General features: G+C 40.7%; 1 long non-coding RNA gene across 1 annotated transcript; it reads left to right on the top strand.

Moving 5' to 3' along the window:
- The first annotated feature begins 28,410 nt into the window (after positions 1-28,410).
- On the top strand, positions 28,411-57,735 carry LOC124621989. Its single transcript, XR_006980591.1, has 3 exons — positions 28,411-28,511; positions 36,170-36,201; positions 54,751-57,735. It is a non-coding gene; the product is annotated as an uncharacterized LOC124621989 (long non-coding RNA).
- Positions 57,736-72,089: the final 14,354 nt, after the last annotated feature.

The following is a 72,089-nucleotide window of genomic DNA, read 5'->3' as shown; positions in this document are numbered from 1 at the left end:
TTTTACCCTTTTGGAAGAGTTCTCAAGTATTTTGGATGCCTGTCCAATTTTTGGTGCTTCAGAGGTATATTGTTTGTGCTTGGGCGCTCTTGGAGTTCATTGCTGAACTGTAGCAGGTTGTTTTTAAGGTGTATTTTGTCTACATTTTGCCACCCCGGAATTAAAATACCTTAAGCTGCGTCTATACCACAGTGTGTATTGTAATTTGGTAAGCTGTAATCATTTCGTATGTAAGGAACTGCCGACACAAAATATCAGTGTCAAAAAAAGTGCCATTGTCCACCAAAGTACATCTGTTATGTTAACGCTTAATTCTGGCATTTTTATGTTGTGCTGAATAGAATGGTATTAGATCCAATGCATGCACCCAAGATATTTTGTAGAAACTATTATTATTTTATGGGTTGTTTGTTACTTTGACGAAAGCTTTGCATTCAGGTATCATGAAAGTTAAATATAGTTCTTAGTTTAAAATTGAATGTAAAAGTTTGTTCAGTTAATATTATTTATCCACAGTGATTTTGAGATACAGGACTTATTAGGTTCAATACACTGATGATGAGTCAAAACATTAAGACCACTGCCCTCCACAAGATTGAATGCTGCCTGGTGATGTTGCAGGCACATGACACGATAAGTAAAGTTTACAATCAGAGCATAGACAAGTGGGCAATCATTCTAGTGATGATATGGATCAAAATGCTGATATCCACTGACATAAGGGGCTTCAACAGAAGGCAGATTATTACATAAGACTCAGTGGCTGAGAGAGCACCTTGGAAACAGTTGAGCTTAGTGGGCTGTTTGCATGTTGATGTTGTGATTATAAATAGAAAATGATTGATGGACAATGAAACCACAACCAAGCAGCTAGGTTTTGGATGTCCACACCACTTCACAGACCATGGAGGTTGAAGGCGTATGTACTCTGTCAAGTAAGACAGGCAGTGATGTGTGGTATGTTAAACAACAGAGCACAATGCTGCTTTAGGCATTGGTGTCTTTAGAACACACTTTTTGGTGTACATTGACGAACATGGGTATTTGCAACAGTTGACCTTACCATGTTCCTATCTTGACCCAAAAATGTCAATTATGATTGCAGGTGGTATGGGATCATAGAGACTGGACTGTGGATAAGTGGAAATGAGTTGCCTGGTTGGATAAATCATAATTCTTGTTACACAATGGCAATCATTGTGTCCACAAACACCATCATCTGGACAAACAGCCACTCGAAACTTGGCCCCCCGCTACAGATATGTCAGTGGGACAGCCTTCAGCTATGGGGACTTACACGTGGACTTCCATGCTAACTGTGGAAGTAAATGAAGATACCTGCATCCCTTCACACGTGTTGTCTTCCCAAATGGCATTGTCCAGCAGGATAACTGATAGTTTCACAAGGCCAGCATTGTGCTACAGTGGTTTTGAGGAGCATGATAGTGAATACATGTTGTCTCAGTCACGGAATTTGCACGATCGGAACAAACTACAGCACTATCGCTCCTCTGCTTCGCTCCCACAAGTCACCAGCCAGTAATTTATGGGAATTGCATGAAGTGCATAGATATTTGGTGCCACATGCCTCCAGAAACCTATGAAGGATTTGTGCATGGCATGGATTTGCAGTTTCTACTACACTGCATTCCAAAGGTGGACCAACATGTGGACAAAATGTTTTGGCTCATCAACTTCATTATTTTTCTATTTGGTGTGAAAAATATGCACATGCGTGATGTTTTTGTTGATTACTTCGTGTTATCCTAAGTGAGAAATATTTTGTGAGAACCATTTTTATTTCTACCACACTGTTACTCCAGCCAGGAGTAGATAAGTTGTATGTCATTTCTGTGTACTCACTTCTGGATAATCTCACACAGGAATGATTGTTTGTATTATTCACTAAAAATTACGGTCTTGTGTTAATTTTGACAACATATGCTTATAGTATTGAGAAAATGTTTGTCTTATTACTTGCACCTGAGATAATTCACATATTTTCTACTTAGTGACAACAGCACGGGTTTTAAAATTTCTTAAATAATGATTAAGTAAAAACATGTGTATCAGGGAACGAAGTAGATCAGTGCTTGGCCTCTTCATACTCTGCTGATATGTTTTAGGTTTTATGCATCTCGTTATTTCTTGTTCATGCATTGTAGAATATACCAAATTGTTGTTTAAGGAAAAATGCTGCTTATCAATATTGACTGAAAGACACAGCACACAAATAAATGTTGTATAATAACTATAAAAAAATTAGTGTTTGGGAAGCAAGGAAAGAGTGTAAAGAGCAATAGTGGACACATACTCAGAAATAACTTAGTTCATAATTTCAACAACAAAAACACTAGAGATGTGAGAAAATGGAAAGTAAAGAGCAAAATTTTTGCCTTTTACTTTCTGCCCACACCAGTGTTTTATGTGTGTGGCTAGACCATTACTATTGAAATATTTTGTCTGAAAGAAAACAACTGGAGAATTGTGTGCCTATACCAGAAAAGCTAATTTATTGTCTGACAGTCTGTGGATACTTAACACATTAAAATATATACTGCTTTTGTTTACTGGTAACAGTGTTAGATAATACTTAGTAGCTGTTACACATACTTCATCTGTTAGACTTCGTGGATTCCACATATTTGTTTGCAAACGGTTTAAGGTTATGCAATAATAATGCCCAGCCTTATCTTGAGAAGCTTAGTTAAATGCAGTTATAAGTAAACATTGTATTCTAATGGCACTTAACAGTGAGTATTATTTTCTAAATTACTTCTAATGCAAGATAAGGGAAACGGATACAACAAAATTTCAGCAAGCAGCAGAAAATATTTTTTTGTATTAAAAATGAAACTGTTGTGTTTAGATTTCTGGAATACAGAAGATATTTGATTATTGATTGAAAAATCTGACAGTTACACTTTTGGTGTGGCATAGTTGCAGATTTAGGAATAATTTTCATATTTTTATAAAGAAAACTATTCTTGTCTTGGAGCTGCTAGTTTTTCCATGTTGCTGAAAGTAACATTTATTGATTGTAGAGAAAGACATATACTTGGATTTGATATACTTGCTATTGGTTTCATTTGTAAACGAGCGTCGATAAATGTCCTGCATCATATATATTGTTACTAGATATACAAAATGGCAGTTTTTCTTGGAGCACTTCATCATTTTAGTTGCCAATGCTTCAGCTTTACAATTTGATCAGATTTAAACGAAACAAAAAAATAATATTTGGGTCACTTTCGAAACATACCAGTGCTTCAACCCTCAAACTCCTTTTAAACCTGTGTTTTGAGTACAGCAAAAGAAACGAGACAATAGGTATAAAAGTATTTCATACTTTCTTCTGGATTGGCTCTACCACTTTGAATCATCCACCACATCATCACAGCACTTATTATTTTAATCTTCTACACTTGCACCTCTATGGTGAAAGGTTTATTGACTCTGTTTTTATGTGATTTGCTGCAGGTATCAAGTCAGTAGATAATGACATCGACTGTTGTTTGATTTTTAATCACCCATAAGCAAAGTGATACAACTGACAATGACTTGCTTTGAGATAAACAACTTTGTTTGAAGGGACATATGGAAATATTTATCTCAAAATTGTGACCAGGGGTTGAATAGGGTAAACAAGTTGAAATGAAATGGATGTAGGTTGTAGTAGCTATGCAGGAGATGAGGCCTGCATAGAAAAGACTGGTGTGAAAAACTGCATCAAACCAATTTTCAGGCTGAAGACTGTAACTAAAAGCAAATCATTTCTAAGCCAGTGACATTAAAACTTTGTGATATTTTATCATGACACCTTTACATTTTGCTCACAGAAGAAAATTATAACTATATTTCTTTCAAACTATAAAAGGGCGTGTTAAGCTAGTTGTTAAGACAGAATGGGTTAATGATCAAATCAGAAAGTCTACTTTATTGTCATGTCAGAGTTCCAGGCCATCACATTTCGTAGATCGTTTATTAAGAAGACGTTTTAGTTTGGAAAGTATTGTATAAAGCACAGTTCAGTCTTGAACATTGTCCATATATCAGTAACCTACCATGAAGATACCTTAAAGCCTTCAACTGCTACTTTATCATTCCCTTCAATAGGCCATTGTGCGCATTTTTTGCAAACTCTACCTATCCTAAGTACTCCCAGGAATCTTGATCCCTTTTTTCTGGTTCATCTTTGTTCTTCAAATTCGCCAGGTGTGAACAATGTATGGGTGATATAAATCATTTCAAATCTTGTAAGTTCTTCCATTTAGCATATGTAGTCAGTATTGGATATTTGTTACAATTGATTCAACTGAAGGGGAGGAAGACAGAGGTAGTTAACGCAAGTTGAAGATGAGTTAAAGCCATAACACTTCCTTGCATAAAATAACATTATTTAAGTATGTGGTTGCTGCAATTTTTTTTTTATTTTTTTTTTTATTTTTAGTCCACTATATGGAGTGCTTCCACTGCCATTAGGAATAAACTGAACTTATGAGATATGGTGAATTGAATCAGTGGTGTTTCTTATATCGAATGCTTGACACTCAAGTTCTGGCTAAAACAAGACAGTATGAGTAATGATTTCATGTACTTGGCATGCTCGCATTCCTCAGTTATATATTGACCTTCCTGTACTTCAAATTATGGATACCACAGTAGTAGGTCTATCATTACTGACAAAGATAACAAAATTTGCTTGTGGAAAGCTAAAACTCATGCAGAGTCTCTTGTAGGTCGAAATGCACTGTCACATTACTTTGATTTGATGGCCACACACTGTCTGCCCTTTTGTTTTGTTTTGTCTTGTGAACTCTGCTCTTTAATGGTAAAGCAATGTTCCTATTTAGTTTCATCAGAGCTATGCAACAGATTGTTGTATTTGTGACACGTGTCACAACTGTGGTGATGAAAACTCTGATTGTGGTATGTCAAGTCCTGCCTACAGGCCCATCCCTTCATAAGAAACTAATTTTTTCATCACAGAGTTGTGAGAAGTTGGTACTAATGAGTGTTCAGGCTGCCGAGCAGGTCCTTCTTGAAACTTCCTGGCAGATTAAAACTGTGTGCCGGACCGAGACTCGAACTCACGCCCCGTCCTCACAGCTTCACTTCCGCCAGTACCTTGTCTCCTACCTTCCAAACTTTACAGAAGCTCTCCTGCGAACCTTGCAGGACTAGCACTCCTGAAAGAAAGGATATTGCGGAGACATGGCTTAGCCACAGCCTGGGCGATGTTTCCAGAATGAGATTTTCACTCTGCAGTGTAGTGTGTGCTGATATGAAACTTCCTGGCAGATTAAAACTGTGTGAGGTCCGGGCGTGAGTCGTGCTTGGGTAGCTCAGATGGTAAGAGCACTTACCTGTGAAAGGCAAAGGTCCCGAGTTCGAGTCTCGGTCCGGCACACAGTATTAATCTGCCAGGAAGTTTCGTATCAGTATACACACCGCTGCAGAGTGAAAATCTCATACAGGTACTTCTTATCTGAATTTTGAAGTTTGCTGTAATTTGAGGTATACATGGGAACTTCTTCCAAAAGTTCATTCATGTTCAGGGTTTTGTTATATTATTTTTGTATCTTAAACTAGTCTATAGGTGATGCTCCACTGCGAAGAGAAATTGCTTATTACCCTAGTGAAAAGGAATTTATAGACATCTTATAGTTTCAGCATGAAAATCTTTGCGGATTCTAATGCTGTTTAGTTTTATTATCTTGTTGTGTTTTCTTGGTGTTGTAATTCCTTTTCTACATCACAAGTTGCCAGAGAACTGTCTACTGCCATTGTGCTTCAGAAACATTTGTCATTACACTTATATCTAGAGCTGTGAATGAGTCTTAAAACAGCTAGAGGGCTTTCCTTTCACTTTTGACTTTTCATGAAAAACTGAAACATCATTAGTTGACTTATCGCTACACTTACATGAGGAAGATTTTGCCAGTGCAGAGTAAACATCAAAAACTGGAGAGCCAGTGTTCAGGTAATTATTTACCATCATTCTAGCCAGTGTCAATCTGAAATGAAGTCAAGGAAACAGTAACTAATGCTTTTCTGCTACCCTGTCCTTTTATTAGATTTTTTCTTTCCCTATCCAAAGTTCCCTGGAGGTAACTATGTACATAAGTGTGAAATTAGAGTTTGCATTCTGATGTAAGTTCATATATATGCTGTTCGCTAGCTTGTAGCCACAGCCTGATAAAATAAAAGCTGCGGTCCTGAATAGTGACAATCACAACCTTGATTTAGTGAAGGACCATTTAATAACTTCAAATACACCACTCTGTCGCTTTATAACTGTATATCCATCTGGAATCTAACTATTATTTACTGTTTTTATGCATATCCAGCTGCTTAGCTTTATCAGCCTTGACAACAAAATTAACAATCCTCAGGAAGAGGTTTACACATCATCAACAATTAACTTCTGTTAGTTTAGATCTCTGCACAAACTACAGATATCAAGTAGAGCAAGAGTTCAGTCAGCAGAAAGCAGTATCAGCAGGCAGAGCTGCATCTGTATTACTTTTTTGTGTGCAGAGTTGAAATGGACAGCATATTTGTGTATTTATCTCAATTTTTTCAAAAAGTCATTCGTATCTCTTTCTTTTCAGCCTCTCATGTGTCCACTATTGGTTTCTCACTTGATTTTATACAAGGAAACAGAAATTAACAGACTGTCTGTTTAATTTAAGGTGAAGTTGTCTTCTGATAACTATAAATCCCATTTAAAATATCACAGATCTTTTGTTGAACTTTAACATCACAAGTTACTCATCAAATTTCATCCACTAGGATTGTTTTTCATAACTTTGTGGTTGATTATTGTGTTCATTTATTTAAGCTTCTCCCTTGTGATATGTTGCCACAGTTTCACTCAAAAGTTGTATATCAGTAGAATTATGAGTGTCTACAGTGTGATGGATAATTGGATTGTAGTTGAAAAGTTCTGATTTATGGTTCCTGTCAAGTGTGATTGGAAGTTCAGGGTAATGAAATGATTTTTTACTCTTCTATATTTCATTTATAGGTATTATTGTGTTATGTTCCTGAATTTTTTGTTTATATATTATGTAACAGCCACAATGTAATATAACTTAAAGAAGGTGTGAAGTAAAATGGTAAATGTTGTTCTGACTGCTTGGCCATCAAAGCAGGTGATAAAGTAAACCAGTTGTTTTGATGTTTTAGGTGGTAGGGTAGTCTAGCCGTATGAATGGGAGGATTCAAGTTTGTCATTGCTGTGATACATATTTCTGATTAATATCAATTAATGTGTTTCAATATTTGAATGAATCATTGTATAAGCATTTAATTTAGATCATCACTTTCATTCCTATAACCTCGTCTGTAAATTTTCAAGTGAAATAATTATTTTGTGCTGGTGGGTGAAACAACTCATTCAGATAATGAACGCATTTTGGTCAGCATTTGTACAGAATTCTTTCCCTACTTGCAATAGAGCATAGGTCTTGTTATTACACTCTATTCGCACACAGCTATTTGTGATATCATTACCTTTAGTATGGTGACAGGATTTTTATGTAAGACATGGGCAAAGAAAAACAAAGTTTTTAGGTTGTAATATATGAAATACGATGGTTTCTTATTTATATTCCTTGACTAGAGAAGAATGTTATGGTTGAACTGAAATTGTTTAGTATGTTAAGAAATTTATGGGTTGTCTAGACATTAGAAATGGTATTTAAGAAATGCTGTTTAGAAGTATTGCGGAGATGAGAACTATTTTTGATTCATAAATTATTAAATGTGCTAAATGTGTCATTTCAGCATAATACTCATTTATTTGAAAAATCTTCAGAACAAATTGCATCCCAATTAGGTTGTGACATACTTGGGTGAAGTGACTGGTATAGCATAGATAAAAGGCAACAGCAAGGAATTTTGATAACAATTTGTAATTCGTAACTGCTATTTGTATTTACATGTGTGTAATATATATGTGGGTACTGTATTTGTTAAGGCAGGATGATCATTTCTAAATGGCACATTGTGACAACAATGCTTTCATTAATCTGTTTTTGTTTAAAGGAATTTTTTTTCGCTTAGCACATTTTGGTTGCCAAGTGTTCAGTTTAGACACATTACTGAATTTGTGGAATGAAAGAGTAAAAATTAATGTAACATCTGTAGACTGAGAAATATGCCAGAAATGTAATATGTTGAACAAATTGTTCATCTATTACAAAGTGAAAAGTTGTGTATTTGGTTTATCATTATCAAAGGAAGGTAGGTCAGTATCAGAATAGTTCTTATCATAACAATGAATAATTGCACAACAATACAGCATGGTTCCCAAGAATATTTCAGTTATGTATTTTCACAATTATTTGATTAGAAGGTATAAACAAATATGCAAGCGCACAAATGTATGTTAGCTTACTGAACATTTTCAGATATTTTTTTTATAAATACAAACACCTTTTTTCCTGCTGCAGTATAATATTTAATTATAAGGCATGTTTTGCCTTCTATTTCAAAGACTACTCTAGTAGATTATTTTCTGTACTAATACAGTTTTGTTTCTACAAACATTGGCCTGTGATGGTGACTTTTTATATTAAATATTATATTGCATAAAGAAAAATGGTTTTAGTGTTTGTAAAACAAATACTGACTTAGTTAGGCACCCCAGCAAACTTGAACAATTTTCATACGTGTAGCCTCATTAAGTGGTTCAAACTGCCTGCACTTTTGGTAGACACATTGTAAAATGGTAACTACAGATTACCATATAGTTGACAGCACTATTGATTTTGATGTCACTGGTGCCTAGTCCACTGTCAGGTGTGATACTCTTTCTACTTTGTCATCTGTGCTAATCAAGTTGAGTTGGTCATATGTGACATGCACTGGAAACAGTATCACTTTTCTCTGTTGTGAGTAATTTCGTTGTGCTGCAATGATCTGTTATGTGCCATAAGCATATTTAAGCGATAGTAATGCTGCATTCTAAGGCGTCAGCGTTGAGCATTTGTCCGGATTGAACGTTGCTAAAAAGACATTGGCCTAAGGCCTTTCATAAGTTGCAAAAAGCTTTCAACCACACCTGCATGTATGGATTTAACTCATTTTCTTTACAATTGATTAAGTGGGTAGGACATTTGTGTTGTTTTTGGGAATGAATTTGGCATACTAATTAACTTTGCCCAGGAACTACTGTACCTCTTTGAGGTTCTTAGGAGCTAGTAAGATACTGACTACATCTACATCGTCCTCTGTGGACAGGAGTCTTTACTTATGTTCTGTGAGTACAGTTGGCACAAAAACATTGTATTGCGTCAACTATGCATACCATAAGCTTGAATCCACTAAAACATCATCTTTAGCTTTTTGCAATTACTGCTCACTTGAGCAAGTCGTCTGAATAATTAACTCGTTCAGGGATACTGTGGTCGAGTCAGTTATAAAGATATGAGCTGAATGGTGTGTTGATCACTAAAAACTGTTTTGTGTAGTGATCTACAGATAAATGAAATTGGTGTCAGTGATACCTATATTGCAAAAATCATGGTCCCAGCTAATTTTACCAGCAGTTTCTCAGGCCTATGAATTGTATACAGATCCACATTAGCTGAAGTGCTGATTGTAGACTTTAACTGCTGCAAGTTCTTGGCTTCTTTGCTATTGTGAGAATATTATGAAAATGATAGATTGCTATTCATTATATAGAAAATAGATTGAGGCACAGACAAGCAAAACGAAAAGATTGCTATACATTAAGCTTTCAGCCAAAAGTCATTCTTCTGAAGCAGAAAACACATTCACACAAGCCCAACTCTCATACATGCATGACTTTGTCTCTGGCCACTAAGACCAGTGTTTCCTACCCCAGCACTCAAAAAACTGGAAAGCTTAATGTATAGCAGTCTTTCTGTTGTGCTTGTCTGCAACTCAGTGCCTCCACTTTGTGAGAAGTAGGAGTCTAGTATCATTTTCATAATACTGTCGTTATTCCACCATGGATTACCTATAGTTCACTCGTACCGTGGGTGTTCCCCACTGGTTAAATAATACTGGTGATATTTCTCCTGTACTACGTAATATATCTAGTTCCACTTTAAATTGATGACACATAATGAAAGGCACTGGATATACTCTACAAAACTTAAGCACTGATGATTGCTTTAAGGATATGTGGGCTTGAAACCTTGTTGCACAACATAATGTAGGTGAAACAGTTGTTCGTATTGTGGACGCAATGTATCAAGTTCTTTGAATGGTATCCTGTGGGGATCCAATGTGCTGGTATATGTTGACATTAATCAGAGACATGGCTGTGCCAGTGCCAAACCGTAATTGTGCCATTACTCCATTAATTTTCAGCTGTAGCACGTGCTCTTGCGTCCCATCCGCTGGTGCTGTTGGCACCACAGGATACTGAGCAGCACACTGGCAGCTGTTTTTGTCACTTCCTGTCTAAGGCAGACACTTGTGAGATGCCCTGGTTTGCACCATACAAAACAGGTGACTTCACGGAATGGCCAGTGATGCCATTTGAGGACGATATGGAGGAAACTTTTTTATCAGCTTCCACTTGCTTTGGGATGCTAGAAGCATTATGAAACATAGCATGCATCAATGCTGTTACTTTGTGAGCTTTGGAAATGTTTTGCTTCTTGCTCAGAATGGGATCAAATGATTATAAAGCCTTCACGCTAACTTCTCTGTCAGGAGACAGACATACAGTAGCATCACAGTTTAATGATTCAACATATGATGTTCCACAGTGTTTATGGGGAAAATCACACTGACATGCAAAGCCTAAAAAGTCATCAGCCCATGGTGTGTGGCTTTGATGACTGCAGTATTCATCAAACCACAAATCTCAGAAAAGCTCAAACTTTGAGAGTCCAAAAGTAGGTTGCTTTTGCTTTGCTTCATACAGTTTATTACTAAAAGACAGGAGGAGTGCACTCTGACATTCAAGGTCAGTTATTTGACTTGCCTTGCAGTGAATAACAAACTGACTTAAATCGACCTCCCACTCTCATCTGTGTCATTGCAGCAAGTGAATGATTGAGGCAGAGGCATGATGTTGCTGACTGTTGTTGGTTTTGAAATAATTGTTACAGCAATTCCTGTTCTTGCTGTTGCAGCTATCAAAACTTCATAAACAGAAGATCAGTGCTTCGCATCACTGTGATGCATAGTAAGAAAGTCTTCATTGCCGCTTTTCTGTACTGTTCAGTGTAGTCCGCATCTCGTGGTCGTGCGGTAGCGTTCTCACTTCCCACGCCCGGGTTCGATTCCCGGCGGGGTCAGGGATTTTCTCTGCCTCGTGATGACTGGGTGTTGTGTGATGTCCTTAGGTTAGTTAGGTTTAAGTAGTTCTAAGTTCTAGGGGACTGATGACCATAGATGTTAAGTCCCATAGTGCTCAGAGCCATTTGTTCAGTGTAGGTAGAACACAATGTATGATAACTTACGAGGGTGAGTCAAATGAAAACCTTAAATATTTTTTAAATATTATTTATTGTGCAGAAGTGGTACAAAGCTGTATCAATGCAAGTCCTCCAGCACTTAACAAAGTGCACAAATTCCTTTAAGAAAAAATTCTTATGGTAATCTGAGCAACCACTCATGTGCCGCGTGGTGTACCTCTTCATCAGAATTTCCTCCCATTGCGTCTTTGAGTGGTCCAAACAACCGGAAATCACTTAGGGTAAGGTCTGGTGAGTATGGTGGATGAGGAAGACACTCAAACTGCAGGTCTGTGATTGTTGCAGCTGTTGTACAGGCAGTGTGGGGCCTTGCATTCTCATGTTGCATAAGGACACCTGCTGACAGCAATCCACGTCGCTTTGATTTGATTGCAGGCCGCAGATGATTTTTTAGGAGTTCTGTGTATGATCCACTGGTGACAGTGGTCCCTCTAGGCATGTAATGCTCCAAAATGATGCCTTTTTCATCCCAAAAGAGAGTCAGCATAACCTTCCCTGCTGATGGTTCTGTTCGAAACTTCTTTGGTTTTGGTGATGAGGAATGGCGTCATTCCTTGCTCGCTCTCTTCGTTTCCGGTTGGTGGAAGTGAACCTAGGTTTCGCTCCCAGTAACTATTCTTGCAAGGAAGCCATCACCTTCTCGTTCAAATTGCCGATGAAGTTCTTCACAAGCATCAACACGTCGTTCTCTCATTTCAGGAGTCAGCTGCCGTGGCACCCATCTTGCAGACACTTTGTGAAACTGGAGCGCATCATGCACAATGTGATGTGCTGACCCATGACTAATCTGTAAACATGCTACAATGTCATTCAGTGCCACTGTGCGGTTTCCCTTCACTATGGCTTCAACTGCTGCAATGTTCTGTGAAGTCACAACTCATTGTGCCTGACCCGGACGTGGAGCATCTTCCACTGAAGTCACACCATTTGCGAACTTCCTACTCCATTCGTAGACTTGCTGCTGTGACAAATATGCATCACCGTACTTAATCTTCATTCGTCGATGAATTTCAATAGGTTTCTCACCTTCACTATGCAAAAACCGAATAACAGAACACTGTTCTTCCCTGGTGCAAGTCGCCAATGGGGCAGCCAACTTTATACTGATACTGCGACAGTGTGTGTGCACCTGCACTATGCTGCCACCTACATGCCATTCTGCACGCTGTTTGTAGCACGCTTATGAACTTACGGGAAAAAGGTGCTAAATTACGATTTGTTATTACAAATTTAAGATTTTCATTTGACTCGCCCTTGTACAATTGCAGAAACCAAATGAACAAGTGTGTTTCCTGTGGCTGATGACAGTGGAGTTCATGAAGTGAATGGCTAGCCAGAAGCAACGTCCAGTGTGTAGCAAAAGCTGTAATAAACAGTCACATATATTTAGAGTGATCCAAAATGAAAAATCTACTTATGCGAGGTCAGTCACTTTACTATCAATTGCACATGTCGAAGTGTTCAGAGAATGCCTAGAACTACTCGATAAGTTTGTGGCCACAGTATTTAATGGCACTCATGTCGGTAGACAGTCTGCGGCGGCACCCTCTGCAGAAGCAGCATGTACAGTATGTAGTATGAAGCCCGGGTAGCTCTCGACTTTTCTTCAGTATCAATACTTGGGATGAGCAGGGAATCTGAATTGCTGTCAAATACTAAACTTGTAACAAAGGACTATGCACAAGTGACCCCATGACCAGTAGCATCACTGTAGCAGCTCAGTGGTATCTACCTGTGACAAGTACTAAAGGGCGTTGAACAACTTAAAGCGGCTGGAAGCCATAGAAATTTGTAGCAAGTGTGTTAGTGCTATTATCGATAAGTATAAAAACAGAGCAAAAACTATATGTTACATGTTATACCATTGTTAGTAATTAAAATTTGTACGTATAGTGCTCAAAATATCACTTTCCTATTTAGTGAAAACACAGTCATAGAATGGCGAGGCTTTGCCATGGCCAGCGGTGTGGTCCTATAGTAGTCAGATTAAAGCTGCTGCTTCTTCTTCTTCTCTCCCTCCCTCCCCCTCTACCTTCCTCTCTCTCTCTCTCTCTCTCTCTCTCTCTCTCTCTCTCTCTCTCTCCCGTCCCTTCTCACCCCCTTTCCTCTCCCCTCTCGCCCCCACCCTCCCTTGTAAACAATAGGTTAGATGGATAGAAAATGCGACCTTAAAGGAAACAAAGGTTTGTGTGAGGGTTGTAATGCCTGATATTGTGATGATGTGTTCATGTCAGCAAATGAAATGCAGTCAGTAGTGTGCAGGTAGTATATCGTCATCCACGCCCCCCCCCCCCCTTTTTTTATGTAACTTCTCGAGTGTTAGAAGAATCTGCAGAATGTTTGTATTGGTTGTCATTTTAGGTTATTGTGGAGCAGAACAATATGGCAATCACCACCACATTCAGTAGCAATTTACACGAGTCCCCAGCTGCCTGCAGATAACTTTTAATAGCTAGTCTTGTGAATTCAAGAAGTTACTAAATGGATAAGTGAAAGCCCCCTTTTTTCATTTATTGTACCCAAGGGAGAAGTAGTTACAGCCAAAAATTAAATAGTTTGCTAGTTGTCTGCATTTGCATTAATTTCATATGTTTTCTTTCTTAAGTGTTTGGGATATTTTTGGATTTTTGACTGATGTATGCTATAGCAAAACTTGGGAATATGGGCCATAGTGCTAGTTTCTTGTTTTTTTCTGAATTTTAAAAGGATTTTGTGTGATGTTTTTCCTAGTTTCTCTTAAAAGAATTCATAATGTCCAGTGGAATAGTGTTTGTTTTAATAATTTGTGTGTGTTCGGGAGGGGTGTTTATATTCAAAATAGGCACCTGTTGTAGAGGGGGAATATTTGTTCATTATGAAGTTTTCGTATTCTCAAAATTATATTACAGTTACCGTTTAATGTTGGACATAGTTTCTTCATATCCTTTGTAAATGTATGTAAAAATATTGTAGTGCAAGCCTTGGGCAAAAGAGTATACATTAAGTAAAAAAAGACCTTTTTTTTTCCTTTGACACTGCAGGCAAAGTGGGAAATTCACAAAGTAGACAAGCTGCAGCTAGGGACAGCAGAGGATATGGCTAGAAATGTGATAACAAGGGTGGCTCTCAGAAGGGTCAGGAAGGGAGTAGCGCACACTCACACAGCAAAACAGGAGGAGTAGGGTGTCGGGTAAGAATGCTAGTATATAGTAATAATGCTGATCTATTGTGAAAGGATGACAGTAATCCTGGAAAGGAAGAGAACCAAGAGAAATTGTTCAAAAAGAGAAAACCACAAGGCAAGGAGAAGTATAAAATTTGAAGTAGAATGCAAATAGAGATAGGAATGTAAGGATGGCAAGGAACTAAGGGCAGATAAGTGGGCAACAGGAACTAGCAGAGATTGCAACTGAAAGAGTTTAACCTCCACTTTGTGTGTGTTTTCCACTGCAATATCATATCTCTGTACAGTTAGTGGATAGACCTTCCACAAACCATGTTGTTATTGTTGCGATCTTCAATTCAAAGATTACATTGACTATTCCTTGATGCCTCAGGATGTGACCTATCAACCAATCCCTTCTTTTGGTCAAATTGGGCTATAAATTTCTTTCCTCCCCAATTCAGTTCAGTGCCACTTCATTAGTTATTCACTCTTATTTTCAGCATTCTTCTGTAGCACCACGTCCCAAAGTTTCTGTTATCATATTGTCTGAACTGGTTATCATCCATGTTTTGCTTCTGTACAAGGCTACATTCCAGACAAATACCTTCAGAAAAGACTACTTAATATTTGAATTTATGTTGACAATTTATCTGGTAATAAATATGCAGCCAGTCACAACTGGTCGCATATTAATTACCAGATAAATCGACAGTTTAAATAACAGTCACAGTTCGTCATCCGTAATGGATATGCTGAAATTTGAATTTATTTTCAGTGTTAACAAGTTACTCTTTTCCAGTAACGCAGTCAGCAGTTATTTTGCTGCCTAAATAGCAAAACTCATCTTTCAATATGTCAGTTCCTAATCTAATGCTCTCAGCATCACCTGATGTGACAACATTCCATTATCCTTGTTTTGCCTTTGTTAACGTTCATCTTATATTCTTTCAAGACACTGTCCATTGCATTTAATTGCACTTCCAAGTCTTTTGCTGTCTGTGACAATTGCAATGTCACCAGCTAAGTACACCTTTATTTCTTCTCCCTGAACTTTAATTTCCTTTTCAAATTTCTTCTTGATTTCATTCGCAGGTTGTTCATTGCAGAGATTGATCATTGGGGATAAGCAATAATGCTGTTTCCTTTCTCAGCTTCTGCTTCTCTTTTATGCCCTTCTACTCTTACAGCTGCAGTCAGTTTTCTGTACAAGTTGTAAATAACATTTTGCTCCCCGAAGTACACACATTCACATAACGCAATCACAAAGACACCCAAATGCTCACATCCATGGTGAGACTGATGATGGATTATCATTTATTGAGAATAGTTGACTGGGCTGATAGAGGTGGGAAGGGGTTAGGGAAGGATCCATGTGGCAAGGAAAGGGTAGTGGAGTAATGCAAGGCAGGTCTTTTGACAGATTACTTAGCAGTTGCACAGTGAGAAGTTGGCTGTTGGGAGAAAGGAGATACTGTACCCTCTGAATTCATTTTGTCTTTGGCACAGCCATTCAGTCATTTGCTGTAAGACCTGCCTCTCACTAACTTGCTATCCCCTTCTTGTATATCTTCCATCCCCACCAGATAACTGCTCCCAATAATCCATTCCATCACAGCTGTGGGAGTGTGCATTTGAATGTCTATATGTGTGAATGTGTGCACTTTGCTAGAAAAAGGGCAAGAGTTCAAAAGGTAGTAAAAAAACTGTTTTTTGTTAAGTGTATTTATGCACCACACATCAGTCTACCATAGGAGAGTGGTTGCTATTCCGTTATGTTACATATTGTTCCTTCCTAGAATTTCAAATACTGTTATTATGTGCTTCTACAGCAAGTGTCCCACAATTTAGCTTACCTGAGCCACATTGGAAGAAGATATTATATTTGGGGAAAAACATGCCGGACCAATGAGATACTAACAACATGTGGCGGGAGTTTCATATTAAAAATATTCTCTCTCTCTCTCTCTCTCTCTCTCTCTCTCTCTCACACACACACACACACACACACACACACACACTTGCTCTGGGCGCCACTGTTGACAGCCTTGCATTTGTCATCAAGCTACTCCTGCTTGACCATTTTACTTTTCCTGTTAAATTCGTTTTTTAGACATCTGTATTCCCTTTCTTCCACGTGGTTAATTTGTTGCATTTTTAATTATATTTCCTCCTTTCGTCAAATTCGGTGTGTTCTATGTTATCCAAGGATTTCTACCGTGTGTTCTATGTTATCCAAGGATTTCTACCGTGTGTTCTATGTTATCCAAGGAATTCTACCGTGTGTTCTATGTTATCCAAGGATTTCTACCGTGTGTTCTATGTTATCCAAGGATTTCTACCGTGTGTTCTATGTTATCCAAGGAATTCTACCGTGTGTTCTATGTTATCCAAGGAATTCTACCGTGTGTTCTATGTTATCCAAGGATTTCTACCGTGTGTTCTCTCTTTGTCTATTTGATTCTCTGTTGCCTCCACTATTTCATTTTTCAAGGCTATCCATTCATCTTCTGTTGTTTTCCTTACCCTTGTTTCAGTCAATCATTGCCTAATGCCACCTTTAAAACTCTAAACAACCCCTAGGTCCTTCGGTGCATCAAAAAGCCATCTCCTTGAGCTCTGACTTCTTTGCAATTTCTTCAGTTTCAATCCACAGTTCACCATCAATAAATCGCAGCCGAAGTCTCATATGTCCCTGGAAATGTCTTACAGTTCAAAATTTGATTTTGAAATCTCTGTCTTAACCATTATGTAATCAATCTGTTACCTTCCAGTGTTCCTAGATTTCTTTCATGTATAGAACCTTCTTTCTGTGCAAAATTCTACTTGGCAGCTCCATCCTTTTTCCTTCTTCCCAGGCCATGTTCTTTTCTATTTTTCGGTCTTCACCATTCCAGTCACCCATCACAATAAAATCTTTGCCTTGCTTGACTGTCTGAATGATTTCCTTTATTTCATCATACACTCTTTCAGTCTCTTCATCTGCAAATAGTTGTTGTATAAACTTGTACTACTGTGGTGGGTGTTAGCTTAATGTCTGTTCATAGTAGCATGTGCACACTCCTATTTTCGTATATGTTATTAGGCCTAATTCTGCATTACTCCTACTTGGTTTTGTGTTGATAATCCTGTATTTAAATGACCAAAAGTCCTGTTCCTCTTCCCAGGCCATGTTCTTTTCTATTTTTCCTTCTTCACCATTCCAGTCACCCATCACAATAAAATCTTTGCCTTGCTTGACTGTCTGAATGATTTCCTTTATTTCATCATACACTCTTTCAGTCTTATATATATATATATAGACACACACACACACACACACACACACACACACACACACACACACACACACACTCCTGGAAATTGAAATAAGAACACCGTGAATTCATTGTCCCAGGAAGGGGAAACTTTATTGACACATTCCTGGGGTCTGATACATCACATGATCACACTGACAGAACCACAGGCACATAGACACAGGCAACAGAGCATGCACAATGTCGGCACTAGTACAGTGTATATCCACCTTTCGCAGCAATGCAGGCTGCTATTCTCCCATGGAGACGATCGTAGAGATGCTGGATGTAGTCCTGTGGAACGGCTTGCCATGCCATTTCCACCTGGCACCTCAGTTGGACCAGCGTTCGTGCTGGACGTGCAGACCGCGTGAGACGACGCTTCATCCAGTCCCAAACATGCTCAATGGGGGACAGATCCGGAGATCTTGCTGGCCAGGGTAGTTGACTTACACCTTCTAGAGCACGTTGGGTGGCACAGGATATATGCGGACGTGCATTGTCATGTTGGAACAGCAAGTTCCCTTGCCGGTCTAGGAATGGTAGAACGATGGGTTCAATGACGGTTTGGATGTACCGTGCACTATTCAGTGTCCCCTTGACGATCACCAGTGGTGTACGGCCAGTCTAGGAGATCGCTCCCCACACCATGATGCCGGGTGTTGGCCCTGTGTGCCTCGGTCGTATGCAGTCCTGATTGTGGCGCTCACCTGCACGGCGCCAAACACACATACGACCATCATTGGCACCAAGGCAGAAGCGACTCTCATCGCTGAAGATGACACGTCTCCATTCGTCCCTCCATTCACGCCTGTCGCGACACCACTGGAGGCGGGCTGCACGATGTTGGGGCGTGAGCGGAAGACGGCCTAACGGTGTGCGGGCCCGTAGCCCAGCTTCATGGAGACGGTTGCGAATGGTCCTCGCCGATACCCCAGGAGCAACAGTGTCCCTAATTTGCTGGGAAGTGGCGGTGCGGTCCCCTACGGCACTGCGTAGGATCCTACGGTCTTGGCGTGCATCCGTGCGTCGCTGCGGTCCGGTCCCAGGTCGACGGGCACGTGCACCTTCCGCCAACCACTGGCGACAACATCGATGTACTGTGGAGACCTCACGCCCCACGTGTTGAGCAATTCGGCGGTACGTCCACCCGGTCTCCCGCATGCCCACTATACGCCCTCGCTCAAAGTCTGTCAACTGCACATACGGTTCACGTCCACGCTGTCGCGGCATGCTACCAGTGTTAAAGACTGCGATGGAGCTCCGTATGCCACGGCAAACTGGCTGACACTGACGGCGGCGGTGCACAAATGCTGCGCAGCTAGCGCCATTCGACGGCCAACACCGCGGTTCCTGGTGTGTCCGCTGTGCCGTGCGTGTGATCATTGCTTGTACAGCCCTCTCGCAGTGTCCGGAGCAAGTATGGTGGGTCTGACACACCGGTGTCAATGTGTTCTTTTTTCCATTTCCAGGAGTGTATATATAAAATCATCCTCCTGAATGACAGAAAACGGAGTGGGGGGAATAGTTTTTACTTGCTTTCAGCCATCAGCTTGTACCATATTTGTTCTAAATTTTGGTTTTCCATAGTTGCCACTTCATTAGAGGACCAGTGTACAATTCAGTCATTGGCAGCAAGGAGTAGTTTATCCCCTTTCTGCTGCTCTGGCATTAGATATACCCTGTGCTGTACTCACAGTTCATTCAAAATTATTGCAAGAGGCATTTTTGAGTGACTGGTACTGTAGTGTTTGAATACAGTTGTGTACTCACTTTATAGCAAACACCACACTAAGTCTGACATTATTAACAGCAGCTTAAAAAGCAAACTATCAGTGTCACTTTCAATAGTAAAATAAAAAAAAAATTGTAACGACAGTATTTTCCTGTATTTTCTAAACTTTGTTAAATATGACAAATATAAGAAATCAAATGAATCTAATAAATTCAATTATTAATACTCACATTGGCGTGTGCACAAATACTAGTATGGGAATTAATTACTTCCAGTTACAAGTATGAAATTCAGTGTTAACACTTTATGCATGATTTCTCTTTGATACTTACTGTTACTCTTGTAAATTACATTTCAGGCTTGCCAGAAAGCCTTGGGGAATCTAGAAAAAGATTCTGGATGCACTATTGGAGTTGTCTAAAACTTGTGCTTTACTTGACTACTTTGGTGTGCTAATTGTAACAACTTGGTTCAGAAATTGTGTGTGTGATAATAGGGACCTGTTGAAGCCATTAGTGGGTTGGAAGGATGTGATGCATTATGAAAAGAGAAGCAAATAAGCTTTGTTTCTTTCACATTATGCAGCTCCACAGCACCACTCAAGCATTATTCACGTATATGCATTAGGAACAACCGGAGAGACAAAGCATGGGACTGAGGTCTCAAATGTTCCTGCAGGTCTCTTGTAATATCGTTCTGGGATGTAAATGCTTTAATAGCAGAATAGATTTTTGGTGTACTATGAGTGTGGAAGTTATTTATGGCATCATCGAACCTGTGCACCTGGTTATATTTCTCTCAGTACAACACATCAGATATTGTTATCTTGTTGTGAGCTCATACTGAACTTTTTTGTAGTAACTGTTGAATTAGAAAAGTAATACTTTTTATGTAGGAAAGAACAAGCTGTACATGTATTCATTGTTAAACTGCTGAGAATAGAGAAGAATCAGTACAAGCATCTTCACAAGTAATGACAGCATAGGAGAGTTACTTCCTGCTCTTTGGATGTGGTGGTGCAGACCTTTCATCTCACTAGTATCTTAGACTGTTCCATTTATTTCTTTTGCAACCCATGTGGATGTCTACAGCTGTGCAAGATACAAAAGATCATCAGCTGGTACCACGATATCATTGTTAATATATACATTTTTTATGTGTTAGTTGTAAATTGTTTTAGTTTTATTCTAATTGATTTTCAGGACTACTTTCCAACTTGCTGTATTAAGTTCTTCCATTAGCTGTTGCTGAAGGGATCACCTGCCGTAGATGGAAACTGTGTATCATCAGCAAGACGCAAGTGATTAAGGTATGTCCCATTGATGCATATTCGTTCTTCATTTGCTCACTTTATGGATTTGAAAAAATTGTCTGGGACCGTCTCTCTCCTCCTTCAATTCCCAATTTCCCATTATTCTGATGAATGGAAACTGCAGCATTGATATGTGCTTTTTAATTTACTGACATAGGTTAAATCAACACCTTTTTTCTCAAGGGCTGGGTGTTAATATTTTACTGAAACAGTCAACATATTTCTCAAAATCAGCAATCTCCAGAGACAGTGTCAGTTATACTTGCTACTGTGTCCTGTACTGTCATTCATAACATTCAAATGATCCATTTTGCTATGTTACTGTACTCATTTGATGCAGCCCGCCATTATCCTGTGCAGGCCTCGTCTCCTCTGTGTAACTATAACAACTTATATCCATTTGAATCTGCTCCTTTTATTTTTATCCTACGCACCTCCAGTCCCACATTGATAATTCTGTCATGTCCCAGGATGCATCATTTAACCATACCTTTATTTAGTCAGTTGGTGCATTAAATTTATTTTTTCCCCAGTTTGCTTCAGTATCTCCTCATTAGTTAAACAATCCACCCCTGTAATCTTCTGTTCCCTTGTCTGTTATGTTTATCATTCACGTTTCGTTTCTGTACAAGGCTGCCCAATAGCAAAACTCATCTACCCTCTCGTAATCAAATTCCTTTTGGATAGCATGATTTATTTCATCTTCATTCCTTTACATTGTTTTACTTTTGTTGATGTTCATCTTATAACCTCTTTTCAAGAGACTATCCATTCTGTTCAACTGCTTTTCCCAGTTCTTTGTTGTATCTGACTCTATCAGTGTCATCTGCAGACCTCAAAGTTTTTATTCCTTCTCCAAAAACTTCGATTCCTTTTCCAGATTTTTCCTTGGTTGCCTTTACTGCCTGCTCAGTGTACAGATTGAGAATACCACTAAGGATAGGTTACATCTGTATCTCTCTGTTTTTTCAGCTGCTGTTTTCCTGCGGTCTGGTTTCTATAGGTTTCAAATAACCTTTAATTCCCTATGTTGTATTCCTGCTACCTTCAGAATTTCAAGGACTGTTATTCCAGTGAACACCGTAAAAACCTTCTGTAGATGAGTAAATGTTATAAAAGTGGGTTTCCCTTTCTTTTACCTATCTTCTAATGTTAAGTTGTATGGACTGTATTGCTTCTCATGTTTCTACACATCTCTAGAACAAAATCCGGCTTTCCCAGAGCTTGACTTCTACCAGTTTTTCAATTCTTCTGTTGCATTCTTCTTGAACTCTGAGAGTATTTTACATGTCTCATACACCTTGCACACCATGTCGAATAGTTTTTGTCATGGCTGAATCAAGAATATTAATAAGTCTGAAGGAATGGCTTCTATTCCAGATGCCTTGTTTTGGTTTTCGGTGTTTCAGTGCTCCATCAAATTATTCTTTTAGTATCATAGAATCCTTCTCATCTTCATGTACTTCCTCTTCCATGACTGTAATACAGTCATAAAGTTCATTTCACATGTGTAACTTGTATATAACGGGTGGCTATAATGAAACTGATGGTGCTCAGAGTGCTGCAGTGTGGGCTCTATACATCACTGGACACTGAAACAATGTAGATATGTTCATTAATTGGTGGTGCATTCAGGGAGTATGCTGGAAAAAAAAGAAATAAGAAATGTTCTATGTTCTGCCACCTGGTAAACAGCCGAAATGTTGTGTGGCTGCAAGAAAAGGGGTGGAATGATCAAACACATGATAACAGTAGTTCTGGCACGTTTATTAGAACAGGGGTAAAAGTTACACCATGTCTCTGTGCGAGGATCAGAGGAACATAACTCCATTTTAGCTACTTTACCAGAGAGATGAAGAAGAGTATTTTAAGCCCTAAATTTCATGTTTCAGTGGTGTAATAGAAACTTCATTGAACATTTTCTACACTAAAGAATACACTTAAAAAGCTGTCTGATGGTAATATAGCCCTACTGGTTTGCCATTATTAATTGTTTAATATAGCGCTAAGGAGATACGTAATTATGATTCTAAGTGAATCAGTCTACATAGATGATTTATGTATTGGAGACACGCACTTACTTTGCCAAATGTAATATAAAAAGTTAGTTTACTCATTAAAAAGGGATCAGTTACAGCTTAAATAAAAGCATATTAGTGAATTTTTGTACCAACATCACTAATGAATGTTCACAACCTAGCTAACTTCATCACAGCCATTCCCACCACAGTCTGAAGCTCCAGCTTTCTCTTCTTGAAGACTCTTGTGAAAAGTGTGTTATTGTTCCTTGATAACACTGATGAGGCACAGATCCAGGAGATCTTTTACCTCCTCTTCCCAAAGTTTTAGTGTTCCATGGTATTTCCATCCCAACTGGAAGACTAGCGGAATTACGGGATTTTCCGGAAACTGGCAAACTTTTGAATTGTTGATGAGTGAAATGTTCGAAAAAGATGCGATTTTGAAGTGACATCACTTTAAGCCATTGTACTTAATTTACTTTGCTGTCAGTTTTAGTATTTTTCGACTTTTCCTTCTGCATTGCCCCAGAATCCAGGAAGTCCTTCTGGTTCATTTCAACAGCTTCATACAGTCTTTGTTTTTTAACAGTCTGAACAACATTATACAACCATAAATGATCACAGATATTAACAGTTTTTGCCGCCTTTTCTATACGGGCATGGGATGATTCACACTGCATGAAAGACTAGCCAGGCTCAAAGACGCATTGCTATATTCTTTTGTATGTTTTGTACAAATGTTTCTGATACATTAAAAGAGCTAAGGAAAAACCATAGACACATTTGAACTTCATAACCATCTTTCAGTGGAAAGTACTTCTTTGTCACATTTCTTTGAGACTGCATACCTGCAGAATATGACCTTTCTTTAGATACCTCCATAATAAGTGAAGCTAAATACTCTACTGCTTCTCTGTATCTTTCATCATCCAGAATCCTTGGAACATCCCTCTTACTTCAGTCTCACTGATGTTCTCGCTACACTTTCTCGGGCATTTGAAACAATGCTAGTACTTCAATGTTCTGGCTGGCACTTCTTTATTAGCAGTTGATGTGTATGCCTTTCCTGACTGCCTATTCATTTTTCTCATGTTCCTTCTCCATGTAGGTTGCCCAGGTCTTTTATCATTAGACTCAACAGTCACTGGATTTACCTCCCCCTGTCACATGTTCATTAACAGCACAAAACCTTTGTGCAGACAAACTGAAGAATCAGGGATGAATAGCTGATTTGTCGTTGAATGGGGATTTACATAATTTATCCCATTTGTGACATTGCCTGGAAAGGAGAAAATTATATTATTGACATTGTCTTATGTTGTATATTACATTAATCATGTATGAATCGTATACAGTCGCATTGTATTACGAAACTTGTAGTGTGTGGTAATTATGACAGTATCTACCAGTTCACTCAAAGACAAAAAGTGTGGCCTTGGATGTACTGAAATGCACTCGTGTAATTATTTTAGTAACATCTCAGTTAGGAGAAGAAATAAATCAGAATCTAATCCAGAGCCAGTAAGGAAAGGTGTATACACAACCATATTAAAGTGGTAGTCTCAGTATATGTGTTTCGTTTGTTTTTCTTACATTCCTGCAACTACACATTCAAATATTTCATGACTGAGAAAATAGTATTTGAAATATTAAACAAGACCTACAGTGGAAACGGATTATCATTTTACTTACTTAGATTTTATAACATGGTTTCATTGACAGTTGAACTGCACCTCTCCTTTTCTTTGGCCTCAGAGATGGTGATGTTGATGATGAAGAATCTGTGTTGCTATTGGGAATGTAATTATGTGATGAACCGTAATCAAGCACTTTGAATTCATTACAATCTTCTTCACTTAACTCTGGCAGCCGTTCCCATAATGAAACTGTTTTGTATTACAGATGAGGTTTCACCATTCTTTTTTTCTGCTTCTGTAATTTTGAAATATGTAAACAATGACAAGGAAGCAAGCCTGTCAAGCTAATGAACTGTATCTCCACAGATGAATTATCTTGTAGGTAAAATCAGTAGTAATTCATGTTACCTTCATCAGGTGTTTAATTCCTTCCATTGCAGTAATTTTGCATCATTAGCTTAACTATTCTCCTTCCTTGTGAAGTCATTTTTATCTAACAAAGAGCACACACCAATACTAACCCCTTCACAGTGAATAGTTCACAAAGCTAAAGTGTGATGTGGCAATAAAAGCAATGTGACTGCATTGACAGTGCTTACAAAGGGCACTCATAGTTTATCTAGTGTTTCTCTACTTACTGATTCTTGCTGTTTGAAATGTCATACATAAAGTGTTTCAAGAATTCATGGAAAGATGAATGATTCAGCAATGAGATGTGATGCAATGTTTCCTCTTGGCACTGTAAGCTTTGTTATTAGCTGGTAGACAACATATACTTCTTGTTCAGCACATAGGAAAATAGTGCACAAATGCAGCAAAATTAGATTATGCAAAACAATCAGATAATGGTTTCTGCTGAGTTAAAACATATTTCCAATTTTACTTCATGAAGTAAGCAGTCAGAAGAGCAAAATGCCCATACATTTTGCTGATCCGAAAGTTGATATGCACTTACTTGAGACAGAAGAACATAATTGCCAATATGTCTGTTTTAAAATAAGTTAGTTACTTGGAGGTATGCACCACCTTATTCTCGCAGGAGGAAGGAATAGAGATATGCTGTTTTGACACAACAGGGAGCTGATTACCATGAGCACGCACATTAAAAAAACCAAAATCACATTTTAGGAGATTCGTTCCTCTGACTCCCACATGACAGTGTGTGTAATAGTCTCTGGGCTCTGCAACATGCTGCTGTCAAAAAAAGGTGTGGTCAACTGTTGCTTGCAGCATATCCGGTGTAATCAGAGTGACAGGTCAGCTTATGCTATTCTTCTGATCAGGAAGAGTACGGATAGATCTCTGATAGACACCATCTGTCAGATATATTCACAGCCAGTCACATGGATTTAGGTCAAGGGATCTGGAATGACACACATCTTGAAATTTCCTAGAGATGATGCGGTCATTACTGAAGGTTTCTCGAAGCAAATCTTTCACCTGGCAAGTGACGTATCGCTCCATCTTCCATGAAAATAGTGTTATGGACACAGTTGCATTCTTGAAAAGCTGGAATCACGTGTTGCACAAGGAGGTCCTTATAGTGTGTAGGCGTCACAGTACACTTAAACAGGCCAGCGTGGCGTCGTCATCTCACAGGAAAAGGGTCTGAGAATGAAGAGCCTTCTGGAACCACATCACAGAATCTCATAAGCTTAGTGCAATGGATGTCCCAGCACAACATGTGTGCAGTAGAACACCATATTTGACAGTTTCATGCATTCATTGCACCGTGCAGAGTGAAATGTGCCTCATTCATCCAAAGAATATTCCCTAGCCACATGTCGTCCATTTCCATGCACGCCAAAATACTAAACGTGAAGCACAGTGTTGTAACCTGTCTTGGGGATTCATTTTTTTCGCATTCTGAATCTTGTAGGAGCCAGAGTGTAAAAAGCGCTGTAAAATCTTTTGAATAGTTGACCAGGGGAGAGCGGCTCAAGCACTGGCTGGAGAATCAATATAGCTATAGCAGCTTCGTCCTCGACTAACGAGGGAATGGACCACCTCCCCTATCTGCTGCACCACCTATTCCACTTGTGTCATCAAATTTCTTGATCATATTCTTTAGCAGATTTATTAATATGAGGCCTGTTCTCAGCTGTTTCTGTTGGCAATATTCTTGCATTGCACCCCTGTTATTGGTGCCATTCTGATCAATCAACTTTACCAACATTGTATGGTTTTTCTTCTCAATAGCAATTGCGTTTCATATGGAAAACGTCAACCTTCTTAACCACAAAATAAATCAACATGCTTCCCCAAGCAAGAAGCAGCATCATCATGTCAAAACAGGAAACATTTTTCATTTGACTGCTTACAGTGCCATATTTTCACCTGGTGACAGAAAGTAGAACTATTTTTTTCCTGTATACTCCATGAGTGCATCAGTTAACAAACATACTTAAAATGTTTCAGTTTCCTGCATTCAGAACATCATCAGTTAATTATAACCACACAGTATGTATTCATTCGACCTTTCAATTGTCCCTCCTTTGGTTGTTACTGGCTTGTCCCTATTTTCTTTTTCTGAAAGTTATCTTTAATTTTCAAATATGCTTATCTATCTTTCCCCTAATCTTGCACATTTCTACAGCCTTGTGTTTGTCCTCTTGCCATTCCTGCTTTGCCATTGTGTGCTTTCTGTCAGTCTCATTTTTTAGATGCCTGCATTTCCTTTCATTTGCTACGTTTGTATATTTTCTTATTTTGTCATTTATATTCAATATCTCCTGTGTTATCCAGGGCTTTCAAATAGAGCTTGACTTTTATGTATGTGATCCTCTGCTCTGCCTTCCTCGTATCATCTATCACAACTACCAGCTTGTCATCTCTTGTATTCCTTTCACCCGTTTCAGTCAGTTGTTGCCTAATGATCCCTTCGAGACTCTCAACAACCTGTGGTTCTTTCAACATACCTAGGTCCCATCTCCTTAAATTTCTTACTCTCTGCAATTTCTTCATAATTTGTGAGTCACCAACAACAGATTAAAATTGGCCAAAGTCCACATCTGCTTCTGAAAGTATCGTGCAGTTTAAATTCTGATTTTGAAATCTATCTCTTACAAATGTATAATTTGTCTGAAACTGTCTGAAAAGATCTTCCAAGTATATAGCCTACTTACATGATTGTTAAAACAAGTATTTGGAATGCAAATTATACCAGATCACTATCCATTTCATTACTTTTCTCCAGTCCGCATTGTCCTACTAATTTTCTTTCTCTTTATTTGCCTACTACCACTTCCAGTCTGACCTTACTATTTGAGTAATTCCTTTTTGTTAGAGATAGTTGGCATATAAAGTTCTACTATGGTGAGTGTTGACTTTGTGTCTTACCTCAGCTATAATAAAGTGTTCGGTATACTGTTCATTGTGTGTCACCTGCATTCCCATATTCTTTTTATGCTTGCTTTCTATTTGATTTTGTGTTGATAACACTTTATTCACCTGACCAGATGCACTAATCTTCCTGCCAACAGTCTCCACCGATTCCCAGTATATGTAACTTCAACATGTCTATTTCCCTTTGTAAGTTCTCTGACCTATAGTACCTATCTGATTAAAGGATGTTAACATTCCACACTCAGCCCTGTGGAAGAACTGTTTTGTTCTTTTTAGTGTCGTCCTCCTGAACAGTCCCCACCTGGATAGCCAAATGGATGACTTATTCTACCTCCAGAATATCTTACCAAAGAGGATGCCATTGTCATTAAGCCGTACAGTAGAGCTACATGCCCTCAGGAAGAATAATGGCTGTAGTTTCCTCTTTCTTGCAGGTTTTTGCAGAACCAGCATAGGAAGTCCATGTTGGCTATTATTGCAAGGCTTGATTAATCAGACATCCAGATCCTTGCCACTGCAACTACTGAATAGGCTGGTGATCCTATTCTGGAGCCACAGGTTAGTTTGATCTCTCCTCACACACCCCTTCATTGTGGTTGCACCTAGGGTACTATTATTTGTATTGTTGAGGCAAGCAAGCCATTACATGTCAGCAAGGTCATGGGGGCCGGTTTACTACATCCAGTTATAAAGCCAGCTTGATTCTTCACATAGTAAAAATATAATTTTTTCCCCTCTACGGTTTTAGATAATGTTTGTGGAAATCTTGTACTACATTAACGAGACAAAAGTGATCTGCAGGGTATTGATATTATTATTATTATTATTATTATTATTGCTTGTTATAAGGTAGAATAATTTTAACTTTGTTTTGGTATTAGGGAAATCTATTCTTCTGCAGACGTTCCATAAGTAATTTTCTGTTTGACTTTGTATTGCTTGTTATCCAACATTAACCAATTCTGTTGAACATCTTCTCCAGTTGCCTTTTCTTTTCTTACACATTACCTTAATTACTTCCAGTATTAACTATTGATGTTTCTGATTCATACAAACGTTTAAATGGCTTGTAATATTTCTACAGTTTTTTTGTACTGGGCGAGGTGGCACAGTGGTTAGCACACTGGACTCGCATTCGGGAGGACGACAGTTCAATCCCGTCTCCAGCCATCCTGATTTAGGTTTTCCGTGATTTCCCTAAATCGTTGCAGGCAAATGCCGGGATGGTTCCTCTGAAAGGGCACGGCCGATTTCCTTCCCCATCTTTCCCTAACCCGAGCTTGTGCTCCATCTCTAATGACCTCGTTGTCGACGGGACATTAAAAAAAAACACACCAAACAAAAAAACACTACAGTTTTTTGTCTGTTGCTAATTACTTGTCATCTGCTTATTAACTAATCAGATGAGGCATCTACCCAAGGTAATTTTTTGTTTTGTTTTCTTCGTATTCTTATTGCTTTCAATTCCTTTTGAAGACTTATCTTAAGAACAACTTCTTTTCTATTTTACACTGATAAGTACAATTTTACTTTTAGTTCCATTTGAATCTTAACAAATATACACACATCAAAAAAAGTTTTGCATCACCCCAGTTCTTAGAACTCCTGAAGACAGATGTTGACTGTGGATATTGTATCACAGACACAGTCTCTTTGACTGTTCAGAGATGTCACTAAACCCACACAAAGATGTAAACAACCCTGCATGAGCAGCGCCTCTTAGAGAGAGGGGTTCCGACAGCCGATCAGTCCCAGTCATTCCACCAGGAAGGAGGTATACAACTCGTGTTGTCTGTAGTTAAAGCATACCTAGATGGTTAATGCTGCAGTTCGATCACTTCTGCATTGTTACTTTGTGCCAGGAAGGGCTCTCAACAAGGGAAGTGTCCGGGTGTCTCGGAGTGAACCAAAGCGATATTGTTCGGACATGGAGGTAAAGAGAGACACGAACTGTCGATGACATGCCTCACTCAGGCTGCCCAAGGGCTACTGCTGCAGTGGATGACCTCTACAGGACATCATGTTACAACTCAAACTGTGCGCAACAGGCTGCATGATGCTCAACTTCACTCCCAGTGTCCACGGCGAGGTCCAGCTTTGCAACCACGAGACGATTCAGCACGGTACAGATGGGCCCAACAACAAGCCGAGTGGACTGCTCAGGATTGGCATCACATTCTTTTCACCAATTAGTGTCGCATATACCTTCAACCAGAAAGAGATATATTTGGAGCAACCCGGTCAGGCTGAACGCCTTAGACACACAGTCCAGCAAGTGCAGCAAGGTGGAGGTTCCCTGTTGTTTTGGGGTGGCATTATGTGGGGCCAACATATGCTGCTGGCGGGCATGGAAGGCACCGTAATGGCTGTACGATGTGTGAATGCCATCCTCCAACCAATAGTGCAACCATATCGGCAGCATATTGGTGAGGCATTCGTCTTCATGGACAACAATTTGCGTGTCCATCATGCACGTCTTGTGAATGACTCCCTTCAGGATAACGACATCGCTCGACTAAAGTGGCCAGCATGTTCTCCAGACATGAACCCTATCGAACATGCCTGGGATAGAATGAAAAGGGCTGTTTATGGACAATGTGACCCACCAACCACTCTGAGGGATCTACGCCAAATTGCCGTTGAGGAGTGGGACAATCTAGACCAACAGTGCCTTGATGAACTTGTTAATAGTATGCCACGACAAATATGGGCATGCATCAATGCAAGAGGTTGTGCTACCAGTGTGTACAGCAGTCTAGACTACCACCTCTGAAGATCTCGCTACATGGTGGTACAACATGCAATGTGTGGTTTTCATGAGTAGTAAAAAGGGCAGAAACAATGTTTATGTTGATCTCTGTTCCAATTTTCTGTACAGGTTCTGAAACTCTCGGAACCGAGGTGATGCAAAACTTTTTTTATGTGTGTATTTTCTATATTTACTTTTATAAAAGATTTTGGCAGATAAATATGTTATTCATCTTGCTAAATTCTGCTGTTGTATGAAATCTTTCGGTGCCATAGCAGTAGGTCACACAGAGAAATTAGTGTTTACTTTTGGTCTTGTTTTTGCATTAAAATCTCTGTTTATCATTTTTGTAGAGGCATTTGCTGTAATTTGTCACTTTATCTAACTGTTTTTAGCTGTCTCCTGAGTCTTCACGAGAATATGTGTGTGTGTGTGTGTGTGTGTGTGTGTGTGTGTGTGTGTGTGTGTACCGCAATGAAATATCATTATGAAATGAGTTTTGCTATTCCTATCTGTCCTCACAGCCTTACTTCAGCCAGTAACTCTTCTCCTAACCCCCAAACTTTCACAGAATATAGGAGACTAGATGCTGGCAGAAGTAAACCTGTAAGGATGGGTTGTGAGTTGTGCTTGGATAGCTGAGTTTATGTAGCACATTCCCGTGAAAGGCGATGATTCCTGATTTCCTGCAGTCTGGCAGGCGTTTAAATCTGCCACGAAATTTCAAGTCAGTGGACGTACAACTGCAGAGTGAAAATTCATTTTGTAGTTTTGATATTATCTGAGATTATTCTGTATCTGTTACATTGTTATTAATTTTCTTACTTCCAATAATGTGTACATCTGGATTCCCTCCCTGCTCTGTTCCTTTGTAATATAACACTTGTCCTGGTTTTTTTTTTATTTGAGCTTTTTTTGTCAGATTCCGATACTTTTTCTAATATAACTCTTCTTCTATCTCTGTTAGCCTACTGTTAGATCCTTAAGTTCTATACTTTATTATTTCTAAATTAAAAGTGGTATAGCAGTGGCAGCATTTGTACAGTCTATTTGATTGTTAGTACAGCCAAATTTTATATTGGAAAGCGTAGGTGCAGAAGTTCGTGGGTTACCACATGGCCTAAATCCACAATCCATATTCCCTCAATCCACTGCTCCTTTTCTGTGATAAAATAGTGTGCTAGGACCCAAAGCATTTGGGAGATACACCTGAACAGTGCTAAACCTTCCAATGACATGATAACAGCAGTTGCAGCCCATGCCCGAGTGATTGAGTATCTCTCTCCCTCTCTAAGTACACTCTTTATATACATAGTTTTGTGTTTCTTATTGAGCATATACTCTTATTGCTTGCTCCAAGGAGGAGTCTGAGGTAATATCTACAATGAAACAGGAACTGTGTCATCACTCATATTAATATGTGACATTCTTTTATTGTACGGATTGATAATGCACAAACACAAAAGGCTACCAGTCTTGAGTCTTCAGATTTATCCAGGAGTAACGAACCGAGGTGTCAAGATGAACTTTGCCAATTGTACTGAAGCAGATGCATTTAGCTACAAAATAGCAGGTCAGCAACTGGAAGCAGTTAATTCCACAAATTATCTGGGAGTATGCATTAGGAGTGATTTAAAATGGAATGATCATATAAAGTTGATCGTCGGTAAAGCAGATGCCAGACTGATATTCATTGGAAGAATCCTAAGGAAATGCAATCCAAAAACAAAGGAAGTAAATTACTGTACGCTTGTACGCCCACTGCTTGAATACTGCTCAGCAGTGTGGGATCCGTACCAGAGAGGGTTGATAGAAGAGATAGAGAAGATCCAACGGAGAGCAGCGCGCTTCGTTACAGGATCATTTAGTAATCACGAAAGCGTTACGGAGATGATAGATAAACTCCAGTGGAAGACTCTGCAGGAGAGACACTCAGTAGCTCGGTACGGGCATTTGTTAAAGTTTCGAGAACATACCTTCACCGAAGAGTCAAGCAGTATATTGCTCCCTCCTACATATATCTCACGAAGAGACGATGAGGATAAAATCAGAGAGATTAGAGCCCACACAGAAGCATACCGACAATCCTTCTTTCCACGAACAATACGAGACTGGAATAGAAGGAAGAACCGATAGAGGTACTCAGGGTACCCTCCGCCACACACCATCAGGTGGCTTGCGGAGTATGGATGTAGATGTAGATGTAGATTTCAGTATTAAAATTAATTTTCCTCTTGGCATACTGATATAGTACCCTGTCTTCCATGCTGCATGTTTTGCTGTTGAGTCATTCTCCACATTCTCAATTTAAAATTTTACGTCTCTTTAGATGGTTTTAATTCCTTTTCCTTTTCTAGTCATTGTTTGTTAGCAAATGTTCCTCCTCCAAACAATTTCATTTAATCTTGGCTGTCTGTGTCAGAATGATATGTATATGCTGTGACTTACCAAATGAGAAAGCGCTGATAGATAGTAATAACACACACACACACACACACACACACACACACACACACACACACTTCAAGCTTTCGCAACCCAAGGTTGCTTCATCAGGGAAGAGGGAAGGAGAGGGAAAGACGAAAGGATGTGGGTTTTAAGGGAGAGGGTAAGGAGTCATTCCAATCCCGTGAGCGGAAAGACTTACCTTACGGGGAAAAAAGGACAGGTATACACTCGCACACACTCACATATCCATCCGCACATATACAAACACAGGCAGACATATGTAAAGGTAAAGAGGTTGGGCAGAGATATATATATTTCAGTAAGGTAATTTCTACTTGATTATCATTATCCAATTTCCCAAAAGCTTTATCTGTTGTTATGTTGTGGTTATGTTCTAATGACCTTCTGGTGCTACTTAAATGATAGTGTGTTCAAAATTAATGCTCAATAAAAACCATCTCAACTGTATTATTACAAATTTATTGTGTTATGACCGTTTTCATTAGTTGAACATCATCAGGTTGTAGTGGGTAATACGTGAGCCTGATGTGCAGAAGGTTGCAGGTTTGAATCTCGTCAGGTGCTTAAAAATATTTTATTTTTAAGCAGTTACCAAAATTTTTAATAAAGTAATTGATTTAAATGTAACTTTATAAAATTTCTAACCCTTTACATGTCATTTTAATTATTGAATAAATGTTTAGATTTACTCTTCCCCCACCCCCACCATTTGGAATCTTTGTGCACTTGATTTTAATTATTTTCTTGTATTTTGATTTAATTTCTTTAGTTTGATCAGCGTATATTTTTGTCATTGCTGTTGCCTTCATTATTTTTATTTCTCATTTTGCACATTTATGTATAATCCTTTCTTTTGTTTAAATCTTCATCTCTGTTTCAAATGTTTGTATGACAATTCCCATCCACAAAAATGCACATCTTGTACCTAACAGAAAATACATTTTTGACACCAATGCACAGCCAGTATAGATAAAAATAATGATCAAAGTCATTTCAATAACCATTTAAAAATAAATGTTTTGAAGCAGTTGATGAGATTTGAACCCATAACCTTCTGCCTGTCACGCTCATATCCTATCAACTATGTAACAGTGCCACTGTATGTACAAGTATCAATTTTAATGCTCTAGAACATTAGGCAAAATTACAAAATTTTACTCGCAAATGAGGACCCACCAGGCTGAATGAATGTTCATTTGGTGAGTTGATACCTGGGATCTTGATCTACATCAAGATGTTTATAGTTTCAAAAAGTCTATCCCACTCCTGGGGACCTCTCTTACTCAGTTGTGGAATGGCCCGGTCTGGCCAGTTTACTATCCACAGCATGCCATGTTTGCTCACTATACTTTTGCCAGACTGTCAGCAGAATGTTTATGGTCGGTGTTTCTGCATTTCGTCCGCCTGTATCTACCAGACATGACTTTAGCACAACTCGGCGAGGATTTAGTATAAGGTTGTTACCATTGTGAGTTACTTATTTTATTTGTGAAGATGCTGCAGCTTTAATCTAATTTCCTGTTTTGTTGAACTCCAGGCAGCCTAATGTAGTAAAACAGATGAAACAGGTCGCAACACAGTAAATGAGTAATAGTACAGCTGTGGCGCTCAACATGGTCAAGAGGTCAGAATTGGTCAACTGCGTAAAATAAACAAATAATGAAAAAAGCCTTGCATGAAAATTGTTTCATTAAGAAATTCTTCTTATGCGTGGACCTATACATAAAGAAAAAAAGTCCTTGTGAATGAAAGTGTGTGCACACCTGTTAACTCAGTTTCCCACTCTAGTCCTCAAAATGTTGAAAGGGAGTGGTTTAAGCACTCATCTCTGTGGTATTCGTTTTTTCAAAGGGTTCCCTTAATCTATTAAGGCAAGTATTGGAATGGTTCCCTTGCTTTGGACACACATGGGAAGGAAATATATTGCATCCTTTTCAAACTTGTGTTGTCTCTCTAATGACATTATTGTTGGCAGGATGTTAACACCAATCATCCTGTTTTCATTTTGGTACTGTGGAAGTAACTGGTTACATGACATTTAAAGAATAGTGCCATTTGATGTGTTAAATTTTTCCTAAGTTTTCCATTATTTTTACTGGAGTAAACAGGAATTTATGAAATAATCCTGCTGTTGATGAGATGTGTGTGGCTAGGACAAAATGGCTTCCCAGTCCCCCCACCCACTCCATAAGCTGGACTTTGAATTCCTATCTTTCTTCTGCATTTCTTGAGTCCGGACGAGTGAGTGGAAAAATGTGTACCTAATGTTTGATGGCTGTCATTTTTTTTTTTTTTTTTTACTTCTAAATGATGTCGAATGTTACTTTATTCTACTTACTCGTGCCCAGTCTCCACCCCCTCTTGATGCTTCTTTCTCGTTTTTGAAATTTGGAAAAAACTGTTTGTGATTATTACTTAATTTTCCTTCATCACTTAGTCGTCGTTGATCTGAAGCTTGACTTAGTTATAAGACGTTATAAACATTTATTGCATTAAGAACATTAGTGTGTTTTAAATGAATGGAGTGAGCTTCCCTTCGGTATGGTATTGATTACATTGCATTTATAAATGTTGTGCTCTTGTATTACACAGTTTCAGAGTTGCATATGTCAAGTTTAGACTTTATTGATTGCATATGCTGTGATTTCAGAAAGAAGGAAAAGTTAACAGCATGTATTTTCTAGGTCAACTGTCGGTGAGTTGTTACTGAATACAAAATTTTTGTGGTACAACTGGAAAAATTTCCAGATTTTGTTTACTCACTTCATGTAAGAAAGTACGTCATATTTGTAATCAACGGAAATCCAAATCCAAGTTTCTGAAAATGTAATGATTTTTATATTACGTCTAGTAATTCTATGCTGTGACACAATTTTTCACTCTCAATCTGTACTCCACATAGTTTCATGTATTGTTGGACTTCATGCTTTCTTCATTAATAACATGTTAATTTTCCATGGACTGAGTCTCTAATACAATAAACTGCTTATGTTTACAGGTTCTGAGGCAACGCAAGACCGTACTGGATTTGTGAGTAGGAACTTATTTCTTGTGAATCTATGCTGAAATCAAACATTGTTAACAACATAAGTAACGTCTGTAGAGAAATGCAGCATCTGCTGGAAAGTTACAGCTGAAATAAGTAAACAGTTGTACCTGAAAATTAGTTCATGGAGAAGCAGTGGCACCATTAAGGAAGAGTGACAGAAAACTTTAAGACAATTAGATGACTGCATTGGTTTTCTCCAAATTCCACTAATGCAGCAGATTTCATCATTCAGCACACTTTTACTAAAGCTAAGGACTTGGACATCTAAATTCCAAATTCTTGTGAGGATTGTACTCATAATTTAACTGAAATAATGTAAGGGCTCCACTTGATGTTCACAAAGGTTTATACACAGCAAGAGAATTCTTTGTTCTTTCTATATGCAAAGTCTTCAGCATTCCTTGGACTAGTATCTGTAACGGGACTATTCATGTCACTTTATTGTACAAAAGTGAGAAAATTGTAGGGAAATCTTAGCAGATGCAGATAAAATTATTGATAATTAAAATCAATGAGTAAAATAAGTGACCTGCTTGAAATCAAAAGATGTATTGCAAACATGCTGTTGAACATCTCATTAAACATCTTGTAGTTTCTTCCATCTCAGCAGTAGGACATCTTTGTTTTGCACCCCCCAAGTACAAACCTGGACTACATAATCTCCTCCAGTTCAAGAATAGGAACTCTGCTATTATGTCCAATTATTCAGGATTAAGATAAATAGCCACATTTTTAAGCTGTGTATTATGTTGCAGTCATGTACTTGGTCTTAACCAACACTCATTCTTAAGAGCACTTGCTGAAAGTGAACTTAAAATTAATGATTGAGGAAGAGGTCCAGTGAAATTTTCACACTGCTATTCACTTTAGTTTTGACAATTTTTCTTACCACACCAGACAGCTGTGCACCTATTATAAGTCAGTTCTTTGTTACTTCCTTAAATCCATAGATTAATTAATTTCATGTTTGTCTAGTAAACATTTCAATCATATTAAAAATGTTGACCGGTATTATTCTTATTTCATCAGTAGAAACTTTCCGAGTTTATTTTAATGTGTTTCAGAGTATTCAACTTTGTTGTATGTAATGCTGCCACCCTGTTTTATCAAAAACAAAACTGAAACCACTGTTTCTGTTCATTTTACCTAAGTATGACAATTAGAACACACAAAATAAAACAATATACCAATTTAATGATATGGATATAATAGAGGGAAACATTCCACGTGGGAAAAATATATCTAAAAACAAAGATGATGTGACTTACCGAACGAAAGTGCTGGCAGGTCGATAGACACACAAACATACACACAAAATTCAAGCTTTCGCAACCAACGGTTGCTTCATCAGGAAAGAGGGAAGGAGAGGGAAAGACGAAAGGTTATGGGTTTTAAGGGAGAGGGTAAGGAGTCATTCCAATCCTGGGAGCGGAAAAAAGGGGGAAAAAAGGACAGGTATACACTCGCACACACACCCATATCCAACCGCACATACACAGACACCTGTGTCTGTGTATGTGCAGAAGGAATATATAATATTCCTTCGAAATTTCTAAAGTCATTGGAGGAGTTGACACCCAAGTAACTATTCAAGTTGGTGTGTAGAATCCGAGTCCAGAGACATACTATCAGACTTATAGAAAAATATAATTTACACAGTCTCAAAGATAGCAAGGGCAGATAAGTACAGGGTGGGACAAATAAAAACAGCCCAGGCATGTGGATATGATTGGATGTGAATGTATACATATAATCGCACCCCAACAGCATGATGAGCAACTGCCCCTACAGCTGGCCGAACCTTGGAACACATTTACACAGTTTTCATATCTGACAGAGTTGCAGTCCTAGCTTGCCATCCAGGTCACCTGATATGTCAGTGAGTGATTGCTTTGTGTGGTGAGTGCTGAAGTTTAAGGTGTACCAAAACATCCTCATAGTCTTCAAGAACTGCAGCAGAACTTTTTTGATGAGATTGCAGCAATTCTAGCAGTCCAGCCTCAATCTGCTTTCGTCACCTTGCTGACCAGGGCCCAAAAGTGCAAAGAGATGAATGGCTGTCACTTTCAACATCTGCTTTAGTCGGGTTAGTATTCTGTTTTCTTCCATGTACTATGTTTCTTTGTACCCTGGAACTCTGTTCTCCGGGCCGCTTTTATTTGACCAACTCTTCAAAAATTATTGCACAATGAGGTTAATGGCCCATGCTTTCAAGTTTCTGACAAGAATAATATACAGAAGAATGGAAAAGAAAATCGAGAATCTGTTAGGTGTCACTCAGTTTCCTTTTTGGAAAGGTAAGGGACCAGAGGAGCGTTTCTGACATTGCGAAGACTTGAGAAAAATGAAGACATGTTCATAGGATTTGTTGGCTGCGAAAAACATTTAACTATGTAAAAAGGTGCAAGATGTGTGAAATTTAGGGGGAAAATGGGGATAAGCTATAGAGGCAGACAGGTGTTATAAAATATGTACAAAATCAAGAGGGAATCGTGGATCATAGGACAACCAGTAAAGATGAGAGTCAAAGTGCTCAGATTAAAAAGTTTGTAAGACAGGGACATAATCATTTGCCTCTACTGTGAATTTGTGCATTGAAAAAGTGGTAATGGAGATAAAAGAATGATTCATGAGTAGAATCAAAATTCAAGATAAAAGGCTAACAATGATAATATTCACTGATGACATCACTATCCTCAGTGAAAGTGATGGAGGTTTACAGGATGTGTTGAATGGAATGAATATTCTAAAAAGCACAGAATATGAACTGAGATGAAGCCAAAGAAAGACAAAGGTAATGAAGAGTATTAGAAATGAGACTAACCATAAACTTAACATCAAAATTTGGACTATGAAGTAGATGAAGTTAAGGAATTTATGCTACCACGTAAACAAAATAACACATGATAGATAAAGCAAGGACATAAAAAGCAGATTAGCATGGGCAAAGAGGGCGTTGCTAACCAAGGAAGGTCTGATAATATCAAACAATTGCATTAATCTGAAGAAAAAATTTGAGAATGTACATTCGGAGAACAGGAACAGCATTGTACGGCAATGAATCGTGGATCATAGGACAACCAGAAAAGATGAGAATCAAAGTGTTGGAGATGTGGTGCTATAGAATGATGATGAAAATTAGGTACCCTGATGAAGATAAGAAAGGAAGGTGGTTCTTCACAGAATTGTTGAAAAGAGGTGAGAGAAAGATATAAAAAAGAAGAAGGGTCAGTATAATGTGATATGTGTTTTAGCTGTAGAGCGTAAAAACAATAAGAAACCACTTTTTTGGAAACTAAACTACTTTTAGAACTAATGGCATGTCTTTTTATGTCAGCGATGTGTGCAAATCATTTGCCTGTCAGCATGCCTTGAAGTCAAGAAATGAAAAGAAAGATTATGCAGTTTTAAAACTGGTCCTGGACTCATTAATGTGACAGAAGACTTAAGAACTTTAAGGACTCAACTAAGGAGTATCAGCTAGTGATAGTGGGAGGGGCTGGGAATAGTCTTGATAGGGAATGGGCTTGTGATGTAGGTGGTAACATGACAGAATTGCCACTCAAACTCGGACCACTAATGTATGTCTTGTACAATTGTTCCAGCGTTACCACCAACCCCATCTTGACTGTGCTGTGAGGCGTGTTAGTATGGGTGCAGATGACTGCTGACAAGAAACATATTTCAGTGGAGCCAGCTGAGGGTATCCATAGGTCAGGCTACACTAGACATTGCCAACATCTAAATAGGATTAGGACGGGATGGTTGATTAAGTTTATAAGTTACATAGTAGTTGAATCTGGGCTCTCACAAGGCCTAATTCGAGGAATAATTTTAAGACCCCTTTTTTGTGTTAGGTAGGAGGAATTCGTGCAGAATGAAGGTTCCTATAGTGATGAATCCCATGCCACACTGAGCACTGTTCGGTGGGGAGAAAACGTGACACAGCGTCGAACGTCTGGGGAAGCTGCACATCAAGAAGGCTGATTTACTGAGTTCACCAGCCTTCCTGCTGTGCTGCCATGACAAAGATGATTCCAAAATTTGCTAAGCTATTCAGTCCAAGAGGACTGTTCATTGTGCCAACTTTGCCTTACTAGAAAAAAGAATATACCACACTAAGAAGCTAATGGACACAAACGGTTTTGATCCTAAGGCCTTGCATATGCAATGATCAAGGACACCCCCAGTCTTTAAGAGTGGGATTGGGTCAACACTGGTATGGTATCGCAACAAATTTTATCACAGAATTAACTATGGAGAAGAAAGAAAGGGAAGTTCAGCTGGCTTTTGCAACGCCACCACAGTGTGAATCACAGATACTCCGAATGCATAGCCGTCAACTATGTAGCCAGAGACATAAGACATGGGTACCGTGTCAGGCACCTGCCATCCCTGTCTGCGAAATACTAAGTGGTGTCGAACAAGAACCTTGCAAAAGATCCATATAACACAGTGTGAAATGAGCCATATCCTCATGAAGCCAAAGCCACCTGCACCAAACACAGTCAGGGCTAAGTGCAATGACCTGTGCACACTACGCAATAATGAAAGCATTGGGGTTGTTCCTGCGAAGAAGGACAATACAGCCATAATTATGGAATACACTGACTACACTATGAAGATCTTTGCATTACTGGGGAAGACATTTATCAGAAGTTCCCATGTGACCCAACATATAGAATAATAAAAGTGAAATCAGCTTCTTAAGCACTTCCTGCAGAAAGAGAGTGCTGTCAAGAATCTTCTCCTGCATGCATCGACCACCTACAGTTAATGTTCTACCTAAGGTCAACAAGGATGGGACACCCCTCTGCCTTATACTATCCACTGATAACTTGGCCAATCTCCTCACACCACATGGGGTCTCTGCACATATCTGGTAAGAATGCAGCCGCATAAATTCTGCTTCTTCTTCTAATATTTCGGCTGTATATCTGTCAGCCATCTTCAGAGAGAGCCGTACGACTGACGCTCCAGCGCTCGCTCCATCCTTTTAAACTCACGGACCGCGCCACTGCGCATGCGGCCACAGATGAACAAGGCGCCAGTGATGTTGATCGGCGGCAAAGACGTAACATATGCATGAGTTACGTCTGTGGCTGCGCATTCGATCCATGCTGGGAGATCGATGTATTACTGGGAGCTGAACTGTAGCGACGTCTTTGTAAGTTCAATATTGAAAGTGCCGGATTCCATGATTTATCTAATGTGAAACCGCTGTCTCTATTAATTAAATTCTTCGCCAAGCGGATTTCAATGGCCTCTTTTACTACGGAGTCCCAGAAAGATGAAACAGAAGTCAGAATTTCGACATTTTCATATACCATAGAGTGACCAGAATCAATACAATGCTCTGCCACAGCCGATTTACTGGGTTGTAAGAGCGGAGTGTACCTGCGATGTTCCGTACACCTCTCTTGGACTGTACGATTCATTTGTCCGATATATGAAAGGCCACATTCACATGGTATCTTGTAAACTCCAGGTTTGCGGAGTAGTAAGTCATCTTTAACGGAACCCAGGAGTGCAGCCGTCTTCGCCGGTGGACGAAAAATCACTTTTACTTTATGTTTTGTGAGGATCCGTCCTATTTTGGATGAAAGGCTTCCCACATACGGCAGGACAGCCATGGATTTAAATGTTTCCTCGTCATCTTCTGCATTCCTTACGGACACCTTAGGTTTTATTTGTAGTGCCTTACGTATCTGTTGTGGAGAATACCCGTTGTCCTCAAAAACTCTCTTCAAATGTAAAAGTTCGTCTTTTAAACTACTTTCATCAGATATGACGTGTGCTCGGTGTACCAAAGTTCTTAGAACACTACTCGTCTGCGAAGGATGGTGACAGCTATTTGCATGTAAATATAAGTCCGTATGGGTCGGTTTCCGATATACTGCATGACCCAGAGTGCCATCTTCTTTACGCCGAACCAAGACATCCAAAAATGGAAGACATCCCTCGTTTTCCACTTCCATTGTAAACTGAATTTGTCCATGGATGGAATTCAGATGGTTTAAGAAGTCCTGCAATTTGTCCTCGCCATGGGGCCACACTACAAAGGTGTCGTCAACGTACCTCCAAAAAACTGTAGGCTTCAAACTAGCAGACTCCAGGGCCTTCTCCTCGAAATCCTCCATAAATAAATTGGCCACCAAGGGTGACAAAGGACTACCCATGGCAACACTGTCAGTCTGTTCAAAAAAGTCGTTATTAAATAAAAAGTATGTGGAGGTCATAACATAGTGAAACAAAGCTAAAATCTCCTTATCAAAACTTTTTCCAATGAGATCTAAAGATTCAGAGAGAGGTACCTTAGTAAATAACGACACTACATCAAAGCTGACTAATAGATCAGAGGTGTTCAGTTTCAAAGATTTTAATTTGCCAATGAAATCTGCAGAGTTCCTTATATGATGATCACATTTTCCCACAAGCGGCCTCAATAGTGACGCCAGGTGCTTGGCACAATCATAGTTGGGAGAACCAATATTGCTCACGATAGGACGTAGAGGAACGTCTTTCTTATGGATCTTTGGGAGTCCATAAAGGCTTGGAGGCACTGCACCACTTGGTTTCAGTCTTCGTATGACTTCCGGTGGAAATGGGGAGGCATTCAAAAGCGACGCCGTCTTCCTTACCACCTTGTTGGTGGGATCCTTACTGATCTTCCGGTACATACTATCATTCAGTAAGCTGTATATCTTATCATGGTAGTCATCACGTGACATTAAAACAGTGGCATTACCTTTATCAGCAGGGAGAACCACCGTTTCAGTATCTTGGCGGAGCATACGTAGTGCCGTCCTCTCTGCCACAGATATATTGCTTCTTTGTGGGCGAGCCTTCATAACAGCTCGACAAGTTTCGCGTCTTATTTCATCTGCAGAATCCGTAGAGAGTGGTCGAACAGCTTCTTCAACGGCACTGATGAATGCAGGTATAGGCAAAACCTTTGGCGTGGGTGCAAAATTCAGTCCCTTGCTTAAGACCATCATCGTAGCATCGTCCAAATCTCTATCCGTCATATTAATGACGGAGCGTCGAATGATACTTTCTTGCTGTGGAGATGGCTCAAGTCGGCTGAACTTTGCAGTCTGTCTTGATGTCGCTACCTCACGAACCCAGTCTGATTTGGCCCATGTTGTACCCTCTATCCAGTTCCAAGAGTTGCTGGGTAACTCCACAGACATCTTCAGGTGGAGACGATAAAGTTCTTGAGAAACAAGATCCAGCTTCCTTCGTGTAAATCGGATCCTTTCCTTAACGATAGCAGAACCAGCTTTAAATAAAATCTTATTCATGGAAGTCGATTTTATAAAATGTACTAACCTGGCAAACTTCGGAATTATGCCATGGTCACGGCACCTCAGTAAAAAACTTAAAGAGCTCAATAATCTCGCTCTCAAATGTCGTAGCTTGTCCAGTCGTCGAACACATAAAACCATCTCCTCCCCGAAGAGGTACTTGATGTGAATCTTCAGGTTTTCGAGGCGCAAAGACTGCTCCATTAAATTTCGGGAATGCAGCCGCATAAATTCTGCTTCTTCTTCTAATATTTCGGCTGTATATCTTTCAGCCATCTTCAGAGAGAGCCGTATGACTGACGCTCCAGCGCTCGCTCCATCCTTTTAAACTCACGGACCGCGCCACTGCGCATGCGGCCACAGATGAACAAGGCGCCAGTGATGTTGATCGGCGGCAAAGACGTAACATATGCATGAGTTACGTCTGTGGATCGAATGCGCAGCCGAAATATTAGAAGAAGAAGCAGAATTTATGCGGCTGCATTCCCGAAATTTAATGGAGCAGTCTTTGCGCCTAGAGAGAGAGAATTTTTACTGTATGTAACAATACTGAAACTACAATTTTTTTGTCAAAGTAAATACTTAGAGATATTTTATATTTACCTTAGAGTCAATTTTTTCCATCACTTTTCACTACATTACCACCTCTAAGTCTTTTGTAAATCAAGTAATTCAAAAATCATTGTTCGAGTACGTGCAAAAAAAACCATGTGGCTATGTCATAGAAATTTCAGACTTCTAGGTTAAATAGTAGCTGAGATAATCTTCCCAGAAGCAGTAAAAAATAAACTTGCAGGAAACAGAGAAAGATTAAAACATTCCTGATCCATAGTTAATTCCTCCATCACAGTTGTCGTAAACATCATCATCTTTTAGCAGCCCTTTGCACCTGCCGTGCTTTTTTTACTAATTTCTTGACTATATCGTCTGCATGCCTTTGGCTGTGCCAGTCTAAAGTGAACATCGCACATATTGTGTGGGAACCAGCGTGCAAATCCAACTTTTCAAGGACCTGGCATTTAGTAATATTTCTAAAATTGACAGTTGCCACATCATCATACACTCCAGAATCCAGTGTATTAATTCCAACAAGCACTGTTTTTGGGAGGTTATGCCATATCACACTATTCAAACGCCCATTGGGGTTCTGCATTCTTCCATGAAGATGTTTCATCAAAAGACTTCCGTCAGCCAGACCTCTGAAGATGAGCTGCTGGTAGCCTGTGGTGATGAATGTGTTTCTCCCCAGTTATTATCCCCTATTGTATTTAGTATTTACACCAACTCTTTTCACCTTTGGGGAACGTACCGTGTTGCGGATGTTCATCTGTGCCTGGAAATACAAAGCCAATATAGCTTTCCTCATTTCTCCAAGATTGCCTATATTTTGCCTGGTTGCTAGGCAATAACAGTTCTGAATGTGGTCTATCATGAATCAGTAAACCTTCATCCAGGGTTTTCCCATCATCTAGGTCTTTTCCTTTTGTAATTGATTTCATTCCTTCTCAGCCCAGCACCCATTCTCTTCTGCATATGTTCTAAACATGCAAGTTTACTTATACTTACACTGTTCCCATATGGTTTGCTTTCCAAATACTGGACATAGTGACCATTATGCCATTCAAAAAGGCAATGATTTTTTTTTTCACCCCATGAACCTCCATGCCACCACTATTATCATAATAATTAGCAACACAATTATCACCAATGTTCTTGTTTCAGCCTATCTAAGTATTCGGATATTATAGCAATATCAATAACCTTACCAGTTTCAACAGTAGTTGCTGTATCATCAGTGTTGGAGATGTGATCCCTTATTTGCCATATGCCATCAAAAGCTACTGGTGTCATGGTTATCATCATTTTCTTTCATTGTTTCTTCTACAGCTTCCTGCATTGACTTCTGTGCTACATCTTTGACTGCAGATCCTAATATGTAGTTGTAAGCACCAAAGTTTGAAGGTACACTGGGAAGATGTAGAACACCTCATAGCATGTCACCTACTACGTTGCCCTTACCAATTGCTTGCAACCCATAGACTAACCTAATATCCACAGTATTAAGTTCAGTTTGCTTGTATCCATTATTTACAGTTTACTGAAACAGAGCTTGGAAACTTAGAGCTGTATTTACAAACACTGCATATTAAATTAAACTGGGCAGCCAGGCCAACATGGGATTCTACTTTCAGAGAAACGTTTCTTTCATCTGTTTTCAGCACACATTGTTTTCAAGAGTTTTGTCCAATATACCTATGTGGGTGAGTTCAAAAACTTCCTGTCCTTTATCAAATAAGTTATATTTCTCTTCCAGATCTCTAATTTTTTTATGACAAGCACTGTTTTCATTTGGAGTGAGTTCGTTCTGCAAATTGGAAGTAAGTGGGCTCACATTTGCTAATGATTAATTGTTTCTTTCCTTTTGCCTGTTCACACGCTTTTTAAACACTTTTGCCCTAGCTCTAGGCGTTTTCACTGTGGAAAATGAAATACTAAATACGAAAAAAGGAGGACGCAACTTTCATATAGCACATTGTTTACAAGCAATCCAAAGTCGAAAAATCAAAGTATATCTTCATTAAAACAGAGACAAGCAATTTCAGGCAAATAGTGAATAAAGAGTCTCTGGAAAGCGGGATATTTCAATTCATGTCACATGAATATAATAAGTCAATAAAACGAAAATCAATTTTTTCACCCAAAATACGATTCTGTATCCCTTTAAGTCTTACTTAGTTAGGGTGACATTAATGGTCAGTTTTGATGTGGTGACACTGATTATGAATTTTCGTATTAGACTCTTTGACCCTAGTATCCCACTTCTTTGAAAGTGACATGGTTGAATTATTAAGACATCCTCCATGTAATTATTTTTTGTACTATGGCCAATATTCTAATAAGTTTGATGGCATTCTGATGGAAAGCCCCATTGGCTTCAGCAGTCACCTACCACTGTGGGGGGAAGTTTGAGGAAATTGCCGTAGACAAGACCCCATTGAAGCCTAACTATTTCTTTCATCATGGTGATGACATGTTCATAATTTAGTGCCATGGACATGAAAAACTTGACAATTTCCTCAAACATTTCAACAGCATTGTTGATAATGTCCAGTTCACTGTGAAAATAGAAGAAGAGAATGCTTTACCCTTTTTTAATATCCTCATCTTCCACAAACAGAAAGTATGTCTTGGCCACAGCATCCACAGAAAACCTATGCATACAAATCTATACTTGCACGTCCTCAGGCATTATCACCTGACAAACAGAAGGGCACTGTGATGGGAATGTTGGTATGTCATGCAAGAACAATATCAAATGCCAACACCCTGCCCCATTAGCTGAGCGACGTATGCAAGATCTTCAGGAATGTTGGCTATGACTGTCACCAAATATGTGAAGTTACTTGGGGTAAGAATAGCAATAACACCACCAACAAGGAGCAAGAAAAGAAAGTTTGTATTTTTGCCCCTCATTCACTCAGTGTTGAGTAAGATAAGTCTATCTCCCCCTCCCTCTCTCTCCCCTACCTATCCCTCTATCGACCCCTCCCTCTCTCTGCCCCTCCCACCCTCTGCCCCACCCACCCTCTCTCTCCCCCCTCCCTCTCTCTCCCCCCTCCCTCTCCCTCCCCCCTCCCTCTCTCTCCCCCCTCCCTCTCTCTCCCCCCTCCCTCTCTCTCCCCCCTCCCTCTCTCTCCCCCCTCCCTCTCTCTCCCCCCTCCCTCTCTCTCCCACCTCCCTCTCTCCCCCTACCTCTCTCCCCCTACCTCTCCCCCTCTACCTCTCTCCCCCCTCCCTCCCACTGCCCTCCCTACCTCTCCCCCCTCCCTCCCACTGCCCTCCCTACCTCTCCCCCCTCCCTCCCTCTGCACCTTACCTCTCTCTGTCATCCTCCCTCCATCTGTCCCCCCTACCACTCTCTCGCCCCCTCTCCCTCTCTCAGCCCCTCCCCCTCGCCCCCTCTCACTCCCCTCGCCCCCTCTCACTCCCCTCGCCCCCTCTCTCCCTCTCTCTCCCACTCCCTCTTTCTCCCCCTCTCTCCCACGCCCTCACTCTCCCCTTCCCACCACCCTTTCCCCCTCCCACCACCATCACCCCCTCCCACCCTCCCTCTCCCCATCCTCTCTCCCACCTACTCTATCCCCCTCCCACACTCTCCCCCCCCACTCCCAACCACTCTCCCCTTCCACACTCTCCCTCCATCTCCCCCTCCCACCCTCTCCCTCCATCTCCCCCTCCCACCCTCTCCCTCCCCCTCCCACCCTCTCCCTCCCCCTCCCACCCTCTCCCTCCCTCTCCCCCTCCCACCCTCTCCCTCCGCCTCCCTCACCCCCTCCCACCCTCCCACGCCCTCTCCCACTACCTCTCCTCCCACTCACTCTCCCTCCTGCACTCCCACGTGCTCTCTCACCCTCCCACGCGCTCTGTCACCCTCCCACGCGCTCTGTCACCCTCCCACGCGCTCTGTCACCCTCCCACGCGCTCTGTCACCCTCCCACGCGCTCTGTCACCCTCCCACGCGCTCTGTCACCCTCCCACGCGCTCTGTCACCCTCCCACGCACTCTGTCACCCTCCCACGCGCTCTGTCACCCTCCCACGCGCTCTGTCACCCTCCCACGCGCTCTGTCACCCTCCCACGCGCTCTGTCACCCTCCCACGCGCTCTGTCACCCTCCCACGCGCTCTGTCACCCTCCCACGCGCTCTGTCACCCTCCCACGCGCTCTGTCACCCTCCCACGCGCTCTGTCACCCTCCCACGCGCTCTGTCACCCTCCCACGCGCTCTGTCACCCTCCCACGCGCTCTGTCACCCTCCCACGCGCTCTGTCACCCTCCCACGCGCTCTGTCACCCTCCCACGCGCTCTGTCACCCTCCCACGCGCTCTGTCACCCTCCCACGCGCTCTGTCACCCTCCCACGCGCTCTGTCACCCTCCCACGCGCTCTGTCACCCTCCCACGCGCTCTGTCACCCTCCCACGCGCTCTGTCACCCTCCCACGCGCTCTGTCACCCTCCCACGCGCTCTGTCACCCTCCCACGCGCTCTGTCACCCTCCCACGCGCTCTGTCACCCTCCCACGCGCTCTGTCACCCTCCCACGCGCTCTGTCACCCTCCCACGCGCTCTGTCACCCTCCCACGCGCTCTGTCACCCTCCCACGCGCTCTGTCACCCTCCCACGCGCTCTGTCACCCTCCCACGCACTCTGTCACCCTCCCACGCGCTCTCTGTCACCCTCCCACGCGCTCTCTCTCACCCTCCCGCGCGCTCTCTCTCACCCTCCCACGCGCTCTCTCTCACCCTCCCACGCGCTCTCTCTCACCCTCCCACGCGCTCTCTCTCACCCTCCCACGCGCTCTCTCTCTCCCTCCCACGCGCTCTCTCTCTCCCTCCCACGCGCTCTCTCTCTCCCTCCCACGCGCTCTCTCTCTCCCTCCCACGCGCTCTCTCTCTCCCTCCCACGCGCTCTCTCTCTCCCTCCCACGCGCTCTCTCTCTCCCTCCCACGCGCTCTCTCTCTCCCTCCCACGCGCTCTCTCTCTCCCTCCCACGCGCTCTCTCTCTCCCTCCCACGCGCTCTCTCTCTCCCTCCCACGCGCTCTCTCTCTCCCTCCCACGCGCTCTCTCTCTCCCTCCCACGCGCTCTCTCTCTCCCTCCCACGCGCTCTCTCTCTCCCTCCCACGCGCTCTCTCTCTCCCTCCCACGCGCTCTCTCTCTCCCTCCCACGCGCTCTCTCTCTCCCTCCCACGCGCTCTCTCTCTCCCTCCCACGCGCTCTCTCTCTCCCTCCCACGCGCTCTCTCTCTCCCTCCCACGCGCTCTCTCTCTCCCTCCCACGCGCTCTCTCTCTCCCTCCCACGCGCTCTCTCTCTCCCTCCCACGCGCTCTCTCTCTCCCTCCCACGCGCTCTCTCTCTCCCTCCCACGCGCTCTCTCTCTCCCTCCCACGCGCTCTCTCTCTCCCTCCCACGCGCTCTCTCTCTCCCTCCCACGCGCTCTCTCTCACCCTCCCACGCGCTCTCTCCCCCCCTCCCACGCGCTCTCTCCCCCCCTCCCACGCGCTCTCTCCCCCCCTCCCACGCGATCTCGCTCTCCCACGCGATCTCGCTCTCCCACGCGATCTCGCTCTCCCACGCGATCTCGCTCTCCCACGCGATCTCGCTCTCCCACGCGATCTCGCTCTCCCACGCGATCTCGCTCTCCCACGCGATCTCGCTCTCCCACGCGATCTCGCTCTCCCACGCGATCTCGCTCTCCCACGCGATCTCGCTCTCCCACGCGATCTCGCTCTCCCACGCGATCTCGCTCTCCCACGCGATCTCGCTCTCCCACGCGATCTCGCTCTCCCACGCGATCTCGCTCTCCCACGCGATCTCGCTCTCCCACGCGATCTCGCTCTCCCACGCGATCTCGCTCTCCCACGCGATCTCGCTCTCCCACGCGATCTCGCTCTCCCACGCGATCTCGCTCTCCCACGCGATCTCGCTCTCCCACGCGATCTCGCTCTCCCACGCGATCTCGCTCTCCCACGCGATCTCGCTCTCCCCCCCCCTCCCACGCGATCTCGCTCTCCCCCCCCTCCCACGCGATCTCGCTCTCCCCCCCCCCTCCCACGCGATCTCGCTCTCCCCCCCCCCTCCCACGCGATCTCGCTCTCCCCCCCCCCTCCCACGCGATCTCGCTCTCCCCCCCCCCCTCCCACGCGATCTCGCTCTCCCCCCCCCTCCCACGCGATCTCGCTCTCCCCCCCCCCTCCCACGCGATCTCGCTCTCCCCCCCCCTCCCACGCGATCTCGCTCTCCCCCCCCTCCCACTCGCTTCGCTCTCCCCCCCCCTCCCACTCGCTTCGCTCTCCCCCCCCTCCCACTCGCTTCGCTCTCTCCCCCCCTCCCACTCGCTCTCGCTCTCTCCCCCCCTCCCACTCGCTCTCGCTCTCGCTCTCTCCCCCCCTCCCACTCGCTCTCGCTCTCGCTCTCTCCCCCCTCCCACTCGCTCTCGCTCTCGTTCTCTCCCCCCTCCCACTCGCTCTCGCTCACGCTCTCTCCCCCCTCCCACTCGCTCTCGCTCTCGCTCTCGCCCTCGCCCTCTCCCCCCCCTCACACTCGCTCTCGCCCTCTCCCCCCCATCCCACTCGCTCTCGCCCTCTCGCCCCCTTCCACTCGCTCTCCCCCCCCCTCCCAATCGCTCTCACTCTCTCTCTCTCTCTCTCTCTCTCTCTCTCTCTCTTTCTTCCCCCTCCCACTCGCTCTCGCTGTCTCCCAGGTATTTGTATGAGTTGGCTGATTGATATTATAGTCATTGGAGACCACGCTTTTTTTCGTGTTTTGAAGTGCTAAATTTTAGAGTCATGAACGCCTGATTTTACAGTTAATATACTCTGTAAGGTCATTAATATACAACATGAACAGCAAAGGTCCCAACACACTTCCCTGGGGCACACCCAAAGGTACTTCTACATTTGACAATGGCTCTCCATCAAAGATAACATGCTGCGTTCTTCCTACCAAAAAGTTGTCAATCCAGTCACAAATTTCTCTTGATACCCCATACTTTTGACAGTAAGCATAGGTTCAATACTGCATCAATGCTTTTCGGAAACCAAGAAATACTGCGTCCACGTGGTTGCCTTTGACTGAAACTTTCAGTATGTCCTGTGAGATAAGTGCAAGTTGGGTTTCACATGATCGATGTTTCTGAAATCCATGCTGTTTGTCATTGAGGAGGTCAGTCTGTTCAAGATACCTCATTATGTTTGAGCTCAGAATATGTTCTAAGATTCTACAAAAAATCGCTCTCAAGGATATTGGACGGTAGTTTTGTGGATCACTTCTACGACCCTTCTTGCAGACTAGTTTGACCTGTACGTTTTTTCAAGAACTGAGCGTGGTCTTTCATTTGAGTGATCTGTGGTAGATGATTGATAGAAGAAGGGCTAACTCGGCTGCAAATTCAGTATAGAATCTGGCAGGGATTCCTTTGGCGCATGGAGTTTTATTCAATTTTAATGATTTCAGCTGTTTCTCAGCACCACTAACACTAATATTTGTTTCATTCATCTATTCAGTGGTACAAGGATTAAATTGGGTCAGTTCTCTGGGTTTTGCTTTATAAAGGAACATTGAAAACATATTTAAGCATTCCAGCTTTAGCTTTGCTACCCTTAATTTCAGTTCCTTTCTCATGCTTGGGACTGGGTGCTACTGACAGTGTTTAGATATGACCAGAATTTCTTTCGGTTCTGTGAAAGATCACTTGACAATATTCGGCTGCGATAGTCATTAAAAACATCACATATTGCTGTCTTGGCAGGCAAATGCATTTCATTGAGCATCATTGTGTCTACAGCCCCATACTTTGTTTTACACTTATTATGCAGCAATCTCTGTTTCTTTAGAAGTTTCTTTACAGTGTCTGTATACTATGGAGGTTCCCTGCTGATTGTCAGACTAGATGATACACTCCTGGAAATTGAAATAAGAACACCGTGAATTCATTGTCCCAGGAAGGGGAAACTTTATTGACACATTCCAGGGGTCAGATACATCACATGATCACACTGACAGAACCACAGGCACATAGACACAGGCAACAGAGCATGCACAATGTCGGCACTAGTACAGTGTATATCCACCTTTCGCAGCAATGCAGGCTGCTATTCTCCCATGGAGACGATCGTAGAGATGCTGGATGTAGTCCCGTGGAATGGCTTGCCATGCCATTTCCACCTGGCGCCTCAGTTGGACCAGCGTTCGTGCTGGACGTGCAGACCGTGTGAGACGACGCTTCATCCAGTCCCAAACATGCTCAATTGGGGACAGATCCGGAGATCTTGCTGGCCAGGGTAGTTGACTTACACTTTCTAGAGCATGTTGGGTGGCACGGGATACATGCGGACGTGCATTGTCCTGTTGGAACAGCAAGTTCCCTTGCCGGTCTAGGAATGATAGAACGGTGGGTTCGATGACGGTTTGGATGTACCGTGCACTATTCAGTGTCCCCTCGACGATCACCAGTGGTGTACGGCCAGTGTAGGAGATCGCTCCCCACACCATGATGCCGGGTGTTGGCCCTGTGTGACTCGGTCGTATGCAGTCCTGATTGTGGCGCTCACCTGCACGGCGCCAAACACGCATACGACCATCATTGGCACCAAGGCAGAAGCGACTCTCATCGCTGAAGACGACACGTCTCCATTCGTCCCTCCATTCACGCCTGTCGCGAAACCACTGGAGGCGGGCTGCACGATGTTGGGGCGTGAGCGGAAGACGGCCTAACGGTGTGTGGGACCGTAGCCCAGCTTCATGGAGACGGTTGTGAATGGTCCTCGCCGATATCCCAGGAGCAACAGTGTCCCTAATTTGCTGGGAAGTGGCGGTGCGGTCCCCTACGGCACTGCGTAGGATCCTATGGTCTTGGCGTGCATCCGTGCGTCGCTGCGGTCCGGTCCCTGGTTGATGGGCACGTGCACCTTCCGCCGACCACTGGCGACAACATCGATGTACTGTGGAGACCTCACGCCCCACGTGTTGAGCAATTCGGCGGTACGTCCACCCGGCCTCCCGCATGCCCACTATACGCCCTCGCTCAAAGTCCGTCAACTGCACATACGGTTCACGTCCACGCTGTCGCGGCATGCTACCAGTGTTAAAGACTGCGATGGAGCTCCGTATGCCACGGCAAACTGGCTGACACTGACGGCGGCGGTGCACAAATGCTGCACAGCTAGCGCCATTCGACGGCCAACACCGCGGTTCCTGGTGTGTCCGCTGTGCCGTGCGTGTGATCATTGCTTGTACAGCCCTCTCGCAGTGTCCGGAGCAAGTATGGTGGGTCTGACACACCGGTGTCAATGTGTTCTTTTTTCCATTTCCAGGAGTGTATATTATTACTCAGACAAATGTAAGTGGATATTTGACGTGCCAAATTTTGATAAGAGAATCAATACATTGTGACAATTGGAATTTTTTTATTCAGCAATGTTACTAGTAAGTATAGTCTCTTCACAGTGTAATGGACCTGTAGCTGTAGGAGTGAAATCACTTTTTTATGATAACTGACTTTCTTGGGAACTCTGCAAAAACAGACATCATGTCAGATAGGGTAGCCGCAATCAGTGATTTTACAATGTTACTTGTAATCCGTCTTCATTGCAAAATGTTTACTCATATGACCGGTTTCGGTTCCTCTAGAACTATCTTCAAATCTGATATTTTGATTACAGGAGTAACCCGTCCAAATACAGCAACTTTCACATGCTGATGTGACGCAGCATGTGAAAGTTACTCTATTTGGACGGGTTACTCCTGTAACCGAAATATCAGATCTGAAGAGGGTTCCAGACGAACCGAAACCGGTCATATGAATAAACATTTTGCAATAAGTAACATTTCTTGGGAACCTTTTGGCTGCAAATGAGGTTTCCTGTCTCCCGGCACATGTAATTGACATCCTATGGTTGATTTGGTTGATTTTATGTGGTATACGAGGCGTGTTTTTCAAGTAACTACCGTTTTGCCACACTGTGGCTGCAGCGCTGCAGTCGGCGTTCTGCGCATGCGCACTGGGTACCTACTTCTGTTGTCTACGCACTGATGCCATTACGGTCTGATTCTTCCTTGTTTACATTGTGTACTGAGTGTTTAAGATGCCTCCGATAATCGTGAGTCCCGCCGACTATGAAGTACGGGTTATTATAAGATTTCTTAGTTATCACTCACACACAGTTTGTGTGTGTGAGTGTATACCTGTCCCTTTTTCCCCCTAAGGTAAGTCTTTTTCGTCTTTCCCTCTCCTTCTCTCTTTCCTGATGAAGCAACCCATGGATTGCGAAAGCTTGAATTTTGTGTGTGTGTGTGTGTGTGTGTGTGTGTGTGTGTGTTTTTTTGTGTGTCTATCAACATACAAACGCTTTCATTCGGTAAGTTACGTCATCTTTGTGTCTCTATCAACATACCAACGCTTTCGTTTGGTAAGTTACGTCATCTTTGTTTTTAGATATATTTTTCCCACATGGAATGTTTCCCTCTGCTTATATTCATATCATTAACTTGAACCCAAAAATTATGCAGAAAAGTAGATTAAGGTACAGGATTTCATGTAAAAGTAAAGTTATTGAGATATCTTAGCACGTCTTTCTTTAATTTCAAAACACGCCTCGTAACTGGAAACTGAATTTTTAGGATGTTCTGATAACTGGAAAATAAATGTTTTCTATCTTACTTTTCAGCCTCTGGTATTTTCAACAGCGCCATGAGAGTTGACAGGTTCTAGAGTATAAAATATTCTGGTGGAACATTTGTCAAATACTACTGCAATGGATATGTAAGTAGATTAGAGTTCTGAAGTATTACCAATATGGAGGTAATTATAGGTGTAACTCTGTTCAAGCTGGACAGGGATATAGAAAGGTTGGCCCTTTCCTTGTTGAAGGAACCATCACGACCCTTTCAAAATAATTGGTCATTCTGGATCTCATTCTTGCCAAATTATCATCAAGTGTCACTGTGTGATGAATGTCATTTTGTGAGACAATTTGTATTTGATTATTGTGCATTATTTTGTACTCTGGACTGTAATTTGTGATGTTATGGTTTATGTCGCATGTAGGATACACTAGAAATAGTTTTGCATAAAAATTTGGTCCATGGCAAGTCGAATTGAATCACTTGTGCTGATCATACACGTTACTGCATGATGTGACTTATGATATTGCAGTTTTGTTATTTTGCCTATCTGTCCTTTGGTTTCTGTATTGTGCTGTACAGGGGCTTGTATATACAGTGTGTGTCACCATTCATAGGTAATGTATGGCAGGTTTAGTTCCAGGTGTGGCACAAATAAATATCTTTATCGAGTGCTGTAAAGATCACAGGAAGAGTCTTTTACAACACTCCACTTTGGAATCATACAGATTAGAAATTCTGTAATAAACACTGTACGTAGCATTTACACTACGTCAGATTGTTGTAAATTTTATGTTACTGTAAATATGTCCATTTACTATCTTCCTGTATAAGTTAGAGGTAAAAAATGTGGGGCTTTGTGATAATGTGGACATTAACCCAGAGATTGTATTTGAATACCCTACTAGTTGATGCACATTCATCATTATTGTCACTTTCATCACTACTTCAGAACTAAATTGAAATACTGTTTGCAGATTCTTCAGAATCTGAATCACTGAAATTCAAAACACTTGCGTCATTACCACTGTGAACTTGTCATATGATTTAAATGCCTTAGCAACTTCATGTGACTACATATCATCATTTGATGCAATTGGGCTAACAGTGGCATGTGACACAGTGGTACAGCTACAAATTATAATGGAAAATAGTGACACAGTAATGTGATAAGAAGGTGTACTGAAAAGTCTGACTGACTGTCCCACACAAGAATATGATGATATGACAGTGATACAGTATGCACGAAGTCTATCCATACTGTTGATTTGGCTATCCATTTTGGCATGTTGCAGCCTCTCCCACTGCTTAATATTAACCTCTGGAAGTTTAACAGTGGCAGTTTTAAAGTATCCCATTTATGCTGAGTCAGATTTAAATCCAGGAAGCAATCTAGCTACTGTCAGATATGTAATACCTTCATATTGTAGATACTTGCTCTCTGTACCAGCCCCTTGTGGGGCAGGCATCATTTGCATTAGAGGGAACTTGGGCCTAATACACCCAACAGTATGCACAAATACCATTACAGCATTTCATCATCACAGCCTGTATTGTCATAGTACCTCTAGGACAATCCTGCAGCATCACATGAAGAGCTTATACGGCATAGCAACAGATAAGCACACTGGCACCACATATCGACCATTTCCCCATACTTCTGGGGTTGTAACTTGTCCCAGGGGTGTGCCATGTACATAGACTGTTTTGAAGGTCGCCTTTAATGAACAGACTGTAACATTCACTCCCCATGCTAAACAGCAATATGTTTGTGTGCAGGACAGTACTCCACTATTATTTTAATTTCATTTGATGGGCAGGGGAACATATTTGCCATGTTATACAATGTCTTTGTGTGAAATGAAGCAACCTAACAAATCACTAGCTGTTCACAGCAAGCTCGCATTGCCAGCAACACACACACGTATCAGAAATATGTTACCCAGAACTAGCCACGTGCACAAAGATCCTCTTGAAATTGATGATACATGGTCTCACAAGAGATGTGATCCAGAGGTTACAGTGGGTTATCATGTCAGAGTAGCTGCTTCGTTTGTTGCCCACCTTGAGGCACTTTAGGCAAAATGATGACCCTGGCACTGGATTGTATCATGTGGAGCCCTTCAATATTTATTCACTTCTGGAATCTTGACAGCAGTGAAATGCTCCTATGGATGCCATTAAACTCCTAACTCATTTTCCAATGACGGAAGCTGACCTTTAAGTTGCCAGTGATTAGATCCTGTGCAGTTTTGTCAAGATGTGTTCATTTTACCATTCTCCTTACCTAATAACCTAATATGTATACACACTGTACAACATAAGAAATGCAATATCCAAAATCTCAGTCCAACCAGACGGTTGCAAATACATTAAGTTACTATGTACACATGTATCATGGTACTTTATCACAGGCTTCACAGTATTGTCATGGTAAAAGTGCTGCCCCTACCCCATCCCTTTCCCTGATCCCTCAACTTGCAGATAAGAATTTGATCATAGTGTGTACCATGTAAGATATATAAAAATAAAACAATGGAAGGGATGAAATAACAATAATACAGAAAGGGTAAATTGTTACCACATGGAGGAGCCATTTAGTTACATGCAAACAGGCTCAACAAAAAAGAATATTGAAAAATTTTTAAGCTTTTGGGCAGAGTCCTTCCTCAGAAGTAGGACTCTTACCCAACTGCATCTGGTCCTTAGTGCCTGCGACTCTATGCCTCCTGTATTTGATGAGCAGTAATTTACCCTTTCCATGTCATTGACGTACAAAAATAAAATGCATAAGAGTCAATCAGCTCTTTTGCAGGTGAGATTAAATACAGTAAACTTTATTGATGAGAGTTTGTGTTTTCCACAGATATGTAGCAAACATAATGTACTGTGACGCACATGGATCTTGGGCACACATCGTGCCTTTCTCAGACTGCTTACGAATTAATCATGTGCAAAAAGATAGGTGAGTTAACTTTCATAGTTAATCATAAAAAAATATGTCTTATTATGTACAATAATCTATTACACTGTCTTGAATTTGTATCAAATAAAGAAATTTGTATTTAACCTTTTGTTTTGTTATTGATTAATGTGCACCCCATCTTTTACCATTAAACTTTGTTTGCCCTGTGACGTTCGCAAACTAAATCACTGAATTTCCTAAAATGTTTGATTGTAGCTTTGCTGAACATTTCTGCAAACAGAACAGGGCTTTCATTTAATGATTTTTAGCTAGGGGAGGGAGGTCATGGGATGACACATTTTGTGTGAGAAAAGGTGAATGACGTACATGTGCGTGTCGCCCATTATGAATAGTTCAGTAACTTACTCTTATGCAAATAATCACTACATATAACCTGCTACAAATCAAAATCATACTTAAATATCAGGTGGAGTTTAAGATAGATAGCTTTCTGTAGTAATAACACAAACTGAAAATGAAACTTAAGGATACTATGCCTGAAATTGAATGGAGCTCTGCAGTTCATTGATATTCTGAAATAGACGCCGTTTCATTGAAATGAAAGATTATATAGCTGAACATCCATTTATGTTGTTGTCTAGAAACATTTGTGCTTGCTTTACATGAAGAAAGAAAGAAGTGAAGTTGTGGGATACACTTGAAACTGTCATGCAGTAACTTACCAAGACAGTATATTAGAACATAAAACTTCATTCTGCTGCTGCTTTCCAATAGTGTACAAATTGAGGACATATTTGATGATCTTACTAAAAGTGCCAAAATGGCTAGTTTTGGCCCTGTTTCACAAGAACAAGACTTCTGCAAACTCTTTTAAACTGTTTTCATTAAAAAGACTTTGTTCTTAACAACCTAAAAAACTATTTATTTTTGCAATGTAAGTGTATAAGTCCCTAAAGAAGAATGACAAAGTGGAGGTGTATTAAAAATGGGCCCTATTTCATTGGGACTCATATCCAACATCTTTTTTGTGATCTACATTTGTTTGGTACTCTCTGTTAAGAGTAATGTCAAAAGTCCTGCTGACTAGGAAATGACCTTAAGTTAGAAAAACTTCAAGTAAGTAGATTTTTTAAGCCATCTCAACAGCATTCAGTTCTACATAATTCTTCTTATAAAAAAATGAACTGTCATAAAGAATTCAATAAAAAGAATAGTTTTCTCTCTTTTGTTGCCCTAATAATTTGGGTAATCTCGTTTGAAAAGTGTAATTTTTTGGGTTCTGTATTATTGAAATTTCATCCCAAGCAATCCCATCATTGCTTTCATTAAGCTGGCAGTATAGTTTTCCTCTTGCAATCCTACACAAATTAATGAAACTTGTGAAAAATTCAAGCAGCCCGAGGTAAAGATAAGCACAAGATGCTGAAAGAGACCTACTCTAACTTCGACACTGCATCATCAGTCTTGGGATCTTGTATAAACCAACCCATATCAGGTTTGGGAACTGTTGTAAGGAAACTGACTTTTGGTTGCTGTTGCACAGCTATCAGGCATGGCCCCTATGGTGATAGACATACTGGTTTTCTCACTTTAAAAGCAACTGACAGTGGTTAAGCCACCATGGACCATACCAGCACATTTATAAACACTAAATGTTCCACATTAATTGCAAACTATGCTAGCACAAAGTATGTTACACCTGAAACCAGAATTAAACTAGCACATCAGTACCACTACACCATAAAGAGACATATAAAACCTAAAGTTCTATTTATACAGTGTATGCTGCAGCTGTTACACAGCAATTTTTCTAAAATAATCTCCTGTGCTGTGGTAGTGCATGGTTAAATTGTGAAGTGCATAACCAGTTTGAGTCTGGTTTAGCAGAAAAATAGCCTGAGTCATCACAAAAGACACCCCTTTTTTAAAATTTTTTGAGTTATTCGGACTTTATCGTACTTCTTAGCTCTCATGTCTTAAGATACTGCCTTCCCCCGGAGAGTGCAAAACAGTTATAGAACATAATAAAATATGCCATGTTTAATTTGAATAGCAGCAGAACACTGGCCCATTTTCAATACATCTTCAACTTGTCATTGTTTGTTAGGGCTTTACATGCTTGCATTGCAAAACCAAATATAGTTTTTAGTCAGTTTAGAACATAGCCTTTCTAATTAAAATGGTTTAAAAAAGTTTGCAGAAGGCCTTTTGTGTAAAAGTGGGCAAAAAATAGCCATTTCTGGCATTTTTAGAAAAATCTTTAGTGTTGCCCCCAATCTGTAAACTATTAAAAAGAAGTATGAGAATGAAATTTTGTATTCTAAGGCCTTGTATTGGTAAGTTATTATGTGCAAGGTTTCTGGTGTATCGCCCATTTACTTCCTGAGATATAAAAAGCTAAATTTAACATTTTCTTTGAATGTATATATTTCAGCTGACTTTGCTTCAAATTATGTACATGATAACCACTCAGAAAATGTTTCTGTTATTATTTCACTTAAGAGAGTGCAAAGTTTTGTTTCCTTCAAAAGTATTGAATTAATGAAATGAAAATTGACCACTGTTCATTGGGAACATGTGCGATCATTCATAAAAAATTTCATCAAAATTGGTGATGGTCATGTGGAATCTTGAAGGTTTCAGGTTGGCTTGGGCTGTGTGGTGGTTTGCTATACTTCACCTCATGCACCAAACACTTGAATAGGTTGACACCTGAATACTATTTTTAAATGCAATGAATGTTGCATACTGAATATTTGGTCACTGATAAGTATTATTAATCAGCATCCAACTAATCTGTGCCCTGAATCCGTGTGCCTTCTTCCTTCAACTTGGCTCAGACTTCATCTCAGTACAAGCTGCAGATAAAGCTGCTGCAAATTGATTTCTCATTGTCATTCACTCCACCACATAAATGATAAGTGAGATTCAATTCACCTTCTTGTATTATATTCAAAATTACTACTAATACATGATAAATGAGGACAGCTACCATCTCGTATACTGCCTCTCTGTACTACGTACATAACAGATCTGATATTCAACTTGACAGTTAACAATTACAGTACATTTACTATCTTTGACATTTCACATTATTAGATTTCATGAATCTCTTTCTTCTGTACCGTCTGCTCACTTCTGTGCAGTCACTGGATCGTTAGCTGTGATATCAACGCCTATGATTTAAAACACCTTCTGACAGTGGGGTGCTCACAATTTATCAACTACTCTATCATGAACATCTTTTCTCTGGCACATGTGTTTAATGATACCTCTCAGTCAAGAAATGGGATGTGTCACTACAACCTCTAGATGATCTGACATGGAATGACCCACATACTTCAATAATTAATTAAGCCATTAATTAATATTTTACATAATTTACTTTAATTTTAAATGTGGCAATTATGCATGTAAACAGGCTAATCTCAACATGAATGCATAAAACAGTTTCACTAACTTTTCTAATTTGTTAGCACACAACATATTCCGTAAACGAAACTGCTGTTAATACTTACAGTTCATCCTGAGTAGCAAAATATAACCAAACCATTTTTCAAATCATTATATACCTTACAAGATCAAAACGTCCACATACCAGTCTTTTATAAGATGGATGTCCCCCAAAATTTTCAGTCAGGGTCCAGATAAAACTCGCACAACAGACATGAGATCTTGAGAAACCACAGATAGTCTGGGTTGTATTAAAGGTGATTCTAGAGTTTGTGGCTACTGTACAGAAAAGTTGAGGCTCTCTGTTACCCATGTGTTCATGAAGTTCATATTTAACATTTCTACGAAAATCTTTGAGAGTGTGTATATATGATTGCCCTGCATGCATGGATTATCTGGTGTACTTTTTGAAATGTCAGTGGACGCTCCAGGAAAAGGAGACAACTATGGGAATGGAGTAGGCTATTTATCACAAATCATGGTTTACTTTACAAGGGTCCATCAAGCTTTTATTGCACAGATACGAAAAACATTGATGATTAATTAGTTAATTTAAATGAATAAAATGCACCAATTTAGGAAGACCTAACAAGCAAGAAATAAAATCAGTATAACTCAAACATGTGCTTAGTGCCGGGCAAACAATGACAGCAGTGATGCTAAAGATTACGATTTCAACATTTGGCTGCCCAAAAAGGGTGCTTGACATTAATGAATATAGCTTACAAGAAGTTCAGTAACATTAATTTATACAAATCTGACAAGCTGTGGCCTGTTAAGTACTATTATTTTATGCAATAAGCATGAGAACAATTTTCAGCACAAATAGTAAACATTTGATCAATCAGAGAGAGAAGCCCCTTGGACATAATCAAGATACTGATGTTAAACATTTAACAAATTGAGCATTACACCAATATTAAAACTATCACATTAAAACCAAAATACAAAAAGGAAGGGGTAGGTATGGCAATCAACATCCAGTTGCTATGAGATAGAAACTGAACTTATGATGGATGGCTTAGCAAACCAGTAGGCCGCAGTCTACGCCAATGAACAGGTGGGTAAAAGATAACACTCAGGGGCAGCGCCTCCAAATGCTATAAACAGCTTGGAAAGCTGAGAGCAAACAAGCAAACATAATTCATGCATAATAATCATAGAATGTGAAAATGCTCAGACCAAGACAACCTCCATGTGAGAGTGGCCCAAGCCCCAACCAAACCCTACATACTGCAACAAGAATATTCCAAGAAGAATTACTTAAAGTATTAACTGGTTAATCTTACAATAAAATACAACAAGAAGTTAATGTAATAACCAGGCAATCACCAATTATTCGCCCACACCAACTTGACTGACTTCAAAGGTAACAGATAAATCTTGATACTAACACTCAAACAACTAGAATAGTTGTTATATTTAAAACAATAAATATTAAATTTTCTTGAAAGGGGCAAAATCTCACGAGAGTTGTAGAACTGAATTACCCAAATGAGCCAAGATTCACTCGGCCGCTAGCGTTCGCTTACCATGGCCATAATTTATACTCCCTACATCAGTCAGGGAAGCAACAACTTGCAATACAAATAAGAATCAATCTCTACTTCAGTGGATACTAATACACATACTGGCCTAAAACATATGACAGTTTCAGGCTCAAGTGATAAGTAGACATTGAACAAGTCACAATTAAAGGCAATTTTGAAACACGTAAATATGGCACTCAGATAATTCCAAACAGAGGCACCACAAGGAAAATTTAACACTTGAGACGGAGTGATGGAGAACTACAGGCAATCCAGCATAGTGGGAGCAACTTCAACATAGGATCAAATGTGTCAATCAAGTAAAGTGTATCTTACCCTCAAATGGCAGAACAGACAGCAATAGAAAATGAACTGCACTCCAACACTCACATCAACAACGAAGCCTCCTTAATCCAGGGTAAACCAGCTGCTTCGACATTAGGCCCAAGTATTGCCGACCAACATAACTACTGACCACCAGGCACTTAGACAATCACACACCTGTCAGCTCCGTGAACAGGCCACCTTACATCACATGCTTCTTATCTGCAACCGACTGCCTGTCCATGTGGTCAATAAGCCACTCCAAGGAACTGTCACCAAAGACTTAGCTAACAGGTGAGTAAAGCACTATCTGGTGATTAGACAGAGATGGATCATGCCAGTAGGCAATGTAAAACACAGAACGAGCTGAGATGGCTCACATTTCTCAAGCAGTGACTGTGAATTCATTTGAACTGGTTGATGTTTTTGAAGTTGGACTGTTATAGTGTTTTATGCACCTGATGTTTAATCATTTCGGTGACTACCTCAAAGAGTCAAGTGTGTGTGCTGTTTAGATAATCTACAGCCACTGTGTTATGAGAAAATTGTGTATAAAATGACTATCTCTTTATGTACTGACAATGTTTGTTAATGTCACATCTGTGTATAGTGAAGCAGAGAGGCAGAGATCAGATTTATAAAGCTTGAAGAAAAGCATTTTAGTCCCAGTGAAACAGATTTAAGCAACTGTGCAGAAGTAGGTATGTTTGACAGTGATACCACTTTTGCACAAAAATTTGTAATACAGCATAGAAGTTAACATTGAGGAGATAGAAAAGTTTATGTCTGAAGAAGAAAAGAAAATTGTTGATAAGGTAGACCTCAAAATCAAAAATGCAGTACAACAAATTCGTTCAAAATTGAACTCTGATTGGACCAGTTCGAACAAATCAAACAAAGTTAACACGAACCACACCAGACAGTATGCTAAGTAGACGAGAGGATAACTCTCCACCCTTGCAGCTTTGTGACATTAATGACAAGACTTCCAGCTTATATAATCAGTTGTCACCGTTAATGACGAATCAAAGTTCCTACACACCACCACATTTTTGTCAATGTTACATACACCAGGAGCAGATTTATCATTTGTCGATATTAGCTGATGGAAACCTCTTGAAACAGTAACAGTTTCAGCTGTGTAATACTGAATCAAAAAAAGTACACCCAGTCATAATCATAAGAGCATTTTGTAACATTCTGTCAAGTTATTGGTCTGAACAACAAAAAAATGCTATGTGATAGAGTTTACTCAAGGTTATGCCTTGACTTGAGCTGCAGATATAACAGAAAGATGAAAAATATATGACCAATTTGAGCAGGTCTTTTTGGACAAATTTTGGTCAACAGCCCATCAAGAACAATTACTACAGGAAATGTTTGACCCACAACAGTTCAACTGAATAAAATTTGAGCAAATTCATATCCCATGTCGATGTATTGAAAATTTTGAAAGGATGATTGCCACCTCATATCGAGAAAAGATAGTCACTATGCTGGACACTGACTTGGAGTACTTTCTTTCCCTATAGGATTCTGCTGATTTGATGTACGAGAATAGTCAAGAACAAATAAATGATCAGGTGAGCCAACAGATTTCCAAAGTAACAAAAACGTACAATCCCACAATAACGATGGTCATGGCTGGCGTCCATAATGTGCTGCCACAAGACAGTAGGTGCAGGAAAAATAAGCATCAAGGCAACAAAAGTCGATATGACCAGTGCCAAGGTAATATCAGGGCATATACACCTGGGGGAAAATCATGGAATTTTTTAGGATTCTGGGAATTTTTCATTATTTTAGTTTCCAGTTAAATTTCTGTAAAAGAATTTGTCTTTAGCACACTACTACAAACTAATACTGCAGCAATAAAACACAAATGAGAGAATAACACCAAAGTAAAACTTAAGTTGCAAAGAAAATGCACTATTTGCAATGAAAAAACATAGTACAAGCATCTGTCAACAGCAAAATGTGTCAAAAGCTTTCAGATGAAGATTATGCAATACTTTGCAACAGCAAAGTGCTTCCAATGAGCAGGACATCACAACTGTTTACTTTTCTAACAGGTTGCGGCAAAAGATTGCGAATGGTGGTTTAAGATTAGCAAATTTCCTTTTACACAAGAAGAATTATGCTACATGCGAGAATGTATAATGGATTCCTTAAATGGTGTATCGTTTGACTCTCAAAATTTAACACTTTGAGGACCAGCCATTCAGAAAAATTTTAGACCCAGAGGACCAGCCATTTATGCCATCGTTTAAAATTTTACTGTCACATTCATGTTTGAAATATCGTAGAAGGTAAACGTATGCTGGAGAAGATCAATTGTTATTGTTAATTTTTCATATTTGTTTAGTTGTTTCATAAATTACAAATTATGCAATGACGATGGAAAAGAGTATAATTATGTTTTTTTTTTTTTTTTATTTAAGTGCAGGGTGAGTTGAGCAATTTCATACTTGATCAGCTTTTTTACGGAAAAGTCGAAGTGCTGTATGGAACGTGTATTCAGCCAGGTAACCCCTGAAATGCTCGGTGCACAGCAGTGAAATTAACAATCATGCTTAGAAATATTCAGCTGCTGCAATTTAAGCTCTGCTCGTAGGATTCTGCCTAACCACACACTAGAGAAAAAAATTTTTGGTGACCAGTATTAAATGTGAATTTTTAACCTTTCTGGATGAAAAATGTCATCTAGTAGCCGTACTTCAGAAAGCAGGAATATATATTGCCACATTTTCCTGAATTCTAATTTCACTGCCAGGCCACTCAGAGCGCTACTACTGTATCTTTTTGGGTTCTGTGTTGGGAAACTACCATGTTTTATTTGGGGAATTTGTATTTATACTTTTGTAATACCAAAATATGCAGTGTACATGTTGCCACACATTAAAGATCTCGCCAAAATGTGTTGTTTTTTTCCGGGAGTGCCAGAAAGTTCTATGCTGGTGTATAAAATCTTTACCATTCTAAGGATTGATACGTTTTACAGCTCCTGGGAAAAAATGTATTTTCACTTGGGGAAAAAGTGCATTTTCGTATAGAAGAAAGTGTGTTTTCAACCAGGAAATCTGAGGATTATTTTTTTTTTTTTTTTCCAGTCTGCATATGCATCCTGAATATAGATAGTAGACAAAGAAATAATGAGACACACAATGAGTACAGACCAGTGACCACACACACACACACGCACACACACACACTCTCTCTCTCTCTCTCTCTCTCTCTCTCTCTCTCTCTCTCTCTCTGCGCGCGTGCGTTAGTTGAAAAGCTGCTAATAGCTGCAGTTTGGGAATGAATTCCTTATGACAGCATGAAATGAAAGTACACTTAGGTAAAGACAATGTCTTTTTCAAGTGGAAGATCATGCAGCCTCTCTTGATGTAGTATAGACAAGGACAAGTCAAGATAGCAGTCAACATGAAATAGATTTACAAATCATTAATCAATCGTCAGACACACCTACCAATGTGCAAATGATACAGGGTAAGGTGTGCTGTCTTATCTATCCGTAACTCAAAGAAATGAATTAGGTGAACTTATCTTACAAGACATACAGAGTTTTTGAAAAAGTCCTGGTAGAATTAAGGGTTATGTACATAAGATGATGTATCCTAACCAAACCTTTTGTTACTACTTAAATACAATACTGTGGGCAAAAATGGAAGCTATACATTGAGAATTAGAGAGAATCGTAAACTGAGAAATAACTGTAGCACTCTTCTGGCAAATTGCAAAACTAAATAGCAGTATCTGGCTACTTTTAGATGCCAGAAAGGTCAACAAGATCATTATCCCAGTTAGGAAGAAGCCAGAAAATTTAGATGAGCAATTCTCGAATTTCACAATGTAAAGTACTTAACTAGCACAGATTTGCATGACTCATACTGGCAAATTGCATTGCATCCTGATAGAAAGCATAGTGCATTCATTTGTACTGGTAGAAGTTAACAATTCTGTGTACTTCCCTTCAGATTAAAGATCAGTTTGAGAATATTCATAACAGTTAGGGATACAGTGTTGGGTCCAGAGTTGCTAAGTAGACTGACTGACTGTACGTGGATGACTTATTGGTTGCCACCACAACATTGCTGGAATTGCGGAGTATTCAAAGAGTACATGTCACAGTAAACACACAAAAGTCCAAGTTTGGATGTTACAAAATAAAATTTTTAGGTCATCCCAAACAGAAAGCATTCTTAGGCTTCGTGCCAAATAAATTGCTGAGAAGTGATGTTCTGTTAAACCTGTTGAGAAAAAACAATATGTGGTTGTGGACAGTGCAATGCCAGAAAGATTTTGGCTCAATTAAAGAGGCTCTAGTCAATTCTAATCTGTTGCATCATCCAGATATGAGCCAAGACTTTTGTCTGAGCATGGACCCATCATTACAGAGAGTGGAGCACGCCTACTTCAGATCAGAAAAATTGACGTAAGATCTACTGTATGGATGATTAGTTGTGCAAGAATAACCCTGACAGAATGTGAGAGATCTTATTTGGTAGTGAACTGAAAGCCTTAGCAGTCATTTGGGCTTTGAGGAAATTTCAGTACTATTTATCAGGTGAGCACATAAAAGTGTTTTGTGATCATCAAGTCCTGTCATTCCTAATAATGTGCAGTTTGTTAGACAGGGATATTGCCTGCATAAAAGGAGAGTAGTGTATTACAGCAGATGCACTTTCATGCTTCCACAAAATTTACACAAGTTCAACGAGTTGACAGAACAAATTTCCGATTTTCGCAGTTTCTTATGTATGATGGCACCTACTGACCATACTACACTCCTGGAAATTGAAATAAGAACACCGTGAATTCATTGTCCCAGGAAGGGGACACTTTATTGACACATTCCTGGGGTCAGATACATCACATGATCACACTGACAGAACCACAGGCACATAGACACAGGCAACAAAGCATGCACAATGTCGGCACTAGTACAGTGTATATCCACCTTTCGCAGCAATGCAGGCTGCTATTCTCCCATGGAGACGATCGTAGAGATGCTGGATGTAGTCCCGTGGAACGGCTTGCCATGCCATTTCCACCTGGCGCCTCAGTTGGACCAGCGTTCGTGCTGGACGTGCAGACCGCGTGAGACGACGCTTCATCCAGTCCCAAACATGCTCAATGGGGGACAGATCCGGAGATCTTGCTGGCCAGGGTAGTTGACTTACACCTTCTAGAGCACGTTGGGTGGCACGGGATACATGCGGACGTGCATTGTCCTGTTGGAACAGCAAGTTCCCTTGCCGGTCTAGGAATGGTAGAACGATGGGTTCGATGACGGTTTGGATGTACCGTGCACTATTCAGTGTCCCCTCGACGATCACCAGTGGTGTACGGCCAGTGTAGGAGATCGCTCCCCACACCATGATGCCGGGTGTTGGCCCTGTGTGCCTCGGTCGTATGCAGTCCTGATTGTGGCGCTCACCTGCACGGCGCCAAACACGCATATGACCATCATTGGCACCAAGGCAGAAGCGACTCTCATCGCTGAAGACGACACGTCTCCATTCGTCCCTCCATTCACGCCTGTCGCGACACCACTGGAGGCGGGCTGCACGATGTTGGGGCGTGAGCGGAAGACGGCCTAACGGTGTGCGGGACCGTAGCCCAGCTTCATGGAGACGGTTGTGAATGGTCCTCGCCGATACCCCAGGAGCAACAGTGTCCCTAATTTGCTGGGAAGTGGCGGTGCGGACCCCTACGGCACTGCGTAGGATCCTACGGTCTTGGCGTGCATCCGTGCGTCGCTGCGGTCCGGTCCCAGGTCGACGGGCACGTGCACCTTCCGCCGACCACTGGCGACAACATCGATGTACTGTGGAGACCTCACGCCCCACGTGTTGAGCAATTCGGCGGTACGTCCACCCGGCCTCCCGCATGCCCACTATACGCCCTCGCTCAAAGTCCGTCAACTGCACATACGGTTCATGTCCACGTTGTCGCGGCATGCTACCAGTGTTAAAGACTGCGATGGAGCTCCGTATGCCACGGCAAACTGGCTGACACTGACGGCGGCGGTGCACAAATGCTGCGCAGCTAGCGCCATTCGACGGCCAACACCGCGGTTCCTGGTGTGTCCGCTGTGCCGTGCGTGTGATCATTGCTTGTACAGCCCTCTCGCAGTGTCTGGAGCAAGTATGGTGGGTCTGACACACCGGTGTCAATGTGTTCTTTTTTCCATTTCCAAGAGTGTACTTGCGAATGTGTCGGAATGTAAAGTGGAGACTAAGAGAAGTAATGGTGAAGAGCTGGTTATGTTGTATACGCTACACCGTGGACTACTGTTTCACCATTGCGCACCAGAGTTGTCCAAGTGTTGGGTATGTTTACCTGATACACACATCAGCAACATCAAATACAGCTACCTTGCTTAGGGACACCTATGGGGTACCAAAGTACACCACGAGTTGGTAAGCCAGTAGCAATATTAACTGATAATGCTTCCAACATTACAAGCAGTAAGCGGAGAAACTTTTTGGAAAAACAACAGATAAAAAATTATTGAATTCCACATTTTCTCACAGAAGGAAATATGTAGAAATGGTATTCAAAGAGTTTAACAGGCTCATTAAGTAATATGCTCCTCCCAAACAAAATGGGTAGAATATTTGGCACCATTTCTGCAAATAGTAAATAATCTTCCACACACATTGACAGAATTCACACTGAATGAGTTGATGTTTGGAAAGACTGAAACTGGTGAGTGGGATAAACCGCTACTGTGAATGCCCCAAAATGAAATACTGTTAGGAGAAAAGATCAAGCAAGCATTAACAACCCTTACTGTGAGAGCAGAAAAGAGAAAACAAATATATAAAAAAGGATTAAGGTGTACATCCATGTCACAGAGGAGGTACTCCTACACACACAACATATATCCACCAAACTAAAGAAACTAACAAGTGACAGCTACTACATATAGGGCCATAGACAGTAGTCAACATCGTGCACCCTGGGTCTTACCTTTTGGGTCAACCCATTCCAGGCAAAATATGGGGTTTATACATACTCAGAGACATAAAGAAGTTCACGCAAGGAAGCCAACTGGGGCAGGGCCAAATAAACTGTTACCAGGTTCAGATAATAATTTGAAATTAAAAACCATGTTCATATATAAATATTAATTTTTAAACTTATATTAAGGAAGAACAACAAATGTGGACAAAGGAGGAACTACACTACATCACTAGCTACCTAAAGTTATAGTATTCACAATATTTACACTAACCACCTCAATGAGTAATTGCAATTAATGAAAGATAATAATCAGTATCATATTTAGGGTATGCGATGACTATGTGCAGTAATTTATTTTATGCTCCCCATTCCTAAACTTCAGTATTGCTATTCATTTCTGAACTACCAATAATAAAACTGCATAATCATTAACTTCAGTTATAAACATTATTGAAGTATTTAAATAACATATAACACAAAGCCGATGTGCATATTCGAAACTAATAAAATAACTACTACAGCTCGATAGTCCCTTTTACTGAAAAATTACCACAGAATCATCAAACTTGGAAACAATGTATGGTAAAATTACCATTACAGTTTAATTCACTATACAGAATTACTTCACTTAAATATGAAATTTAGTCAGCCCCAAATATACGATACAATACCATTTAACTGATGCTTTCCAAAATACAGCGAACTCACAGAAACGACCTCCTCACTTTTATATTTGTGAATTCATTTATTGTTTCCTGAAAATCGAGATTGACTGTCATGACTGATTCTGTGGCTAGTTCTCGAAGACTGGCCAGTTGTTCTTGATTTCCTGTTGCATGCAGACAGTTCCTAATTAATATTGAAACAGAAAAGCTTTTTGCTGTTCTGCCGTTGTAAATATTGAGTGTTGTGTAGACATTCGGATAGATATCACCAATTTAAAAAAAATCTACAGAGAAATGTGAGAGAGGACAACTTGTCACCATCTTCTTCCTTCATATACAATAGATAGCTTTTAAAAAGTAAGATCAGAGTTATAGATAGCTCTAAGTTTCTGTGCAGCATCATAAATTTGAACAGCTTCTAGTTCAGTGGTATTTGAGTGAAATGAGAATCTCAGGTTATATTTTCTATAGACATTAACTCTCTTCTGTAACTCACCCTGAGGAGTTTGTATAATCTTAGAATATGACATTTTTATTCTTCTCCAGACAGCAACATAAGCTGTTTCTTCTTCAGGACATGTGTGTTCATCTTCCGAGTCAGAGGGTGTACCAAAGAATCTCTTGCATTTAATTTGACATTCCTTTTTTTTAGTCTCAGCAGCTGAAGGATGTTGAACTATTTCTGAATTCGTGATCTCTGTAAGTTTTTCACCTGAGTTCTTGTAAACTGAAAAAGATGTTGGAAGCTCACCTAAAAACATTGGAAGAGAGACCTGCAATTTGACATAAGTAGAAATGTGTACATTCTCAGTTTTTTTCTTTGGTTTACAAAACTGTTGCAGAATGCAATGCCACACTGATGTCATAATGCTATCTGAGTACTACTTAACTTTTTAAGAAGAGCTGCAGCTTCACATCAGACACTGCCACTCTCATTTACTGAAATTGTTCTTAATGCAGAAAAAACAGCTTTGCAATCTGCATTCAAACTCTTAACAACCATCCTTGTATGCACTCTGTATTGTTGAAAACAGCAACTTCAGAGTCAAAAAATGTTTCCAAAATGTCCCATTTACCTGTAGAGTCTTCAAAAAGCTGTATAAACCTTGAATTAACTGAAAAAAAAAATTGCAGCTGTGTGGCTTGTGAGCCAATGATTCAGCGAGTGATCCAAGCATGGAATGAAGAAGATTAGAGTTTTTTGGTACTTGAGTCTATGCACCAGACATGTTGGCTGCATTATTACATGACTGACCTCTAGAGTCATTGTAGTTCTAAAGAATTCAAAAGTTCTTTAAAAAGCTTCTGTCCTGTGTGACATGCAGTTTTTATAAAACACAGGAACCTTTCAACTAAGATCCCATCTTCATTTACATATCTAATTATTACACTTAATTGGCCATTGTGGTATATATCTGGTGTTGACTCTACAATGACCAAAAATTATTTAGAAGAAATAACTTTGTAACATATTTTTTGGGTCACTGAGCTTTCCATAAGATGCATTG

The sequence above is a fragment of the Schistocerca americana genome, chromosome 7 (genome assembly GCF_021461395.2).
Source record: "Schistocerca americana isolate TAMUIC-IGC-003095 chromosome 7, iqSchAmer2.1, whole genome shotgun sequence".
In the NCBI taxonomy this organism is placed as follows: Eukaryota; Metazoa; Arthropoda; class Insecta; order Orthoptera; family Acrididae; genus Schistocerca; species Schistocerca americana.
This window is presented reverse-complemented; position numbering and strand designations above follow the sequence as displayed.